This window comes from Ochotona curzoniae, unplaced genomic scaffold (genome assembly GCF_017591425.1).
Source record: "Ochotona curzoniae isolate NIBS_2020 unplaced genomic scaffold, NIBS_Ocur_1.0 contig_908, whole genome shotgun sequence".
Classification (NCBI taxonomy): Eukaryota; Metazoa; Chordata; class Mammalia; order Lagomorpha; family Ochotonidae; genus Ochotona; species Ochotona curzoniae.
This window is the reverse complement of record NW_024466607.1, coordinates 13,769,916-13,839,778: the sequence shown is the minus strand read 5'-3', so window position 1 is coordinate 13,839,778 and position 69,863 is coordinate 13,769,916. Positions and strand designations below refer to the sequence as shown.

General features: G+C 49.2%; 3 protein-coding genes and 1 long non-coding RNA gene across 7 annotated transcripts; 1 reads left to right on the top strand and 3 right to left on the bottom strand.

Moving 5' to 3' along the window:
* Window positions 1–4,507: 4,507 nt before the first annotated feature.
* Window positions 4,508–6,702, bottom strand: CCRL2 (C-C motif chemokine receptor like 2). 3 transcript variants are annotated; one of them, XM_040994354.1, is made up of 3 exons: window positions 6,268–6,702; window positions 5,396–5,596; window positions 4,508–4,759 (listed from the first exon to the last, which is right to left on the bottom strand). In XM_040994354.1, the coding sequence occupies exons 2-3, from the start codon at window positions 5,582–5,584 to the stop codon at window positions 4,544–4,546; spliced, it is 405 nt and encodes a 134-aa protein (XP_040850288.1). In that variant the 5' UTR covers window positions 5,585–5,596; window positions 6,268–6,702; the 3' UTR covers window positions 4,508–4,543. The 3 variants fall into 3 exon arrangements, with proteins under 3 accessions (XP_040850288.1, XP_040850287.1, XP_040850286.1); XM_040994353.1 differs by having other exon boundaries at window positions 4,508–5,596; window positions 6,268–6,384; window positions 6,457–6,683; XM_040994352.1 differs by having other exon boundaries at window positions 4,508–5,597; window positions 6,268–6,685.
* Window positions 6,703–18,807: 12,105 nt separating this feature from the next.
* Window positions 18,808–23,046, bottom strand: LOC121165650 (C-C chemokine receptor type 5-like). Of its 2 annotated transcripts, none has more exons than XM_040994351.1 (2): window positions 22,982–23,046; window positions 18,808–21,618 (listed from the first exon to the last, which is right to left on the bottom strand). In XM_040994351.1, exon 2 carries the CDS (start codon window positions 21,605–21,607, stop codon window positions 20,549–20,551), a length of 1,059 nt encoding a protein of 352 aa, XP_040850285.1. In that variant the 5' UTR covers window positions 21,608–21,618; window positions 22,982–23,046; the 3' UTR covers window positions 18,808–20,548. The 2 variants fall into 2 exon arrangements, with proteins under 2 accessions (XP_040850285.1, XP_040850284.1); XM_040994350.1 differs by lacking the exon at window positions 22,982–23,046 and adding an exon at window positions 21,928–22,294.
* An 8,237-nt stretch (window positions 23,047–31,283) lies between these two features.
* On the top strand, window positions 31,284–40,581 carry LOC121165651. Its single transcript, XR_005885308.1, has 4 exons — window positions 31,284–31,354; window positions 36,293–36,295; window positions 39,104–39,118; window positions 40,571–40,581. It is a non-coding gene; the product is annotated as an uncharacterized LOC121165651 (long non-coding RNA).
* CCR2 (C-C motif chemokine receptor 2) lies at window positions 31,884–36,181 on the bottom strand. The gene is made up of 2 exons (XM_040994349.1): window positions 35,995–36,181; window positions 31,884–33,318 (listed from the first exon to the last, which is right to left on the bottom strand). Exon 2 carries the CDS (start codon window positions 33,245–33,247, stop codon window positions 32,192–32,194), a length of 1,056 nt encoding a protein of 351 aa, XP_040850283.1. The 5' UTR covers window positions 33,248–33,318; window positions 35,995–36,181; the 3' UTR covers window positions 31,884–32,191.
* Window positions 40,582–69,863: the final 29,282 nt, after the last annotated feature.

The following is a 69,863-nucleotide window of genomic DNA, read 5'->3' as shown; positions in this document are numbered from 1 at the left end:
AGCTGCTGTTGCTGGACCCTCGAGTGACAGACGAGGGAGTGCTTGCTTTCTGAAGCTGCTACCTCATGCTGATTCTTCTAGGTTTTTTTTTTTTTTAGTTTAGTTTATTTATTTTAAAGTCAGAGTGACAGAGAGAGAGGGAGAGACAGATAGATCCTCCATCTGCTGGTTTACTTCCCAAATTCCCACAACAGTCAGGCCAAAACCAGGAGCTAGGAATTCCATCCGGGTTCCCCCCCTCCATGGCAGGGGCCCAAGTACTTGGGCCATCGTCTGCTGTGTCCCAGGCACGTGAGCAGGAAGCTGGATCGTTGCAGAGGTGGGACTCAATCCCAGGCACCCCATATGAATGCAGAGTGGCGGAACCTCTGTGCCACAGTGCCTGCCCCGAATTCTCTGAAGTTGAACAGTAATGTTGAGAAATGAGGAAAACGTTCTTCTGGTGTAAAAACGTTGTCGTCACTTCCTCTGTGCTGTCATAATCAAAAGAACAGCCCTTCACAGGAGATGTTCCTGTTACCCGTGGCCTTCCAACCCAGGCAGGTACTGGCAACACCACCTGTGGCAGCCACCTTTGGCAAGGGGCTAGGGCCATGGCACCCCTGTGTTGGCTGCAGGCCACCTCTTGGTGGCCTTCTCACTCATCCGCTTTCCCAATTCCTCCAGTTCTTTCAGAGAGAAATTGGACTTAGACTGTGTCCTTGAGTCAATCTGAGATGAGGGTGGGAAACATACGGAGTCTGGGTGTGAACTGTGTCAGATGAAATTGGGACCAACCTGGTGACATGGAGTGTTTGCTTTGCAGAGGATGTGTGTGTGTGTGTGTGTGTGTGTATGGGAGCAGTGGGGGGGAGGGGAGAGGGAGTGTGTTTGGCCCTGGGTGGCTGACCCTGCGTGAGTAGGCTGTGCACACACCCAGGAAGTGTGCAATGGGGGCTCTGCAGACACAGAGGCTAGACAGGTTGTGGGCAGCAGATGCTGTGAGTGAGGCTGGCCACAACTCCAATGTAGCACGCCTGCTGAACTGATCATGAGCTCAGGCACCATCTCGATGGAGGGAGTGAGGGGCATAGTGTGCAACCACCTGCAAGGCATTGCTCAGCTCGGGAGGGGAGGCACAGTCCATGTTGGGTCCCATAGGAAGATAGCCATGGCAGGCCCTTGGGGCAATGTTGTCTGCTTGGACTGAGGCCTGCAGCACTTGCAGAAAGCAAGGGACTTAAAGGTCACAAGTGTGGATCCATGGTTTTCTCCTGGTGGGTGTGCCTGAGTGGTCCAGTCCTGAATGGGAGTACAGAGAGCAGTAATCCTGGGGCTGCCAGTCCTCAGGGCTTTGGTCTGCTGTGAGCCGTTGTGGAGTGTAGGCTGCATGCAGTAGTGCCAGGTCAGGGGAAGGCAGGACAGCATTAGCCAGCAGAGGAGAAAAGCGCCTGAGTTTGAGAGCTGAGTGACTGAGGCCTTAATACACAGGCCTGGGCATGCGGAGTTTTCAGGTTGGGAGTCTTAAGATGAGGCTCACGGTGAGCAGTCCTGCTAGTGGGGTTTGGCAGGGGATTCTATGGGGCAACAGGGCATGGTGCAGGACAAAGAAAGGGAAAAGGAGAGACTGCCATGGGAGAGAGTTGCTTAGAAGCCAAGTTTGGAGTGCCAAGGAGGACAGCCTGGGATTCAGACTTTGAATCTCACCATAACAGGGTCAAAGTGAAGCTCTGCCTTCCTAACTCTGAAGGGACGGCCCAAGGAGCAGCTAGGATGCCTCAGTGTTGCATTTTATCCTAATAAAGGAAGAGACAAGGCATGGGGCTTTGCCCACCACCCTTAATGGCCTGCTCAGAGGACTTGTGGGTCATTTATCTCTGCCCTGGCTCAGACTGGCCAAAAGAATTTTTTTTTTTTACTTTTAAAGCGTGAGTCAAATATCTTGGGATTATGGATGGCTACCAGATTTAGCACAAAGGAAAATAGAGGATATGCCGCATTAAGTCTGAATTTCACATACATAGCAAAAACCAAACAGCACAAAAACTGTGACTTCTGGGATGTGTCTATACCAAAGTTTGTTGCTTGACTGAAGTTCAAGTGTAACAAGCATCCTGTCTTGCTTAGCTTGACTTCAAAGTATTGCTTTTTGATTTGCTGAATCCATGTGTTTCCCATTTTAAATTTGCTGTCTGTGTCTGCAACTACCCAGCACTGAGAGGAAGGTGGGGGGTGGTTCTTGTGATTGCAGTGTTGGTTCCAGGGCCCTGGAATGTAGTTTGGAGCCATGATGGTCACTCACTGTCACCTGAGGGTCTCCTTTGCCATTGCAACAGATTTTTAAAATTATTTTGTCTAAAACATCCATACGGTCTTAAGGAAGGCATTGGCAATCTCATCAACAAAAAGCAAATGTCTGCCTACTGCTTTTTAGTTAAAACCTTTTAAAATCTGCAGATACAGACAGAACAAAGGTAGAGATAGGGTTAGGGATAAAGATAAATAGATTGGTAGATATAGACAGACATAGGGCTCCTATCTGCTGGCTCACTCCTGGGATACTCACAACAACCAGTGCTGGGCTGAAGCTGGGAGCTGGCAGCTTGAACCAAGGTCTCCCATTGGGGTGGCAAGAATCCAAGTACTTGTACCATCCCTGCTACCTCCCACGGTCAGCAAGTGGAAGTGAAGAATGAATCCAGGGACGGAGCTCGGTACTCCAGTGTGGCATGTGGATGTCCTAACCTCTGGGCCAACACCTGCTCTCTATCTGCAGGAAAACATGAAGGATGCCTTTGGTTGACCGGAGCCTTGGACTTTCAGTGGGTTAGATGTGCCCATGTGTCTGTTTGGCTTCATCCATTTTAGCCAGGAAGACAGGTGTCTCTTGTTAAGGCAGACACAGGGCACCAGATAGGGGGCAGGGCGGGAGGGGGCTCTGGGGTACAGCAGGACAGGTACCTACTCAGGTCAAGCCAGCTTTGAACTCCAATACAGGATCAGTGTCTCGGCCTCTGGGCTAAAGATCTGCCCGAGTGACCTGAGTAGGTATTCAGCAAGCGTTAGTGTGGAGCCCCCTGTCCTAATCAGTGCAAGGAAGGTGCGGGGCCCTCAGGGGGAGACAGGCAGCCCAAGTGCAGGGCTGCAAGGCTAACAGCCGTGGCAATGGCTGGGGGTGGCTTTGAGGCTCTAGGACCAAGGAAGGAGGCTGCTGAGAGATTATTGAAAGTTGGAGTAAACACTGGGGGCAGGAGGTCAGTCTGAGGCACTGTGTTTTGTGCCACCCTTAATCCTGGGGGGGATGTGGCCCTGTGGGAGAAGCTGGCCTCACAGAGGTGCAAGCCCACACTCCACGGTTAGGCAGGACATGGGGCCTTGTGTGGTCATGGGCTGGCAACGCTACAGGTAAGCATCACAGCTAAAGATAAAACTCGGGCAGATCTTTAGCCCAGAGGAGGAGACACTGATGAAGACACCCACATCCTGTATTGGAGTTCAAAGCTGGCTTGAGCCCCAGCTCCTGCCCCCAGTTCTGCTAATGGAAACTGAGAGGCAGCAGTGAAGGTTCCTGCCCCCCATGTGGGGGACCTGGGTGGAGCTCCTGGCTTCCGTCCAGCCCTGGGCATTTTAGACATTTGAGGAATGAGTCATTCATGAGAGTTCTGTCTGCTTTTCAAATAAACGTTATTATTTTTTCTAAAAAAGAATAATACAGTACTTTGAAAAAAAACTTGTGGTCATTTGGAAGGTAAATCAGTGAATGGGAGCTCTGTTTCACAAATCAAATGAAAAAAATTAAAAAGAAAACAGTGTGCCTGAAAAAGTACTTCTGTAGAAATGCATTGCCTCTAATTTGGAATGTGGTTTAACTGTTTTTTTTTTTTTTAAGCACCATATTTATAGTTTTTGCAAGTTTGGTGTGCTGGACTATATAGCAAAAGTTCTAGACAAACAATAGCTGTGTTTGTGTCTCAGTACTGCTGCTTTTTTCTGTTTAAAAAATATCTACTTATTTATTTGGAAGGAAGAGGGAAGAAAGGAGAGAAAGAATCTTCCATTTAGGGTTCATTCCCTAAATGCTCACAGCAGCTAGATCTGGGCCAAGGCTATTGCTGTCCTGTGTGGGTAGCAGGGGCCCACAGTTCATGGACTGTCACCTGCTGCTTTCCCAGATGCACTAACCAGGAACTGGATCAGAGGCAGAGCAGCAGGGATTCGCATCAGTGTTCCGGTATGGAACACTGGCATTGCACATGGTGGCTTAACGTGCAGTGCTACTGTGCCAGCCTCAGCCCTGGGTTTTCTACTTGTGTGACCCACAGGCACATTTCTGTGTCTGCTTCTTAGAGAAATGGGACTAACGTCTCCCCCACTATGGGTACATCAGGAGGGGCACAGTTGCTCAGGCACCAGTAAGGTATCTGAGATAAAGTCAGTGCTTGGTAACTGCGCACTCACCACCCCTCAGCTCTTTCTGAATCCTATGCCTCCCATTTGCACAAGCGTGTTGGAAACTTACACCAAGCAGGCAGAGACAAGGAGCAGTGTTTATTTGGAAACTAGCTTACAAGTAAGTGGTGAGACTCCTTAGCGGGGCCTGCCCAGCGTCCTCACCAGCTCGGCGTGGGGTGCACCAGCTTGGATGGAACAGGTGGCTGAGGTATTTCCGGATTGGCTTGTGGAGAATCACACAGAGGAGAGGAGGGACACAACCGTGGCTGGTGGCAATGACTTTGGTGATCTGAACACTTGCGTGCAGGTGGTGGCTGCTCTGGCAGTCCTGCAGTGGGAAGCATTCTTGGAACGTGGACAGGAAAAGTGCAACATGGAAGGGTGCCCACATCAGAAGAAAGGCAAGCATGATGGCCAAAACCAGCCAGCAAAGACCGTCGCCCCCAGCTCCGCTCCTCAGCGGTTTTCTTATCCGCACAGAGCAGCAAAAGACAAACACACACAGGGGAAGGAAAAACACCAGGATGTTCATCTTTAAAGTCAGAAAACGCTTCCAGAGCGTCTCCTCCACCGCCAGGAAGTGGGGCCTGCGGAAGGAGCAGCTGAGCTTCTGACCTTCCACGGGAGGTTTGTAGAAGATGGATTCCGGCAAAGTCATGGCGACCGCCAAGATCCATGCCAGCATGGTGGTTACCACGCCACGGCGCACCTTCCTGGTGGCCGAGGGCCCTCCTTGCCTCGGGGAGAGCGCCAGGGAGCAGCTGTGCACCATCAGGAGGGAACTGAAGCATGCCTCGCCGTGGATGCCCATCCAGTAGAGTCCGGTGAATGTCTGGCACCTGGTGTGGTCCTCGGACCAGGCACCCAGAGCCCAGAAGGGCAGGCTGAGCAACAAGCACACATTGGCAATTGCCAAGTTCAGGAGATACAAGTTCTCTGTGTGTTTAAGTCCTTTTTGTTTTACCAGGATCAGCACCAGCAAGATGTTGTCCAGCAGGCCCAGCGTGAACACAGTGAAGAACAGCGGCTGAAGCAGGTGGGGCGAGAGCACCTTGGCGGCGTCCATGTCGCACGGCGGGGGCTCGCTGCTCTGCAGGTCGCCATCTATGAGCACGTCGTACTCGTCTTCTGGGGCCTCCGTGGAGTTATCCATCTCTGTGCCGGCCCTGGGGAGAAACCAGAGCTGATCTTTCTGCTTACCCCAGAGGCAGCCACCAATGGGACCGGTGCCCGGGCGGCTACACCGTCTGTTACTTCATTTCAGCCCATGTTCATGTCCATCTGTCAGAAGTCTAACACTCCTCAGACACCCACCCCCGCCTGCCCCAGAGCCACTAATCTTCCAGAAAACTCCAAGAAAGCACATGGAGGATCAGTTTATTTTGGTTGAGAAAAATCTGGAAATCGATGCAGAGATTTTTGGCATAATACACATTTCCACCTCTGCCCCCCACCGGAACCTTTGGAAGCCCTCGCCTCAGCCAGCCACTTATTCGCCACCTGTGTGTCCCTTGGGTGCCAGGCACTTGGGCAGAGAGCAGGTGCAATGCTGGCTTCCTGTCAGCCCTTTCAGCAGAAACAAGCCTTGTCCACTTGACAACAGCATGGGAGAAGGCACACCACCCAACAGATACAGGCTTAAGTTCAAGTAATAAGCGCAGGTCATTCTTGCCCCACATGCTTCAAAGGTTTGGCTCACTCCCTTGCTGCAGCTTCCTGTGGCTGGCTTAGCTGTTTCCCTGTCTGAGGGTATAAACAAGCATTTACAAAAGTGAAACCACTCCAGGCTGACCCACGGGCGGGCACAGCTGGGGGAGCCCTCTGGCAACTACTTACCCCGTGACTGTGTTCCTGGAGAGCCGGGCACAGGCTCCCCACCCACTATGCAGGCAACCGTGGGAATGTCTGGGCCTCCTGGGCAGTGAAGCGCTTCCTCCTGGACTGCTCCTGACCCTGAAGGGTGAGGGAACCGCTGCTGCCTGCCGCCTGCTCCCCCACTCCCCGCCGGTGGCTCTGCCCACTCACTCAGCCGCAGACCCGGGGACGAGCGAGGTCAAGATGCTGAGAGCTCCTCAGACCTCTATCTCTGTCTGCTCTCTGGGCAGGCTCTGCAAGAAACTGGGAAGTTATTTCTCCTCCCCCTTGGCCCTGCACCCCGCCTTTGATTTCTTAGTGGCCTTCAGTCAGCTGTCCTCCTGGCTGTCGCAGATAAGGGAGCCAAGTCCCTCTGCCTCCAGTGATATAGCCGGGCAGTGACGTCCAGGTGCCGAGGCTCACTGCTGACACTGAGCCCTCTGAGTGGGCAGCAGCCGCCAGCTTTGTGTTGGCAGGGCAGGGGAATGCCCAAGGTCAGCACGAGGGCAGACCCGGGGGCTGGAGGCAGAAATCTAGTGTTTTCAGCACAAACACTACTGAGGCATCCTGTCTGCTAGGCAGCCAACGGACAGAAAAGCTCAAGCCCTCGCAGGCAGGTGGTGTTCTTGAGATAGCAAGCTCACACATCAGCTCCTTAGCGAGAGTCAGCAGCGGCCAGAGAAGGACTGAGAACAGGGTGCCAGGTGTTCGAGAATGGAAGCCGTAAGAATAATGGAGGCAGTCGTCTTGACAAAGGCCTGCGGTCAGCAAGGCCAGAGCCCCAGACAACATACCTTCCAAAGCTAAAGGGCGCATGCTCTGCTCCCTTTCTGCACGTGTGAGGCCCTCCTGGCTGGGATGGTGATGAGTCGGCAAACCTAAGTCCCTGACTTAGGTTGATAGGAAACAAGGTTTCCCAAGCAAATAAAAGCTGCTAGAACACCTCGGGAGGTTTTTTTCTCTCCTCACTCAGAGGAACTCTAAGGCTGCCTGCTCTCCAAAAAAAACTTCTTTTTCCCTCATGTACGCATCAGTCCCCCTCCAAATCCTGATTCTAAATCCAGGAGCTGTGTGTTCCAGATAAGCGGTGATGTGGGGACTCAGGACAAGATGGGGTGGGGGGAAACTGAAGCCACAAAATGACGGCCGTTGGCAAGGGGGTGGGGGAGAAGATACTGAAGAAAGCAAGCACTTTTGCAAGCAGCCAGAAGCTGGGGTGCCTGGGGGGAAGCTCAATGCTCTGAGCAAGGGACTTTGATCTAGGGAAACCCATGGTGGGCACATGATGCCACCAAGTTGGTCAGGAAAGAAAGACGAACCCAACCTGAGGCTGGTGGGGAGGGACTGCAGAAAGGAGAGTCAAGAGAAGGGAAAACAAACTGGTGGAACAAGGGGTGGGTGGAGGACAGGAGAAGGTGGAGAAGAGGAACTTGGGAAAAGGGGTTGGGTGAGCTTGACCTCAGGGGTAGACTGGCTTTACTATGGGCTTGGCATTTTTTGTTGCTGGTTAAGTCACATCCGTTTCAGGCCGAAGATGTGTTTGAAGTAGCATTCTAGGGAGAATTGTGTTGTCAAGAACGAGGCAGCTCTTAGAGCAAGCAAACGAAAAGATCCCAAATATGCCAGTGAGCTTAGCTCAGAAATCCAAGCAAACTGACACCGTGGCAAAGGGAAATGCCAGGAGGGTGCACTGGAAACCTGGGCTGTCGCTACTTCCCACAACTTCCCCACCTGGCACCCTCATGCGTGGGGCATCTGAAACCCTGCACAGCCAGGGGTCAGCAGGTCCTGCCTCCAGCTGCTGGGCCCCTTGGAGCCCTCCAGTACCTGGAGTGAGCTGGGGCTTCTGCAGTGGGCAGCCCCAGAGTAGGGTGGGGGAGCCCCATGGAAGCTCACATTGCTTGCCCAAGTGTTTCGTGGCCACACACTACTTGTGACAAAGCCATGGCATAGGGAAAGTTTCCCAAAGAACCCAGTTTGCTAATTTGGGCTCACCCTCCCTTCCTGTTGTTTGTGTAGCCTTCGCTTTCCTTCTCTTGGCCTGACTCCCAGTGTCCTGCCCACTCACACTCGGGTCATGAGATTCTTGAATGTTCCTTCTCCATGGGCAGGAAGGGGGAGGTTTAGCAGTTGGAAGCTTGGGCCTAAGAAAAGTTCTATTTTCTGCCCCAATATCTGAAACTCTGGTAGGGCCCTCCTTGCAGGTGAAACTGCCTGGCATTGGGTGGCTTCAGTGTTTGGCTCGCAAGTTTGTCCCTTGTCCCTGAGGCCATCTTGGCACCACTGTCCTTCAGCCCCAAGTTCAGTCTAAGCAACTTTCCCCTGATACCCTTACTGCTCTGTGGGAAGACTGCTCGTGTATTCACTCAAGCTAAATAAAGAGCCAGAGCCTGCCAGGCTTCAGGCCCGTGTTCTGGGTGCTGGGGATGAGAACATTAATAGACAAAGCAGGCGAAAATCTGATGTTCAAGGATTCTGTGGACTGAGACAGGCAGAAACTGTTTTTGAGAACAAAACTCTGCTAAGGTGTTGGGTGTACAAGGCAGCTGTCAGCCAAAGCCTTCAGGGACAGGTGGAGAGCTTAACGATGTAGGTAGAGAGGGGGAAAGTCAGCGGAAGCAGAGAAGGATTGAGAAAGACCCTTGTCAGGTGTTGGAGGTGGAAGCCATAAGAGTAACATGGCCTAACGAGGCACGTAGTCGGCAAGGCTAGAGCCCCGGACAGCACACGCTCCTGAGCTGGAAGGCTCCATCTAAGACGCTCCTGGCTGGGGCTATGAGGTGTTGGCTAACAAAAGCCCCACAGGTGAATGAAGTTGGTAGGAAAGAAGATTCTCCAAATAGAAGCAGCCAGAACAGGCCTTGTGTGGCTTTTCTCTAAATGGAACCCTCTGGCTTACTCCACTTTACAAAAACTATTTCCTTATGCATTGGCCCCTCTTCCAACCCTAGTTCATGCTGCGCTGGTTGTAGTCATGGACTAAAAATGAGTATAAGCTATGGGTGGTTGGGGGAGAAGAGCTGGGTGGGGGCATAGAGAACCAGAAGGACCAGGACAGGAGGGGGATGGAGGTTCCGTGTTTGAATAGGGTGTCAGCACAAGCCTTGCCGTGAAGATGGGAAAGTCATGAGGCCTGACAGTGGATGTGCATGTTCTTGAAACTGAGCACTTAGAGAGGTTGGACACAATGGGTGTGATCATATGGGCAGCACTATTTTTTAAAGATTTATTGGAAAATCACATGTACAGAGAGGAGGAGAGGCAGGAAGTCTCTCATCCATTGATTCACTCCCCAAGTGGCTGCAATGGCCAGAGCTGCACTGATCCAAAGTCAGGAGCCTGGAGCCTTTTCTGAGTCTCCCACGCAGGTACAGGGTCCCAAGTCTTTGGGCTGTCCTTGACCATTTTCTCAGGCCACAAGCAGAGAGCTGGATGGGAAGTGGAGTTGCTGGGATACCAACCAGTTCCCATATGGGATCCTGCCAAGTGTAAGGAGAGGACTTTAACTGCTGGGCTACCACGTTGTGCCTGTGGGCAGCGATTTTACAGCAGCTGCAAGGAGACTCCTTGTGCTGCACTGGATCTCACTAAGAAGCAAAGGGTGCCATGCACCTGTTCTTGGGGTGCTGATTCTAGAGCTGGACCCTGGGTGGGGAAGGGTCACTGAGAAAGGTCGGGGCTGTTTTCTCCTGGTCTCAGTATTTGATCTGATCCTGTTTTTGCTTGCTGATTCCAAGACAGATAGGCAGCCTCCCCGAGGGTGTGGCTCATCCCCTGTGGGGGTGGGCAGCTACTTGGTGAGCGTTGCTGGCATCCCAAGAATAGCTTCTTTGTTGGGGGTCTGCAGGAGACACAGCGGCAGGGGGGCGGGGAGGGTGCCCATGCACCTGCCGCTCCTGCCAGTGTCCCTTCTGGCAGTTCAACCTGTGGCCCCTCAGGACACTTGCTGACCATCGGGGTCCTAACTTACCCCCTTCTCACATGGCTGGATCTGCCTGGTGTGTGTGGGGTACCATCCTTGCTGTTCCTTCCCTGGTCAACCTTCCTGGGCACAGGAGTAGTGGCCACTCCTGTGTTTCTCTGTATCTTGAGTTCCCCTTATTCTTCCCAGCAGTGCACCCTGTTTCGTTATCTTAAAATTCTCTGAATGCTCATCCTTCAGGTTGTTGATGTGGGTTTCTGGCTCTTGTCAGGAATACAAAATCACAGAACACTTGGAAAGAGAAGAGAAGAATCTTGTTGATGTTCCCAAGTGACAGCTACCATCATTTTTAAATAGCACTGCTTGCTAGTGGAAAACACAGAAAACCTTCTAGAAAGCAATGCATGGTGATTTAAAGGACTCTGAGAACAGCTCATTCTGTTCCCAAATTTCCTCCTGAAATTTCCATTCCACTTGATGGCTTAACTTTCATAAGCCTGGGGTGCCTGGGAGGGCAGAAAAGGAAGAAAATCTTCTATATCGCAATCGTGTTGAGAATCCAATGGAGGTTTCACATGAACAGCTGTGAACTGTCCCCAAGGCAGCCAGTCTCAGGCATGTGCAGTTTTGTCTCTGATCAATTTCCTTCGGATTCTAAGTCCCTGAGGGACACACCAGCTCCCACACACTGGAACTGTGCCAGGTCCCTGGAGCAGAGGGCAGAGTCAGACCCATCCTCTGCCCTCATGGCCTTGAACATTTTGCAGGGAGGTACCTGGGTGTGCAGCTGACCAGACGGGAGTCGTGTGCTAGGAGCTCTGAGAGCAGCCAGGAAGGTTCTGGGGTGGATGTCCTCTAACGCCTGAGTGGGAGACAGCCAGGCGAGCTGGGGGTGGGCCTCTGGCTCTTCTTGCCACTCCTAAAATTTTCTTTTTTAGGCTCTTGAAGGGACCATTCCCTAGTCCCTTGGAGTTGGGGCAAAGGAAGGGAAAGTAACACAACACAAGGTGCTGACGTCTCATTATTGGGACTGATTTTTGGTGGAAGAGAATGTTAAAACCATGAGCCAGATCCTTCAAGATGAAAATCCCGAGGATTCAGAGCTCGGAGGGAGAGCTGGTGTGAGAGGCTTCTGGGGACACACCTGCAGAGGGGACAACGAGGCAGAGGCAGGAGCTGCCCATTACAAACAGGGTCACAGCCGAGGCCTCAGCCAGTCCTGGGAGAAGCCGCACAGAACAAGCAGAACCCTGGGTTGAGGGCAGGGGCCTCATCAGTGGGGGTCACTGGCCTCAGGTCAGTAAGGGGGGCAGCTGAACCTCATTGCCCTGAATGTGTGGCCACTAAAGGGGTCATTTGGGCAGGGTCTAACAGCCTGCACTACATGGGCCAGTGTTCTAGGTAGCCTGCATCACCCTGTGTGATGGGAAATGGAAATTGACATTTTCTAAGCTCCCCCTTTCGTAAACCAGGAAACCCACACTGGTCAGGAAGTCACGTGCCCACAGGGTTATGCAGGTTACTCACCCACTGTCATCAGCCAGAGGGGAAAGGCTGAAGAGGAACTAACGTGTGCCCTCCTAGCCCTGCCCCCCATACCCTCCTACCTTCTCTTTCTCCATTCTTTCTCCATCTGTCTTCCTCTGACTTTGATGGGGTAGGTGAGGGTTGGACAGTCCCTTGTTACAAATGGGTAAGAAATGCTTCTTTCATGAACAAGGGCAAAAAGTACTACTTCCAGTCAGTACCCACCTTCCTCCTTGGAGAACATTTCCTTTAATACGATCCAGGGATGAAATTTTTCCTTGGGACACAGGAGGGTTTGGTTCCTGGCACTTAACCTGAGGGGGATTGCCCTGGCATCCCTGGTTCCCACAAGGTGGGAACTGTGAAAACTTAGTCTCCCCCAGTGATGGCCTCTACTCACTTCCCAGGCCCCCAGATTCCAAGGACTTAGGTGGTACCAGTGAGCTCTGCACGGCATGCTCAGCCCCCATTTCCTTCCCATATCTTTCCTTCAGCCACATGTTCTGGAAGAGGGTGTGGACAGCTACCTGGTAAGCCAGGAACCCTTGGCCAGGCTCATTGGCTCCTCTCCCAGGGGTGTCCAGCACACAGGTACAACACAGAGAAGGGAGGGGAGAGGTCCCTCATGCTCCAAGACCAGGCAGGTGTTCCTGGGCCACTTCACCAGTCCGCCCTGTCCTGGAGCCTGGGGTGTTGTTTCTGTCCTTTTGTCTTGCTTCTTGTCTAGGCAGCACTTGTCACTGTTGTCACTTCCTCATCCCCTTCTGGTTGCTGACACCCATCCCTGATCCCCTTGTGAGAGCCTGCCTTCCTGGACACGTGTTCCTGCCACTGATGGGGTGTCTTTCATGGCCCGAGTTTCTTACAGCATTGTCTAGTGTCCATGGTCTGGCCTGTGTGGCTATCTGCTCAGTTGCTCTGCTGAGTTTAATCCCACCCCATGTGGCATCCCTCAACACTTCCATGGGGACATCCAGCAGGAATTTGGACTTGGCATCCTGTGAAAGAAGCCACGTTGCCACATCCAAAAACTGGTGCTCTCTACCTGTCCTGCCCCCTCTCTAAGCCTGGGATCCAGGACCCCGTCTGGGCTCTCCACCTCCAGAGTTCTGATCCCTCAGTGGCTCCAGTGAGGAGGGTTATGCTCTTGTACATGGTCAGAAGCCTCTACCACATCACCTCTTTCTGGTGGCTTTGCCTTCCCTTCTTAGACTTCTCACTGCCAAAGCCAATCCAAGGTCCAACATAAGGTTTGCCAAGGAGTCAGGTGGTGGCGCCTTTTTAAAAGATGTATTTATTTTTATTGCAAAGTGAGATACGCAGAGAGGAGGAGAGGCAAAGATCTTCCGTCTGATGATTCACTCCCCAAGTGGCTGCACAGGCTGGAGCTGAGCTGATCTGAACCCAGGAACTTCTTCCAGGTCTCCCAAGTGGATGCAGGGTCCCAAGGCTTTGGGCTATCCTTGACTGCTTTCCCAGGCCACAGGCAGGCAGCTGGATAGGAACTGGAGGAGCCAGGACTTGAACTAGGGATGGAGGGGTCTTTAAAACACTCATAGAACTCATGTTTTGGAAAAACTGCCTAGATCTCAAATTGAAGTGGCTGCAAAATTTAACTCCATTTTCATGCAAACTTTGAGATGCCCTGGTGGGTAATTAAGGTCTTATTTAGAATCCTCCATATATGGGCCCACACTCAATACGGCCTGTCCTTGTGCCCAACCCTCCCCCCACTTCCAACCTCACTCCTTCCATTTCTTCATTTTCTACTGGCAGGAGGCCATTTACCATCCCCTGACGTCCTCCCTTCACATATCTGTATGTTTTCTCGTACACCTGTTTGCACTGGAATTCTGTTCATACTGCTGTGTTCTCTCCATAAGAGGCCCTATCTGACCCACTAGGTGCGTCAGTGGTGAGAAACACCTGACACTGTTCTGATCTGAGGATGCTTTGCCAGCTGTGGACATGGGACACACGCCATCCCCAGTCCACTCAAGCCATTGGTGAAGCCCAAGAGTGGCACACTGGCCCGCAGTGGGATTCAACGATGATGTGAGAAGGCCATGGATGTGGAGTAATATAATAGAAATAAGTGGATAGTTTCTGTGGCCATGCAAAGAATCCAGAAGGTTCTGTGATTAGGAGTAAGCTGCAGAAAGTTGCCAGGGGTCTGCACTGACCCCACACAGCCCCAGTCAGAGCCCTCCTGCATGAGGCTGTAAAAATGACAGCACAAGGGCTGGGATGATTCACCATGGCCCTGCTGACCTTGGCCTGGGGAAACCTGTGCTGCAGGGAGTTGACCTGTGCATCTGAAGAGGCTGAACGGCAGCCTTGGCCTTCCCCTCTGTGGATGCTGGGAGCACCAGGTCCCTCCTTCCTTCATGGCAAACAAACTCTCCAGATACTTCCTACGGAGAACTGACACACCTGCTAAAGGACCACCCCCGCCCCACCCACTGCATGAGAAGGACCAACTCTGGGGTATGGGCAAGGTGATGGCTCACGGCTAAGGCTAAGGTACCGGAAAGGGATCTTTTGCATCTTGAACTTGACTAAAAGACTGCAGGGGGTGAAATGGAGCCTTGGCACCCAGAACAAAAGCAGCAGAGGTTGGTTAGGAAGTTGCTTTGTGCTGATCCAGCCATGAGACCCCATAGGGTTCTTGGTCCCTGGGCTTCAGCTGAGCGCACCCGAAGGAGCCTGTTCTAAGCCCAGCAGTAGGCCAGGGGTCCACCCAGTGCCCTGGAGCTCTGTACTGTGGCTGCTCCGGTGTGCTCCTTTGCCGTTCTTTGTATACAGGACCTTGGGAGAGCACTGGCAAGCTAGCTTCTCAGTATGTGTTTAAAGTAGGAATAAGGAATCTAACATGCAGATCTCTGTCTGTTATGCCCCCCTGGGAGGGTGGAGAGGACCCTTTTGTGACCTGTTATATGGTCAGGACACTTCTTTGAAAGGGGCAAGGATCTGTTTTGTAATGACTACAAAGGACCTTGAAGAAAGCTAATTGCCAAAGCAACAGACAAATGCCTTGTGTTGTGGGCAGGTGGTAGCCATGTGTCTCTGAAAACCTGTCTACTCCTCTGGAAGCAGTGGCCATGGGAGGAACAGCAGTGCCCCCAGGGGTGGTGGAGGGACCTTGGTGTCTGCCTCTGACAGTGGTCTTGGGACATGTGACAACATGGGGCAGGGAACACAGGTGGGATTGGCCCTGGGGAAGCAGGACCTCCTGAGGGACAAGGACCCACCAGAGTGGGCCTAGGCCTTCTCTTCATGCCCTGCCTTTGGGGCCCCCTGGCATGTTTCTCATTTCTTTGAGAATCTAACACTTTGGGGAACGCAGGGACAGACCCAAACAAGGCCCGGCACCTTGCCATGGGGGTGCACCCATCTCCCCACTATCTTGTCTATTGAACTCAGCCTTCACCTGCAGGAAGGTGGAACTGGCCAATCAACATGGTTCTGCTTTGATTACATAGCAAGAAACCATTATAGGTTTTTAAAACACGATTGTTGAATAATCATAGTTAATAGAAATCTAAGCAGAAGTGTTTTTAGAGTAAAAACAGACTGAAAAGCTATTTGAAAGGAAGAGTTAGAGAATGACAGAGCTTAGATCTGCTGGTTCACTCTCTGAATGGCTGCGCTGGTGGAGACTGGACCAGCCTGAAGCCAGGAACCAGGATCTCTATCTAGATCTCTCACATGGATGGCAGGAGCCTGAGCACTTGGGCCATTTCCCATTGGGTGCATTAGCAGGGAGCTGGATCCGAAATAGAGCAGCTGAGATTTACACCCATGGAATGTTGGCACCATGGGGGGCAGCTTATCCCTCTGCACCACAGTGCAGACCCCCCTGGATTTTCATCTTGATTATACTTTGTTCAAAAGTAAGTATTTTCAAGAAGGTGTTGTCTTGATTCAAAACTAAAAATGAATCAAGGATTATGATCTTTCCAAGAAAGAGGCCTGGTATGTGTGTGTGTGTGTACATGTGCCTAAACATATGCCAGGCCCCATAAGAGGTTCTTTGTTGCTTGCTGGCATAAACGGGCCTGGACTCCCAGTGTCAGAGATGACGCCTCACCAGGGGCGAGGTTACGAAGATGGGTGGGAGGTCTCTGTCATCAACATAAACAGAATCTGTCCTGATTTGCAACTTGGCTCACCAAGATTTTTTTTTAGCACTAGAGGTCTGCTCCCTCTTAAGGGCACCAGGCACCTTCTTTTTTCTGTGCATTTTTCTGTGCCACCTTAGTTGCAGGGTAGGGTGTAGTCTTGTTCAGACAACAGCCTTCACCCTCAATCTGACGAGCTCTAGTCAGGGGTTCCCCAACCCGGCTAAGCTTGGAATTCCCTGGTGAGCTTCCACAAGGCAGAACTCCGGGCTGCCCTGCAGACTGCTCCCATCAGGAATGCTTGGGCTGGACTTGACGCTGCTGCTTAAACTCCAGAGTACAGCCGAGCCATGAAGCCAGGGTTGTAGCAGGAGCCACTTGAAGTCCATGGCGAGGCCCCATGCTCCATTTGGGTGCTGATGGTAGGGAAGCCGGAACTGCTCCCACCTTCCCTAGACTCCAGAGCTTGTGGCTGGCTGGCTGCTGGACTGTGCCCAGCTGGGGAAAATCCACAGCTTGGGCCCTTCCTGGAGCTCCTCCCTTAGCATCTCTGGGGAGACTGTCCCTCACCAGGAGAGTGAGGGACCTTGGCTCCCGTTATCGATCTTGAGGTTCCAGAAGGAAGTGTGATCCTAATAGTGACAGTAAGGAGGAACGGAGTACAAACATCGGAGGTCAGTGCCTCTCCAATCATCCTTGGTTGTCTCAAACTTCTTGGCTGTCCAGGATTGTAGCAAGAAACCTGCAATGGGGCTTATGGGATGCTTTGGGGACTGTGACAGTGCATGGACACAGGGCATTTGCTGGGCTATTGGGAGAGTTGTGAGGCCAGTGCACACAGACCTTGGCATGGCAGCTGGAACCTTCAATTCTCTGAAGGCCTCTACCTGGCTCCTCAGACCAGCCTACTTTTGCATTTTGGGAAGAGCATGTCTGAGGCCTGTGGTTGGCACCTGGAAGGTGGAGCTGGCAAAGATAGACAGAAGGCCACTGAGTGTGTGGGGCTGTGGTCAGTGCTGGTCAGCTACCACCCTTGTTGGTTGGTGAGTGGCCACAGGAGGGCAGTAGAGCCCAAGGTTCTTTGGCCAAACCTTTGACAACCACAAGGTACATCTAAGTTAAAAATGACTTGGGCCCCTTTGCAGTCTGCATAAAGACATTGGTTACCACCTTAATAAAGTCATCTGCAAAACAGGACCATCTCAGTGACACAAAACTTAAGGTCACACTGGATAGATACCAAGGTGGAATCAATCATGAGTAAGGCTTAACAAAAATGCTTACAGAGACAGTGAGGGGGGAATGCTCGTCTTACATAAAATGTGTAAGGAATGTAATGTGATAAACTTGTGCTTTGGAAAAATACAGGCATTTTCAGGTGAATTTCATCTTCACAGCAGTGGAGCTGGGACTGGCCTTGTGGCATAGTGGGTGCGGTTGCTAGCTGCAATGCCAGTACTTCATATGGGTGCTGCTTTGAATCCTGGCTGCTCCATTTCTGATCCAGCTCCCTGCAATAGCCTGGAAAAACAGCAGAAGATGGCCTAAGGATTTGTGCCCCTACAGCCACATGGGGAAGCTCCTGGCTGCAGTGTGGCACAGCCCTGGTCACTGGGGACTGTTTGGACAGTGACCAGTGGATGAAAGATCCATCTTACTCTCTGAGATAAACCTTAAAGCAAAACAATGGGGCTGTGAAAACTGTTTTTGCCTCATCCCTTGGTCCTTAGTCTCTTCCCCTGCATGATACTGGAATTGGAATCTTGAGGGACAGTCAGAGGAGAGAGGGAGGGACGGGCAGCAGCAGAGGCTGGGACTGGGTTCTGGAAAGACTGCTGACACCCCAGAGAGCTTTCTTCCATGTTCGCTTTGTGTTCAAGTAGGAGGCTGAGAGAGGGGGTGTGCCTGACATAGGGCAGCCAAACAGCCACCTGTTGGTCTCCCTGGCCCTGTCCCTTTTCTCCAACCCCAGTCCGTCTCGCCCTACCTGGTTCATCCCATCTTCTTGGCTGAGAGCCGGAAGGCCATTCTTTAAGTGGCAACAAGCTGTCTCACTGGGGCTAGCTGCAGCTGCCCAGTCCTCTGCTCACCTCGGGCATTCCTGAGTAGGGCCACGGCTGCCTGTGACAGCTGGGGGCAGGTGTTGTGGCATTGCAACTTGCCTCCTGCAATACTGACAATGTTATGCGAGTGCCCGTTTGAGTCTTGGCTGCTCCACTTCAATGCAGCCCCCAGCTAGCGTGTCTAGTGATGGAAAATGCCCCTGTGGCTCATGTGGGAGGATCAGATGGAACTCCAGGCTTTGGGTTGAGCCTGACACAGCCCTGGCTGTGTGGCCATCTTGGGAGGGGAACCAGAGGATGAAAGATCTCTTTCCCTGTCTATTCCCCTCTGTGTAATTGGCTTTCAAATGAAATACATAAAACTTAGAAAAGATCTCAGGCGGGTTCTGGGAACAATGGTTCCTTCTCAGGATACACAAGAGATGCAAGCACTGTGTGTTGGGTTAAGGTTAGGAGGGATTCGACAAGAAAGAAGAACAACTAGATAGCAGCTAGCCTTGCCTCACACACCACGTGTCAATCACTTTGGGCTGCTGGTAAGCCACTGCGGCCCTGACGTGGCAGGCAGGCCTTTGTCAAATGCAAACTTGGGCAACTGATTTGACAGCACCCAGCGGTTTCTCAAAAGCAAGTCAGTTCTGGGCTTTGAGCACAATGCAGTTTGAAATGGACAAGCTCTCTGTATGTGTTATTCAGAAACATTCTCTTAGAAGCTAGCATGTTTACCCCACCACGGCAATGTGTTCCAGCAGAAGGGTCGACCTTGGAAATGCTCCAAAGGGCATTCCGTTCTGTTTCTTTAGCAAAGCAGCTCCTTATAAAATGCTATGTGATACCTTTATGTGCTGTTGTCTAAATCTACACTTAACTGAAAGAATGAGTAGGCTTGAACGCTTTAGAAGGCAATTTATTAGCTGAGTATTTTCTTCCCAGCAACTTGTGACTTTCTACACCATAGGAGAACACACATACACACACACACACACACACGGCTGAACATTTTTGAACTTGACCCATGGGGCTGGATCACTTCCATCCATTGCTTCCTGTTGACAGCCACAGGGTACATGATTCAGAGTCAGATCTTGAGAAAAATTAGTAGTACCTCTTACAATTCTGACACCTTAAGCCCCCGAGAGATTCTCACTTCTTTGGTGCTTCCTCACCTGCCACTCCCAAATTCAAAACAAGTTCAGGTGTGCACAAAATGAGGTAAGAAGCAACTGGGGGAAGGGGAGGGAAAACCAAACTCAAGACCCAAATCCTAACAGCAGTAAGAAAATGAAAGCATGCTAGCACTTCTCTGAAATGAACAGATCCCTTAGTGTTGGGGGTTTGTAGGACAAAGCCTCTGAAAGATTCCTGGAGTCCCACCCTCCCCCCCACCAGCCTCAGCTGGTGAATTGCTGTTTCTGAATGAATATGCTACTTCTCCCCCTTGACTATCGGTGGTTCAACCCAGAAAATGACACCTTTAAGCATTGTGACCCTAGGGAAGGCCCAATTTTAGTCATTCTGGCTTCCCGTCTTTGGGGCCCCTCTGTTCAAAACTTTACCAGAATTCTGGATTTTACTTACCCACATAGCTCATCTTCCCCTGCCCCTCACCCCATTTTGACTGGCATCTGGGATCTGCAGCTGTTCTAAGCCGGAGCTCCGTGCTCATACATCTAGTGTTTGCAAACCTCCTGGAGAGACCTGTTCATTCCGCTAGGCTGGCAAGGACTGCTGGGAAGGCCAGAGCCTTCGGAGAGGTGGCCAGTGCTCAAGCTCAGAGAACTAGCCACCTCGGCCAACACCAGCCCCTGCTCTTCATTTTGGATTTGATCTCTTCTCCAAGGCCAGCTTCAAGGGGCTTTTGAAGTTAAGGGTTCATTCTGACTTTTAATCTCCCTTTCTGTCAAACCCACCCCACATCCTGCCAACTCTGGAGCACTCTGGAGCCCACCTCCTTGCTGTGGCCAGGGTACTTGTCTTAGAGAAAGGCTGTCTTCTCTTTGGCCCGATTCTTGCCCTCATAGTTCACCTTTTGGGGTGACTTTTCAGCTGTGTGGTGTAGGCTTTCTGCAACACTATCTGCTGTGCCCGTCATGATCATGAGGCTGGCAGATCCCCGAGGCAGCCACGGGGTCTGCCCACCAGTGAGCTTTGCCCATGCAGTGCCTACAGCCTCTTCTCCTCCAGCATCTGGGACACTGAAAGCTGTGGAACCTGCTGACCTTGCCTGGGAAGGGAAAAACACCTTCTTCACTAACCCCTGTCATGCCTTTTCTCCCCACCCCTGTGCTGTCTTGCACAGCCAAGATGCTGTACAATGTTATTTCTGGATTCATTTTCTTGGCTGCTCAGATCGCCAAGCTCAGGACCCAGCAGCTCTTGGAGGTATATTTTGTAATAAACTTGGCAGGGAAGAGCTGGTCCATGACTTGTGTGTGGAGTGGTGGGCAGTTCATCAATATACATTGCTTTCGCTTTTGAGAATGGATGGGCATAAAAGACCTAGCATAATTCAAACAGATGTCGGGTAGATGGATACCACTTGGGCTCCTCCATGACAGTAATTTCCTTTCTAAATGAACTGCTCTCCAGCCCAGAATGTGTCTTGGGTGGCACGTGTAACCCAGTCCTGCTCACAGGCCAGTGGAGGGGTCCTGCTCCCCAGTGGATCGGGTGTAAGCTGAGTTGGCTCGTTCAGGAGTCTCACACTGGAAGAACAGGCAGTGTTTGCAGAAGCGTTTGCCGATGTGTTTCTGGAAAAACAGCGAGAGGTACCTGCGGAACTTCTCCCCAACGAAGGCATAGATCACTGGGTTGATGCAGCAGTGTGTCATGGCCAGTGTCTCTGTCACCTGCATGGCTTGGTCCAGTTGGTTGCTGCTCTCACAGTTGTTTAGACCGAAGGCCTCCTGGAAGTTGTTCAGGAGGAGGACGATGTTATAGGGAGTCCAGAAGAGGAAATAGACAATCATGATGGCAAAGATGAGCCGCACAGCCCGGTGCCGCCTCTTCTCATTGCGACAGCGAAGCAGGGTCCTCAGGATCCCCGAGTAGCAGATGACCATGACAAGCAGGGGCAGGATCAGGCCTAGGATGGTCATCTGCAATGTATGGAAGTTCTTCCAGAAATGATACTGACTGGGTGGAAAGTGAGAGCTGCATGTATACCGCATACCTTCTTTTTGAGATCTGGTGAAGATAGTGGTTGGAAGAGATGCTAGGATTGCCACCACCCAGGTGACCCCGCTGGTCACCACCCCAAAGATGACTGTCCTGGCTTTTAAAGCAAACACAGCGTGCACGATGGCCAGGTACCTGTCGATGGTCAGGAGGATGATAAAGAAAATGCCGGAGAAGAAGCCGATGAGATAGACGCTGGTCGTAAGCTGGCATATCGTGTTTCCAAAGTCCCACTGGGCTGAGGCGTAGTGAGCCCACAGAGGGAGCGTCAACAGGAACATCAGGTCGGACACGGCCAGGTTGAGCAGGTAGATGTCAGTCATGCTCTTGAGCTTCTTGCAGCTGACCAGGGTGAGGATGACCAGCAGGTTTCCCACAAAGCCAAAGATGAACACCAGCGAGTAGAGTGGGGGAAGGAGCTGGGCTGCCACCTGCTTCACGTTGGTCTTCTGGCAGGGCTCTGACATCCCGTAATCGATGTCATAGAAGGAGGTGGGCGTTAGGTAATCCATCAGGCTCCAAACTAAGCAGAAAGAGAGAACTCCTTAAAGTCCTGTATGGTGGCCCACCACTTAAACATGGATAAATCTTACATGAACAGATTTCTGTACTTAATTGGATTCCCTTTTGGGGCTCGACAATGGTGCCATGTTTTGAAGGGAAAGTTTCCTGCTAACTTTGCCTGCCTCCCACCCAGACTATGTTTAAATGAATTTCAGCCCATGTGCCCCCCACAAAATTCTCATTTCGCATAGCACAGTGAGGCCACTATGGCAGCATCTGGCAGCCTTCCAATTGGAGTCTCCGCTGCAGCTCCCTAGAGTTTACTCACATAGAAGAGGCATGAAGAGTGGAATGGGAATCAGCTAGAGGTCCCATGGGCACATACTGCATGCCCATCAATATGACCCTCCTGTTCACACAGGCCATTTCACAATTTCTCCAAGCACTGAGACGAGTGACTTGCTCAGACTATGGACACAGGCAGCTTTCATCCACTCTGTTGCTCTGTGCCTCGCTTTTTGGCAGGAGAACTAAAGGGGAGGATGGACCATGCATCTGCTGCTTTTGCGAGATCAACCAGAAGCCAGTCCATTTTAAGTCCCTGCTCTCCTTGGCTATGAACTTGGTCTCGTAGCCCCTGAGGAGTCCTGATCAAGAGCTCCCTTACAAACACAAGAAATAACCAAGTCAAGAACAAACAACCCCCCCGAAAAAACCTCCCTCCCACCCAGGTAAATATCACCCCTCCTGGCAGGTGAGCCTTTCCAATGGGCCCAGTCTACTGAAGTCCCACGCTATAGGTGAATGTTTTCTCTAATCCTGGTGATCTCAAACTCCTGAACTTCCAAGGACAGCTTTGAGTCAGCTGGAAGAAGTTCCCAGAGAAATCTCACCTTTACATTTTCTGAGCCAGATTAAATAGACATGCCCTAGGCTGCGGATTCAAATACATGTTAGAGGGAAATTACTTCTAAATACTAATCTTGTATGGAATTAGACATTTGGGCTCCCCTCCTTTTTTTCTGGAGGAAACAAAAAGAGAACCAGATGTCAAGCTCATGTTCAGAGGTATTGCTTTTAGTTCTCCTTAGCTGGGGAAAAGTCTCCTAAAGTTTTACCCAAGACTCCTCCTCTCTTTCCAGAGCTTTCTTGGGTGAGATGAGGAAGGCTGGCTTTAAGAGTCAGGTCTTTGATTCATTGTCTTGTTCTGTATCTTTGATGTTAACACAGTCAGAAAGTCAGTCTACCTTCTGGTCCTTTCCTTATCTTGATTATATTTTAAGATAATTCTCTAAACACCTGCTCTGGGTTTCCTGTAGAAGTTTTTGCTCATCACACAAGCTGAGCGGACTGGTAGTCCGGATGAGAAAGGAGTAACTTACCCCAGAGTGTGTTCTTGTAGGGGGAACAGATGCCTCGGTGCCTCTGGCCAGCTGAGCTGTGCAAATCAAACATATAGACAGCAGAAAAGTAGGAAATGCTTTAAAATAGGGGGTGGAGCTTAAAGAGTAAGTGCATTGCTGGGGGTGGGGTGGAGTGGGGAGAACAGGCTAGAGTTCTTCTTTTTCAAAGTTGAACTTAAATGGGCCAGGGAAGAGATCCCGGGTTCTTGAGTTTGTTGGTGGGGTACTCTCCTGATCTCAGTTTTGTCCTCTGCTGACCCATCTATGTAGAGTGTGTTGGAAAACAGAATGAAGGGGAGAGTACACTCGGGAGAACACAGCTCCATAGAAACTGCTGTTCGAGAGAGAGCAGTGGTTTGTGTAAGAGCACAGGGCTCATCCATGCAGGGTGAGAACTTGGATTCTCTTCATGGTGGCCCTTTGATAAAGCCAGCTCCAAGAAACCCCACATTGAAATGACATCCTGTGGCTAACACGAACCCCACGCTCCCTTTATCCATGCTGGTCCTTTCCTCTGCGCCCATGCATCTCGCTTGCTCGCTCGCTCACACATGCTTACATGATTTTTCTCTGCAGGTTCAAAAACTGGTTGTCTAAAGGGTTTTGTCCTAAAGGTTCACCTATGAGATAAGTACATTTTGCATCTTTCTCTAGATATGGTATCTGGGATAGAGGAGAACATGAGCAATTTTAAAAAGCTTTATTTATTTATGTTGGAAAGGCAGATTTACAGAGAAAAGGAGACAGAGATCTGCTCTTTCACTCCCCAGATGACTGCAACAGCCAGAGCTGAGCTGAGCTGAGCTGAGCTGGAGCCAGGAGCCTCTTCCGGGTTTCCCACACTGGTGCAGGGAGTCCCAAGGCTTTGGATCATCCTCTGTAAACTTTCCCAGACCACAAGTAGGGAGCTGGATGGGAAGTGGAACAGCCGGGACACAAACTGGTGCCTGTATGGGAGGCACTTGGAGGTGGGGGATTAGCCAGTTGAGCCATCATGCTGGTCCCATCGTAATCACTTCTGTTCTGGAAACTTTGTGTCCCTCCACATCAGCTAGCTTTCAGGGCAGGCTCCTTGCCCCAAGCACATGGAGATCCCAGAGTAATGGCAGAGTGTGTAAGGAGTCCAGGAGTCTAGGACAAGCTCACGTGCAGTCATAGCAAGCTCTCTCGGCTGTTGGTGACTCTAAAACCTCAATTATTAACAGCTGAGAATGTAACCACTGCTGGACCACAAGTCTCTCTGGACTTCTGTTGCCTTGGCTACAGAGTAAGCAGCGTTAGTCCGTGAGCTACGAGCAGATGAAAGAGACCCCAGACAACACAGGGGTAGGTCCCCAAGCCTGTGGAGGCAGCTCAACAGAGACTCTGCTGTCAGACGGCCAAGCCGGAAGTGAGTCTCTGCCCTCGGTTTGCTCATCTGTATATTGGGCTTAATAACAATAGGCACTTCAGGGATCCATTGGGAGGGTTCTATGTAACGTGCACCAACATGAATACAAACTATATATGTGAGAAGCTCATGGTTGCTCACCTTCTTTGAAAGCTTGTTTACCCAAGGGTTCTTAGCTAGAGCCGGTTGTCCCCTGCAAAGCTGAAACCGAAAGGTACAGCCGATGGCGTGTGCTGGGAGAACAGAAAGACACAGCTATTTGAACAATCTGGAGTAACCCAGACAGCCCAGCAGCAGTCAGCCATCACCTGGGGGTGGGGGTGCCTGTTACAACACAGCTGGATAATGGCAAGTGAATGGCCAAAGGCTGTTCAAGGTCCCCCCACCGGATGCAGCTCACATGCAGGAACTGGAGTCATGCAGCTGGGGTAAAACCCCAGCTTCATTTGCTAACTCTAATCACTTCGTGGAATCTCTCTGAGCTTTAGTTTCCTTAGCCACAGTTTATTTTTCTTTTAAAGCCCCAATCCTAAACTGATTCTACAGCTCTGTGCTCAAAATGGACTGAAACTTGCCCAGTAAGCATAGAGTTTCAGATTCCTGCTCTTGATGGGCCATTTAAGTGGAAAAACACATCCTATGGAAAGAGCTCCCCAAGTGGGTAATAGATACAAAATTCTGTGGAAAACAAGTCCCCTAAATGCTGTGCTCCTTGTTGCTGGACAGCCTTTGGCCACGTGTGACACCTTGCAGGCAGTTGGACGCACGTTATTTATGCTTGGGAAGGCTGGTTCTCCCCCACGGTGGGCTTTGCTATGGTCAGTGTAGCTAAGGACATGCACGTACTTGCCTCCAGAGGGCGATGTGGAGTGGTAGCGACTGAGCGGCTAGCTGACTCTGCGGGTGCTATGACCAGACTTCCTCTCTGAGTTTCCACTTCCTCATCTGTCCAGTGGTGCTGGGCTAGGCCTGGCAGCAGCTCTCACCCCGAGTGTCCCATGGCTCCGTGGCCAAGTGTGATTGGATGGGTTGGGATGAGGCTTAGCAGGGAGTGTTATCTTGAGAATTTCTGGTCTAGGCCATCCCTTGGGAAGATGGATGTATTTCAAGGATGCAGAAGTGGGGATGTGTGGGAAAATCTTCAGCATCTAATGAAGGACCTTCATTCTAGCTACAACAACCGCTAGTAGCTGTGCCTTAACATCTTGGGCTCTGCTTTTCTTTGTACTTAATCCTTCCCAGTTTGTTTTCAAAACACCTACTTGGGCCAGGCTGAAGCCAGGAGCTGCTTCTTGGTCCTCCCAATCTGAGTGCAGGGATCCGAGCACCTGGATCATCCTCTTCTGCTTTTCCAAGCGTGTTAGCAGGAAGCTGGATGGGAAGTGGAGTAGCTGGGACTCGAACTGGCCTCTGTGAATGTGTCAACTGATGTCTTAACTGTTAAAGTGCCTGCCCCTTGCACATTTTGACTGTTCCCACACAAATGCCATGCTGTATTCTGCTGAATATGACAGTGTGGGTGTTTTCCCACACTGCTAAAAAATAGTCATGAACGCCGTTCTTTCCCTGACATTTTGTTGAGGCAAAACTTAGGTGCAGCCAAGTGCACCGATCCCAGTTGTACAATGTGATGAGCTTAATAACGCACACAGCCATGTTAGCACCACCTAGATCAAGGTGACACCTGGAGGTGCCCTTTATCCCACCCTGGGTAAGGGTCATTACAACTTTAGCTGGATCCAATGACTATCTTTCACTTTCTGATAAGTAGAGTCAGCTGCTGCCCTCCTTCCTGGCTGGCCTCTTGCAGCTGTATACCACTTAGTGTGTACCTCAGCTATTGGACAGCTGGGCTCTCGCCACCCCTCACTACATCAGTGGTGCTGTACTGATGTCCATGTCGGTACTCTGATGCCCCTAGCCAGCAGGGGGCTGCCCGTGTGTCCCCAGGGCCACCTGCATCAGCACATCCAGAGAGTTCTCTGTGGTCCCTGTGGAAGCAGGAAGAATCCCCCCCTCCCATGTCACACCGTGTCACCTGTGTGCCTCCACAGGAGTGTGTGCTATCCTGACTCCCAGCTCCCTGGTGGGGAGAGCCCCTCCCCTTTTGCCTCAGACACCTGTTGTGGCAGATGGGCTTGGGAGGTCATCCTGCTGCTCTCCATTCCTTCCTTGCTTCCAGTCCATGCAGCACATCTCCCCTAAGCCCTGTGCAAATCCTCAGCGAAGGGACCCCTGCAGGCTGTCCCTCAGGCCACTGAAGCCTTTCCCTCAGCCGCAATATCTGCTCTATATATTTGGGATCAGCGCCCAGCAGAGGGAACAAAAGCCTTAAGGTACACAATATACTCACTGTACTCTCAAGTGGGGTCTGACCTTCCTCAGCTCTACAATCAACTGTGTGTAGGCCAGGATGTTATGTAGGACTGTCCCAGTAGCCCCCAGAACTGGCAACTGTTGCCTAAGGTGGAGGACAAGGTGGGTGACAATACCTCATGCTTAGCCTGATGGAAGACCATCAACAGCTCTGCAGTGCTTATGGCAAAGTGACAGAACCAGCATGTGGCTCCAGCTGTTTTCCCTGTACCCCAGTGTGTTGGGGCAGGAGAGGATCTTGGAAGGGTATGGGGTTGATGGTGGCAGAGTGGGGTTTATGTCATTACAGTCAAGGGGACGGGCCGTGAGTAGTAAGGGCTTGCAAAAGGGGAGGTGGGTACTCTGATGGTGATGGCGGGGGAGGCCCTGACAGGTAGCTAGTGAACAGGGAGGAGGGGCAGAAGAGGGTGACAGGTGCAGAATGACCCTGAATAGCAAGGATGTTTTCCAGAATGCTGGTGTTCTGGGGCCACATGGCTAACCCAGGAGGAGATTAGGCTAAAAGTTTACTGTCTGTTGGATCCCACTATCTGATGGAGGGGACCCCAGTGCTTGGGTAACAGTGAGCTGGGAGAAGTCGCTCAGAGATGTTGCATGTCCAAGGGTGTGGTGGTGGGGACCCTTCCCATCTCCATGCCCTCTGTAGGAGACCAACATGCACCTGCCGTGCCAGGCTGCATGGGCCAACAGGGAGAGCCTGTGACTGGGACTGGTTAGATGGAGACATACCTGTCCTCCTTCCTCTCTACTCACTGTTGGCACCAGCCCAATAGAGGGGAAGCACAGGAGCTTCTCCCCAAGGTGGCCCACTAGTGCCAAGGCTGTAGGTGTGGCCAGAGCAGGCATGGAAGATGCGCCATTTCCCTCCTCTGCAGAATCCTCCAGAATCCAGGCAATGCTAAGGTCCTGATGGCACAGTGGCTGGAGGGGAGATAAATACTTCCATATTGTGGGCTGATTGCTTTAGGACATTTATGGGAAGGGGGTCAGTGGCATTCAGTGTCCTGCCTTGCCCTGCCCTACCCTGTCCTTTGCTTGCCAGGTTGCTGAGCTGGCGGAACGTCTAAGTGACTTTTCCCCATACGACTCCTGGTGGCTTGGCTTTTCAGGCTAGGCCACCATGGCTATAGATCACACGTTCCAGATTCTCTGTTAACACATGCACACATTTTCCTAAAGTTACAGATGACACCCTGTAGCCATGTCTGAAGAAATCTCTGCCCTCTATGCCCACGCCTTCCCACACTTGGCCCAGGCTCCTGCTTTGGGTCCCAGCGCCATACCTTGGAAGGCCAGCTCAACAGATTCAGGGCCTCTCCTTGGTATGTTTTGCTGGGTGGCCCTGGGTGGCTTTTCCTACTGCTGCATTTCTCTCTAGCCTATTTCAGGATGTCAGGGAAGTTAAACCAATGGTGAGCAAAAGCAAAAGAGGAAGGCTAGGGTCTTGATGCTTTACCCTCTGGGCCTCACTGATCAGGGTCATGGCTTGGAGTAGGCTGTTTACAGCCCTCTGCTCTACTACAAAAGCCTCCAGATGCCATGCGCTGGAATGCCTGCCTCCCATCTCGTCCCCTCTGTTGGCTTGACCAGCAGCTCTCCTGCATGTTTTGCATATATGAGGAGCCAAGTCTGGACAGACAGGACTAGTAACTTTAATTAGAGAGATGCTATCAGCTGGTTCAAATTCCCCAATTACCTGTAGTTGAACTAGACTGAAGCTGTAAATAGGGAGCACTTGGTCAGGATCTCCCATGTGAGTGGCAGAACCCCAACCACAAATCCTGGTGGCTGCATCTGAGGGTGTGCATTTACAGGAACTGGGAGTGTAGCCAGGACTTGAACTCAGATACTCCTATGGACCATGCGGGTGTCCCAAGGGGTGAGTTCATAGCTAGGCCAAGCAACAATGGAACCAGTGGAAACTTTCAAATGTTTTCTTTTTCAGTTGGCAACGTTTGAATAGTAGTTTTGGTAGCTCTGTTCCATGACAAGGGACCATAACTGGATTATCACGTTGTTCCTGTCACTCTAGCATCGTCTCAGATGACTTGTACCTCTGGGCCCAGCACAGTGCACTATGACTGTGCCCACACCATCCTCCATGCTCCTGCCTCCAGTGGGCTCTGGGTTCTAAGACTTGCAGGGCAGGGTCTTGCCAAGGGTGTCTTCTCCCCATTGGAGCCTGGCATAGGGATACTCGGCAGGTTGAGTTCCACGATGGAGAACAGATAGATACTTCCCCAAATGTTATGGAGTCACTAACACCATGTGGTTGATCACCATTTTGTGTCTAAACTCACTGGATACCCTGTGCTCAGCTGTGGCCCTGGCTTTGTTCTTTTAGCACATGAGCCAAAGACAGTGAACCACCTAGGGGACCTCCGTATGGCTGGAAAGAATGGCTTGGCTCAGCCACGAGTCGGGCTCTGTATGCACAGAGAAGCCCCCTGTCCTTCAGACTCACAGCCCAGTTGCCCTGTTGGTTGGGACTTGGGGCTAGGGGAGGGCTGGAGGTTTGTGGAACATCTTGTAGCCGTGAGGACAGATGTGTATGTAATTGCACAGGAGAAGGAGGTCACAAAGTTATCAACCAGACACAAGACAGATTTTTTTTAAAACAATAAGTTGAGTATGGATTTACTCCAAATCATAGTTTGTTAAATCAGTATTTACATTGTCATCAGTATAATACAAACGTTGGAGAATGAGACTACTGCCTACCCTGCCCTGCTTTCTGGAAACTTCTGCAGCCAGATGGCAAGAAAGTAGAACTGTGAGAACTTAAGAGCAAAGAAGCTGCTTTTTTTAAAAAAAGGATTTGTTTTTATTGAAAAATCAGATATACAGAGAGAAGGAGAGGCAGAGAGGAAGATCTTTCATCCACTGAGTCACTCCCCAAGTGTCCGCAATGGTTGGAGCTGCACCAATTGAAAGCTAGGAGTCTGGAGTCTCTTCAGGTCTGCAATGTGGGTACAGGATCCCATGGCTTTGGGCCATCCTCTACTGCTTTCCCAGACCAAACAGGGAGCTGGATGGGAAGTGGGGCTGCTGGCACTTGAACCAGTGTCCATACAGGATGCAGGCATATGCAAGGCGAGGACTTTAGTCACTAGGCTGCCACGCTGGGCCTGCTACTGCTTTCTTAACTGAAGGTCTCCAAACTTCCCAGGCCTTTGAAGTAAGCAATTCAGTACTGATCTGATGAGCAAGCCCCTGCTGGCCAAGCGGGGACACTGTGCTTGACCAAGGACACTCTGCGCAACCCTGAGGTGCTAAGGCATGGCAAGATCTTGGCTCTGTAACAGCAGGAGAGCAGAGTTTTCAGCAGCCAGGCAGGATGAGGAGACAGCGACGAGGACAGCTGTGGAGCTGAGGGTCTGTGATCCAAGGGTCTGTGACACTGTTCCTAGAGTCTGAGTCACTACAGGCTAAGCCCACAGCTCCCCGGTTCTTGGCTGCTCAACAGCTATAAGGGCACTTCAAAAGGTCTGTGGATAAAAGGGGATTAAATGATAGACTTGTTTCGGTGCAAAAATTTTTAGAATCCAGGCATGATTTTTTCACAACGCATAAAGATGCTTCGAGATGCAATCACTTTGAAAATTACCCTTTAAAAATTGTGTATCATGGTTTTATGTGAAAGGCAGCATGACAGATTTTCCATACCTTGGTTTATTCCTCAAATGATTACAATAGCTGGGACTGGGCCAGGTTGAAGCCAGGAGCCTGGATATGTCTGGGTTTCCCATGTGGGTGGCAGGGACCCAAGTATTGAGCCATCGCTGGTCGCCTCCCAAGATCTGTGTTAGCAAGAGGCAGAGCTGGGACTTGAACCCAGGCATCCTGATAGGGAGACGGGTGTCCAAGGGGGATGTTAGCCCCAGCTCCACACAACTGTTGAAACTTTGTTTTCTATAAACCTTTTGAAGGACTCCTGTATTTGTGATGATTCATCAGTCTACTAAACGTATAGTTCCAAAACTTTTAAGAAAAAAAGCTGTATGTCACACAGTATTTTTAAAAGTGACATGATAGTAACCCATTAAAACAATTCTTTACCATACTTGCAAGTTGCAGTTTCTAGCTTTATTATTATTATTATTATTTTGAGGGTGTCTGATTTGTGAGCTTTCACCCAATCATGCAGTGCTGGGAAGTATGTTCTTGGAAACTTCTTTTTTTTTTCCCCCCTATCCATCTAGTCTTTCTCATCTAGCCCTGCTCTGCACTGTTACTCAGATCCCAAGATTCACAGGCTGGGGTATGGTTCTAAAGCAAATGACTGTCTCCTTCCTCTCCAGGGTCTTCCTCTGCCATGAAGAGATGTCCCGAAACCCCCACTGGTTTTCCTCTTAATTCACAATTTCTATCATATTCTTCCCCAGATCTATTCTCACGCACCTCTACAAACTGCTGGTGAGTCAGGATGATCCTGCAGCCAAGAGTTAGGTGACACAGGCTGTAGGAGGGTGGAGAGGTGAGGAACAGCTATGCAGAAGCAGCTGGGTTCCCAGAAGGAGTCTTTGTAAGGTTCCTGTGTATCCATCCCAGGCTTGCTCCTCTCTGTGGATTCTGGAAACATCCTTGTTCTGACCCCTTCTCACCTGATAGAAAAACCCATCATTCTCTACCCCTCGCTCAGCCTTCCCCTCCCCCAGGGGAGACCACGTATGGGCTTTTAGTTCATCTTCTGGCTTCAAAACGTTCTATGTTTCTATATAGGAGAATCCAACCTGCTGAAGAAGTGTGTGGACAATGGATACTAGGTTTCACAGATCTCAAGTACTGGTGCACAGTTGCCATGGATACAGTGTCACAGAGAAACAATATCATGCAGTTATACAGAAGACAATCACTGGATCCAATCTAGGCTTCCCAAGGTTATTATGGTCCCCCAACTCTCCATGGCCTAGAGAAGCTTTCAGAGATACGAGTGGGAGACAGGGCTTATGGCCAGCACCACTTCCTGGCTGGACATCTCAACCTCTAGGCTCACCCTTTTCTCCATCTGGTTTCAGCCACACTCTTGTCATCCTTTCAGTGCTTAGCCCTGACTCCATGCCCCCTCATTCCCTATCACTCTGTACTTTGCCTGATTCCCCTCCTCACCTCCAGGTGGGGCCTTGGCTAGAAAAGGTTAGAAATATCAGAGATTGAGCAAAGAAATGGCGACGACTGAGAAAGGGACGTTCAGACAAGATGAGCAGGTGTTTTCTGGGACCGAGATAGGCTTGCTGGAGGGTCGGTGTCTCTGCCCACAGTTGTCCTGGTTTGTTCCCCAAGCACACAGTGACACGAGTGGAGTGACACAAGTCTGACTTGGTGCACACAGCCCTGAGGACCCTGAACCTCTGGTCCCCTATGGGTCTCTGTTCTTCAAAAAGTCCTTGAAGCTTTTAAAAAGAGCCAGCGGCCACTGCTCCTCAGAGGCCAGCCGAGACTTCTTGCTCTCCAGTGGAGGGGGTGTATGCAGAGCTCACTCGATCCGCTGCCTCCCGATAGAAGACTGGACACTGTTTGCAGAGGCGTTTGGCTATGTGCTTTCGGAAAAACGTCGAGAGGTACCTGCGGAACTTCTCCCCAACGAAGGCATAGATCACTGGGTTGATGCAGCAGTGCGTCATGCCCAGTGTCTCTGTCACCTGCATGGCTTGGTCCAGTTGGTTGCTGCTGTCACAGTTGTTCAGACCGAAGGCCTCCTGGAAGTTGTTCAGGAGGAGGACAATGTTATAGGGAGTCCAGAAGAGGAAATAGACAATCATGATGGCAAAGATGAGCCGCACAGCCCGGTGCCGCCTCTTCTCATTGCGACAGCGAAGCAGGGTCCTCAGGATCCCCGAGTAGCAGATGACCATGACAAGCAGGGGCAGGATCAGGCTCAAGACAGTCCTCATGATTGTGTGGAAGTTCTTCCATCTGAAGGGAACATTGGAACTGCAGGTATAATGAGACTTTTCCTCTTGGAATTTGGTAAACAGGATTCCGGGGACAGAGGCCAGCAGAGCCACCACCCAGGTGACCCCACTGGTCACCACCCCAAAGATGACTGTCCTGGCTTTTAAAGCAAACACAGCGTGCACGATGGCCAGGTACCTGTCGATGGTCAGGAGGATGATAAAGAAGATGCCACTAAAATAGCCCAGGTGGTACAGCCCTATAGATAACCTGCACAGGGCCTCTCCAAAAACCCACCTGTGGGCAGCATAGTGAGCCCACAGAGGGAGCGTCAACAGGAACATCAGGTCGGACACGGCCAGGTTGAGCAGGTAGATGTCAGTCATGCTCTTGAGCTTCTTGCAGCTGACCAGGATGAGGATGACCAGCAGGTTGCCCACTAAGCCCAGGATGAACACCAGTGAGTAGAGCGGGGGCAGGATCAGGCCTCCAAACATTTTCACATCAAACTTGTGACAAGGCAGGTTGTATTCATAGTCGTACGTGGTGGTGGCTTCCTCAGCGCTGCTAAGGATTCTATCCATCAGTAGGGAGTGTGCTGTAGACAGCGTGGTTGTGGATGAACCAGAGAAAAGGGTCTGGGCCCACCAGTCTCCTGTTTTGGAAACAGAAAAAGACGTGATGACCAGATGGTACACACACCACCCTCCCTGACCTTGCTCTCAGTGACCTCCCAGTCCCTGGTCTCTCCATCACAGTCCCTCGCTTGAAAACATGTGTGCCGGTTCATGACTCCTCTCTTATTCCTGGTAGCAGTCACCTGCCATCTACACAGCAGCCACTTCCCCTAGGAAGGCTCTTCCGGACCAAAGAGACAGAAGCACATTTGCCTCTCCTGCTCTGCAGCCTTGTCTCCTTGGGACTGATCCTTAGCATCACGAATGAAAGATGCCAAGAACCAAATAGAAGCCAGGAAGAGTCCTGATGCTGTGCTTGAACGGCTCAGCTTCTGACTTACTGCTATTGGAGAAAAACCAAACTCCTGTTTTAAGACCATGGTGACCTAGATTTCTGTTCCTTGCAGCCCAAAGTATTCCATTAACCATCTCTACATTCTGCCTCTCTTATCTTTTCGAAGTGTCTCCTTGCCAGGGTTGCACTTATAGTCCTCTGTTCAAATGGCTTAGCTTTCTCCCAGTTCCATCTGCATGGAGCCCATATTTCATGCTTCTGCTAACTACTTATGTTTAATATTCTTCCTGGCTTCTAGGTGGTAGCTTCCGCTGACTGTTTCAGGAAGGTGGCTTTGTTGGCAGTTCTGCTCATTGCCCACCCCGTGAGTCTCCAGGCTCCACACTGGCTTTTTGCTTCTCTTCTCTTTTTTGCTTGTTAAAGCTTGTTCCAAAGTTCTTCCTGAGTGGTGGTATCCAACCTGCACTTTCTAACTCCCTTCTATGCTAATTGACCAAAGCTCTGGTCAATTTTACTCCTCAATCTCAGAGTGAAGCTCTCCCTTGCCTCCTAAATACCTCCCTGTGAGTTTACAAGAAGTTAGTGGAAAATATGTACTGTCAAAGTGTGGATTTCAAAATATTCTGCACAAATTATCTGTTAAAAAAATAACTTTCACTTGAGGAGGGGTTGTGAATGAGAAGGGAGAAAGATTTATTGGTTTACTCTACAAATCACCGTGAAAGTTGGGACTGGGCTTGGTGAAAGCCAGCAGCCAGGAACTCATTTCAACTTTCTCAAGGGTGGCAGCAGCCTAGCTACCTGAGTTATCACTGCTACTTTCTGGGGTCTGCATCAGCAGGAAGTTGGAATTGGAAGTTGAAGCCTGGTCTTGAACTGAGATACCCTGATATGGAACATGAGCATCTGACTTGCAGGTTATCTTCCAAGCTAAATACCCATCCCTAACTTATCTTTAAATTCCCTTCCCCCCCGATGAACTCTTTGAAGTAATTTTATATGTGGTGGGACCTCAATGGCTATGCTCAGTCTGTCCACCTTGCCTTTTCTAAACTTGTTTTTCAGCCTGATTTTTGCTTCTTGGAGCGAGCTCAAATTTGGTACTTTAGCTTGCTGTCCCCCAAACTCTCTGTTTTTTTCACACTTCGTGGTTTTGTAGATGCTCATCTCCACCTGATGCAGCCAATGAAGTCCTGCTCGTCCCTTGCCACCTCCTGTTCAAATTTTCTCCGTGTCTGTGAAGTCCAATCTGCATCCCCTACCATGTCAGTGTTACCCAAGAACACTTCCAAGAACTCTGGGTGCTTTCTACACAGGCACTTGTGCAACCCTCAAGGTCAAAGAATGATTACCATCTCTTACTAGACAAAGGAGTCACCAACAAATGCTTACAGGATGGGTGTGCAAAACTCTAAATAACAACTCATCTTGACCTCATGTGGCCTGGATTCTCAGTAAAAAACACTTTTGGTAGCGATTGAGTTTGCTTTCATCCATCTACCCTTCATCTTTCTGTTTGTTCAGTGATGGAAATTTTCCGCAGACCTTGCGCTCACATCACTGAGTCAGATTCTTGAAACCTACAGGAGCTAAGTAAGCCCTCTGATCAGGGTTGGAAAAAAAAAGAACCTGCGTCATCTGAGAACTACAACTGTGAGCATCAACTGTGTGCTCTCACGGCTCCAGGCGCCACATTAAACCCTGTGTACACATTCAACACATGAATGAACTTCATTCCTACAACTAGCTAGCAGCTAACTCCCTCCTGCAGTGGCTCACCAACACAGCAGTCGAGATGCACTGGCCTGGCTTCAGGTCAGGTATGAGGACACATCATGCAACACTGATAGAAAACTACTTCTCAGAAGCTGAAGCCCTATTCATGTCTCTGGGAAGGGACTGCTGAGTTGAGGCAAGAGGCCACTTTGCGTCAGGGTCTGACCTGTCCCAACTGTAGTCTAGAGGGGCCAAAACCTCCAGAGAAAGGCTCAGCCTGTTTATAGTCCCCCTTAGATGCTCATGGGGCAGAGTGAGCCAGCCCTTGTGTGCCTGGGGAAGACAGTAGAGCAAGGGTGCTGTCCTCCCTTTCTCATCTGTCCACCCATCTCCTCCCACCTGACCTGAGGGGAGGGGTCTCTGCCCCATCCTGCACTTCCTCACTCTCAGCAGGGTCTCTCACACCTCCTGCTGTACATGGCATCCTTCACTGCCCCCTCCTCATCTTGATCATTCTGCACAAGTGCACAGCCTTAGCTGTCCCTCAGCATGTGCCCAGACCCTGCCTTTGCAGCTTGAGGAGTTGACCTAAGCCCACGAACCACCAAGTCACACAAAAAAGCAACCACAACTCGCCACTCACCAGTGGATGGCTGCTCCCCGGAGACACGGGTGTGTCAGGCTTCTCAGCCACGGCACCAGGCAGATCTGGAGGTAGAAACTTGGTGTGCAGAAGTAGGAAATAAAGTTTCCTGCAGAACGAGAAGGCGGAGATACAAGGGCCAGCAATGGTAAAGATTTGAAACACACACACACATACACACACACACCCCAGGAAGATTTAGTTCTTCTTTTCCAGCCAGGAACGTTGCACCCGGGTTGAGGTCTCCCCAAGTAGGATTTATTTTGAAATCTCTTATGTAACCTTGACTGTGAGACAGGCAGTCTATATATCTGCCCTCAATGTCAAACAACTCTGGGTTTTTTGTATCTTGTGGGTCTCTCTATCCATGCCCTGCCCTCCTGCTAGAGATCATTTGCATGATATGAACCTAGCAGAGCTTTTCAGAGATAATGAGGTGGTGATGCTAAGAGGAGCTCCATTGGAGTGTCACTAAGACTGTGTGCCCTGTTTGCACTGGTACTGTAGACCTGGGATCCAGGTAGACCTTCTATTGAGAAAATATCTTTTAGTAGAAAGAAACAATCAGATGGTCTCTTGTGTCGAGGATATCTTCTAGAAGGAGGGATCCTGGTTACCGTAAGCCTCACTTAATGGAAAAAGTTTGTTTCCAGAAGCTGCAGGTTTTGCATTATAAAGTATCATGCCTGGAACACCCATTTTATGGTTCTGCACAGATTGAGATCAACTGAGTGGATCCTTGAAAACTTCTGGAAGTCAGCACACCTTAGAGTTAGGATCTCAGGCTGTGGCCTTGACAAGTTTGTAAGCTTCCATTTCTCTGACCATAAAATATAATTAGATCTCTGTGGTCTGTGAGGTTTAAATGAATGTAGCAACTGTAGAAGCCTGTTATGCTGAAGAAGATAGAGAGGGACTCTATTAATCAAACTTGTTAAGGAACTTGTGGCCTTTCCACAGTGCTGGTCCTAGACTCAATGTCCCTTTCCATTGTCTTGGTCACCTCCCTTGTTGGAGATGCTGTATACACTGGAATTCAAAGCCACGCCTTTGAGAACTACTGATTCCCTAGGTATCTCATACATATAGGAAACATAAGTATTAATAAATGTGTTTATTAGTAAACTTCTTGGTTTTTTTCCCCCTCTTGTTAACCTGTTACTTAAACAAATACAAAAACTCCTAAGGGCTGAAGGAAAATTTTTATTCTGTGTAAGTTGAATGTTCACTCAGACAATACTGAGAGTTTGAGGTTGAAGAGTGGAGCTACCACTAGAAGTCTGGCAACGCAGGAGGACAGCAGAACAGGATGCACCCTGCCCTCCTGCTCCCACACTCTGATTTGCTGCCAAAGCCAGCTTCCTGTGGCTGAACCTCCTGGGAGAGGGAGCAGTGGGGAGTCTGAGTTGAAGGAGCTGGGAGACGATGGCTTCCCAAGAGAATCTATGGAGTATGGACAATCACAAAACCTCCATCTTCTCTCTCCATTTGCTTCTCATCTGGTCCATGTGGATAGTTAGGAAGTTGGGAGCTTTCAATAGTACATCTTCAAATCAATTCCTTATGCTCATGGAGAGAACTGGGAAGGGGGATTCTTACACAAATCTGAGAACTCTATCAATCTGCTGAAACTAGGTTCATGATGGGGCAATTCTTAGCCTGGAAGGTGAGTACCTCCAGAGTCTGTCCAATAGATTTAAGGAAAAGCTCGCAGCCTACCACCTAGCTCTGGTGTGCCTGCTGACCATGCAGGAGCATGCAAGAGGCCGAGTGGTGATCACCTCAAAGGGGACTTGGGGTGGGAATGAGGCAAAGCTGAATTCTCCTGTGAACTAATGAAATAGAAGCAACTTGTCTTCCCTGAAAACCAATAGAGCCAGACCGACCCTGGCTAGGAGACATTTCCGATGCTTATTTTCTTCCAGAAGGGTCTGCAGGTGAGTTAGGGGCTTGGACCGCTGATGCTGAAAGTGAACTTTGTTCTCTGCCATAGCATTGATGGTAAGACTCCCTCAAAGGAAAATACAGAGGAAAGAATAGCTAGAGAGCATGACTGCTGGAGCAAGAGAACAGGAACGGCCAGTAGGGATGGCGGTGACATCCCTGTGACTTTCCTATTCCTCAGCAATGGTTGTGTTCAGTTGGCACCTTTTAGATCCCAGAGAACTTCTTGCCTCTTGTCAACCTACTGGTTCATGGTTTATTGTGGTTTCTATGGTTTGCATGCTTCCTGTGACCTACTAAAATAGATTCTTGAGTTCTAGGATTTTATATCTTTGCTTCTGGTGCAGCGTGGTCAGGACTGATAGAAGACCTCCAGAAAAGGCAGTGATGTTACCTCCCTGTTTTGGTCGTGTCCTCAAGGTGAACACCCCCTCCCCAGGTGAGTCCTACCTCTCCTCTCCCCTGTGACAGTCACATAACAGCGGAGTCACACCAGAAAGGCCAGCAGCTCAGAACTGTTCTTAGAAAGGAAGTGTCAAGTAGCAGTGCTCAAACATGAATTCTCCCCCAAGTCATCTTTGAAGTTCACCACAAAAACCAGATGAACCAAGAACAGACAAGGCCATAGGACTGAACATGGTAATGAGAGGGGCACCAAGAAGAGACCTTTACATTTATTTGATAGGTTGAGTTGGATAGAGAAGGAGACAGAAAGATCTTCCATCCATAGGTTCATTCCCCAGATGGCTGCAACAGCCTGAGCTGGGATGGTACAAAGCCAGCAGCCAGGAGCTCCTTCCAGGTCTCCCACATGAGTTCAGGGAGTCCAAGGCCTTGGGCCATCTTCCACTGCTTTCTCAGGCCATTAGCAGGGAGCTGGATGGCAAATGGGGCAGCTGGGATGAGAACCTGTGCCTATAGGGGTTGCCCAAACAGCAGGTAGAGGATTAGCCTGTTATGCTATTGCACTGGCCTTTGATCAGAGTCTAAAAAATTAGAGCATATAAGGAACAGATCTGAGGTTCTGTACTTGCAGGCCAAATTATTTCTTTGAGGGGTGGGGTGGAAAGAGGGAAATGATGAAGTCAGATCCGTAATCCATTTATTTGCTATTAAGTTCCTGCAAGTGATTGGAGGAGGCATTTGAATCTTGTAGGGGAAGTAGTCCTGTTTTTCCTTAGTCCATATGTTTTTAAACGACTCCTGACCAGGTTTAGATCTCAACAGAGACATCTTGGAGGTAGGCTGTTGTGGGGCTGTGGTTGGGAGAGGCCAGGAGAGAGCGCTTCAGAGAAGGCCCCAGGGCATGGTAAGCTCAGTTTAGCGCTGGTTCTGAGGCCTGCCATCTGGGATTTGCCCTCACCACCAGCATCTCCCCTACCCCAAAGCTTAGTGAGAGTTGGCACTAACGGGTTGAGGTTCTTGCATATATCTCTGAATTCTGAGGTGTCCCAGGAAGGGGCACAATGCTACAGTCAGCACCAGGAAACCCAGACTGTACTCTCGGGAGGTACAGGTGGCATAACAGGAAACACACAAGACTAGCGGTGGTGGAGATCCTGCTGTGTGTGCAGAGCTGGCCTCATCCTGGGTGGGTGGCAAGTGACAGACATAGAGAGACAAGACCTGGCCAAGCATGGCTGGTGGGGGACACGCTCAACTGATAACATTGGCTTTGCAGGAACCATATTAAACCCTTCTGGTAGGGAAAGGTCAAGTGTGGGGAGGGCAGCTCATGTGCAATGAAACACAGGCATAGATACTAGTGTCTAAAAAACAATTTGTGGGGCTTGGCGTGATAGCGTAGTGGTTAAAGTCCTTGCCTTGAACGTGCTGGGATCCCATATAGGCACTGATTCTAATCCCAGCAGCCCCGCTTCCCATCCAGCTCCCTGCTTGTCGCCTGGAAAGGCAGTCGAGGATGGCCCAATGATTTGGGACCCTGCACCTGTGTGGGACACCTGGAGGAAGTTCCTGGCTTCTGGCTTCGGATTGGCACAGCACCAGCCATTGCGGTCACTTGGGGAGTGAACCATCGGACGGAAGATCTTCTTCTCTGTCTCTCTTCCTCTCTGTACATCCACATTTCGGGGAGAAAAAAAAGCAATTTGTGCTGAAACAAAAGTGAATACTTTCAAAGATGGCGATGGCTATACCTTTGCTACAGTAAGAAAAAAGGGAGAACATTGCAAATTACTAAAATGGGAGGAAAGTGAGGACATTATTACCAAGTGTACAGAAATAAAGGTTATAAGGGAGTACTGTGAACAGTTAGAAAGTCAGAGAACTAGGTAATCTAGGTGGAATAAGCAAATTCTTGGAAACACGTGAGTTTCTGCAAACTGGCTCAAGAAAAATATCTGAAAATAGTCGTAAGAATAAAAGATTGACTTAGCCATCAAAAATCCCCTTGTCCTTGATATGTAGCAACAAGGCAGGGAGATAAAGGTTCTATGAGAGGGAGTTTTTGCCAGCCCCACATTGTAACTTCATCCGTTTACCTGTCAGTGCAATATTCGTGACTTCTCATGTTCACACCTGTGTCCCATGTGGGACCAGGAAGGAAGAAGACTCCAATGGGGAGGCACCATGAAAATTCCAGAAAGTCTCATGTATGCTAAACTCCATCCAGACCCCGTCCTCCTAGAAGAGGTTCATCCCATGGGAAGGCTCCTCTTGACCCTGCTTTGGGATCCTTCTTCAGCTTTCCCACCCCACCCCTTCCTAGGCAGCTCTGGTTGGCATCACTCTTGGTTGGCATCTCTCCTTGTGGATGCCCACATTCATGTAATTCGAGTCCTGCCCTGTTTGTGTCCTGTATCACACCTTTTTTTTTTGAATGCTTATCTCTGGGGTGGGGCAAGAATCCGGAGTAGAGATGAAGATATACAGGTGGATAACAGCTTCACTGGTGAGTTCTTCAAACATTGACAGAAAAACAGCAAGACTTGATGATGATAAGTTTCTTCCAAAGCAGGAGAAGAGGTGATAATGTCCTCACTCATTCTGTGAAGACACAGCATTGGTGTAGCAAAGCTAGACACCACACACACAAATCCCCAGAGACCAATATCGCTCACGAACCCAGAGGCAAAAACTCTCAAATACTAGCAAACAATCTAGCAGCATAGCAAAAGGAGTGCAGACCACAATCAAGTGGGATTTATCCTAAGAATGCCAATATGGTCCAACATAAAAAAAAATCAATGCAATATATTACATTCATAAACTGAAGTCTTAAAAAACAATCCCATTTTTTTTTCTGGGTCATTATAATTGACTCAGAAAAAGCATTTTGACAAGTACAACACTCAAAAAGTAGAAATAGAAAGTTCTTTAGCATGAGAAAGAATTTCCTTAATCTGAGAAAAAATCTGAGACAGCGTCGTGACACAGCAGGTAATGCTGTTTGTGATGCCAGCATCCTGTATGGGATCCAGTTTGTGTCCTGGCTGCTCCACTTTTGATCCAGTACCCTGCTAATTGCTTGGGGAAAGCAGCGGGTCCCAAGATGTGACCCGCACAGGAGACCCAGAAGTTCCTGGTTCCAAGTTTGTTTGGCCTTGCACTGGCTGTGACAGCCATCAGGGGAGTGAGCGAATGAATGAAAGATCTCTTTCTGTGTAACTCCTTCAAATAAATAAATCTTTCAAAAATGAAAACAAAGCAAATCTCTCAATCCTACAGCTAATACTCTGTTCTGAAAGGCTGAGCAATTTCTTTGTGACATCAGGCACAAGATGGGGATGCCCATTTTCACCACTCCTATTCAGAATCACGCTGGAAGCGATAGCCAGAAATTAGGCCATGAAAGGAAATAAAAGGAATGCAAATGAGAATGGTGGAAGTAAAACTGTGTTCACAAATGACATAGCTGGCTGTACAGAAAATTCCAAATCATACACAAAAAAACTACAAGGTTTACCAAACAAAGCCAGCAAAACTGCAGTACGTAGGCTCAAATAAAACCAATCATCAGACTTTCTTTAAAAATTTTATTTTCATTGGAAAGGCAGATTTACAGAGTGAGGGAGAGAAAGCTCCCTTCATCTGCTGGTTCACTCCCTAAATGGTTGCAATGGCTGGAGCTGAGCCAATTGAAACCAGGAGCCAGGAGCCTCCTCTGGATCTCCATGCAGATGCAGGATCCCAAGGCCTTGGGCTGTCCTCCACTGCTTTCCCAGGCCACAAACAGGGAGCTGGATGGGAAGTAGAGCAGTGGGGACACAAACTGGTGCCCATATGGGTGTCTGCACTGGGAGGGTGGAGCGTTAACATCAAGTAAGTTTCTGAGTACTAGCAATGGGCAGTCCAACAGGGATCAGCAAAAAAAAAAAAAAAAAATCCCATCCATAATAACACTAAAAATAACAAAATATTTCAGGATATGTGTCAATAAACAAGTGAAAGACTTGTATTCATCCACTACCGAACAAGGCTGAAAGAATCAAAGAAAATTAAAGTGAAAAAATAGCTCATATTCATGAATTGAAGGCTTGAAAATGGAGAAAAGCCAATCCTCAGATTCGTATGAAATTATGCTTAGAAAAGCATCTTCCCAGGAAAAGGACAATGATGGCGGATCCACGCTTTCTGAATTCAAAACCTAATGTGAATGTGTAATAAAGCAATGTGGTGTTAGCACAATGGAATAGAATTTGAGTCCAGAAATAAATTCAAACATCTGGTAAACTGATTTCCAGTGAGGGTGCAGGGGCTCCTCAAGGCAGGAGGGAGAAGCTCTCGGTGAATAGTGCCCGTGTTACCGATTGTCCAATTGCGGAAGGGTGAAGCTGGGCCACTGCCTCACATTGCCTATGAAAAAGAACTCAAGGGCCCGGTGCAATAGTGTAGAAGTGGTTAAAGTCCTCGCTTTGAACCTGCTGGGATCCCATATGGGCACTGGTTCTAATCCCACGACCCTGCTTCCCATCCAGCTCCCTGCTTGTGGCCTGGGAAAGCAGTGGAGGACAGCCCAAGGCCTTGGGACCCTGCATCCGTGTGGGAGACCCAGAAGAAGCTCCTGGTTCCTGGCTTTGGATTGGCTCAGCTCCAGCCGTTGTGGTCACTTGGGGAGTGAATCATCGGGTGGAAGAACTTCCTCTCTGTCTCTTCTTCTCTCCGTATATCTGCCTTTGCAATAAAAATAAATAAATCTTAAAAAAAAAAACCTCCCAGCAGGGGTAAATTCAATCTTGGATTTTTGCTATGAATACTTAAGATACCAAATGCATGAACAATAAAATAAAAAATTGACAAAATGCACTTTATCTGAAAATAAAACCTTCTGAGCATCAAAGGACTATCAAAAAAGTGAAAAATAGAACCAAAAGAGTGAGCAATATTTGCAAGTTGTGTATCTGATCAGAGCCTAGTAGTCAGAATATATTTAAAGATACCCATCTCAACAGATAAGTCAGCGAAATTGAGCAAAACACTCAAGACATTTTATCACAGATCTGCAAATGGCCAAAGAATACACAAAAAGGCACTCTACTGCTAGCCAATGCAAATCAAAACCACACTCCGATACCACTCTATCACCCTCAAGGGCGGCTGTACTTATAAAGTGGGAAATAGCAAGTGCTGGCAACAGCCCTGAGCAGAAGTCAAAACTTTCACATTATTGACGGGGAAGTAAAATGGTGTCAATATTTGGAAAAACAGTTCGACAACTCTAGAGAAAAAAGCTTTGCATAGAATTATATGCAATTATCTGCAACTCTAGTCCTAGAAAAGTATTCTAACTGATTGAAATCAGGGAAGGGACACTTGCTCATGAATCTTCATAGCCACACTCTCTGCCAGCCAGAAAATGGAGGCAACCAAACACTGATCTGCAGTGGGAGTGGATGAACTCACAATCTCTTTGTGGGATCACTCGCAAAATAGAAAGAAGCACTGGGCTCATGTAGACAGGTTTTGAAAACATGACACCAAGTGCAAGAAGATCCCAGACTACACAGCTCACATGCCACACTGTTACCAAAATATCCAGAATAGGTTAATCCGTTGAGACAGATAGCAGGTTGGTGATGGAGAAAAGAGAATGGGCAATAGCTGATTAATGGGTTCACTGCTTTGGCAGGAAGTTAGCGGGTCACTTAGAGTAGAAACAAACAGGACCAGAGGCCAAATGCATGCAGTCGTCATTGCTGGTTGAGAGCCCGAAGCATTTTGGGAACTTTGTTAATGAAATACTGAGGTGCCTATAACGTGAGTGTGCGTGGGCCTTGAAGCAGATGACAACATGGCAAACTGGAGACATTTGAATACAAGGCACATCTGGTGATGGTCACACGGGCAGGGGCGTGCTATGGCAAGCTCAGAGGGGCCTCTCGATGGGGTTTAGGAGACATAAGGATGTTTGGGATGAGCCTTGCAGGATTCAGGCTAGAGAGATGTACGAGGAAAGGGCAGTCCAAGCAGAGCAGGATGGAACCCCAAGGAGAAAGAGTGCCTGCGTGGAGGAGGGTGTGGTGAAGGCATGCGTTGACTATCAAGCCAGGAGGTCGACTCACAGATCTGAATTGCTCAGTGCAAGAGTCTTAGGTGGGGGAGGACTAGATTTTTAACCTCAAAATTGCTTTCAAGAATCGATTCTTTGGGGGCCAGTATTTGGCCAGTGGTTAAGACATCCACATGCTTTATCCAGGTGTCCGGGTTTCAGCCCTGGCTCGCTCTGCTCCCAGCTTCCCCTTCCTGATAATGCAGAGCCCAGCAGCAGGCAGCAGGTGATGCTCCAAGGACTTGGTCCCCGCCACCTGCATTTAATGTTTCAGTTCCTGTCTTTAACCTGTCCCGGCCCTAGCTGCTGTGGGCACTGGACACTGACCCAGAAGATGGGAGTGTGCTCGCTCTGTCTCTCCAAACAATGAAGACACTGAACTCGTGCTTTGGTAAAGCAAAGGTGATAGACGTGAGCAGTATAGAAATCAACTGGAGGGATGATTTAGGGGCCATGGTCAGAGCTACTTGGCTTAAAGTAACAAAGAGGGCAGCAGAAGTAAGGCTGGACAGAGATGAGCCATTCAGAATGGACAAGTGGTGTGTGTGTGTGTGTGTGTGTGTGGCTGATTAGCAGTGCTGGGCAGATGTTAGACTCAGATTTGTGGTTGTTTGCTTGGTTAGTTTTGTCTAAAGGCTTATTCTACTTGAAAGTCAGAATTAGGGAGAGACAGATCTACTACCTATTCATTCTCCAATAGCTGCAACAGCTGAGCTGGTCCAAAGCCAGGGATTTCTTCCAGGACTCCCGTGTGCATTCAGGCGCCCAAAGTCTTGGGCTATCCTCTGCTTCTCTCCAAAGCTTATGGACATGGAACAGCCAGTATTAGAATCAGTACCCATAGGGGATGCCAGTACCACAGGTGGAGGATCAGTTAGCAACACAACCGCATCAGCCTCAGAACTGTGGCTCGGAATCCTTTGTGACATCAACCTGATCAGTGCTCTGACCAGGGTGTCTAAGGGCCTCATTGCTTCAAGGCTGATTCAAACAGGCTGGCCACAGCAGCATCTAGGACTCAACGGTGGAATCAGAAATGCTTGGAGGGAGAGGTGAACATTTGGACAGTGGTCAGGACACTGGGCTGGGATGCCTGCATCCCACATCCTGGTGCCTGAGTGAGTCCTGGCTCTTCTCCGGATTCCAGTTTCCTGCTGTTGTGCACCCTGGGAGGCAGCAGGTGAGGACTCCAGTCCTGTTACCTTTCACTCACGTGGGGAGTCCCAGATGGAGTCCGCGGCTCCTGGGTCTGCCTGTGCCAGTTCAGCCATCTGGGTGACATTGAAGAGTGAAATAGGCAAGGGAAGAAGATTCCTCTGTCTGTCCATCTCTGCCAGTCTCTTAAATTGACAGAACAAAACACAATGTGGCTTGCTTCCCCTCAAACATTTCTTAACTTTTTCCAGATGTTTCTGGTACATACTGAAGTTTGAAAACTACCAGTCTAGAAAAGGCTCTCCTGTAGCAGAAAGGGAACCTGATGTACCACCTAGAGTGTGGGGTGTGGCGACTTGGAGCTCCCCTGAAGTGATCTGGACCCTCATTGGACTCCACCTTTGTGCCCATAACATAGTCAGGTAAGTGGAGGCCTGATTTCTATCTTCACAGAGCTTTAGAAAGTATCCTCCCCTGCAATCAACAAAAGCACCAGCAGCCTGAAAGCCCTCTATGAAACATGTGACGGATTATTTGTGCTATCAAAGGGATGTCATTCCTTGGCCCCAAGGCTTTAGAATCTTGTAGGTCAGAATTCTCCAGTGGATTTGCTCAGGTAGTGGTGCTGGGGCGGGGCTAAGAATGCATACTTCCCTAAGCTCACAGGCTAGGAGGCTGCCACAAGCCATAGTCCATCTTCGCAGTACCTTGCAGAGAGGGGCTAATTCCAGGGCTTCTGGCCTGAGTGGTCCTCTCTGGGGTGGGAGGTGTGGAGGTGTGGGCATTTCCCATGCTCTTGCAGTCCCAACTTACCCGCCCCCCTTTGCCAAGAAATTGTCCCTAACTCCCAGTGCAGGTGGCTTGAATTCTCAGTGCTGTTTGTCATTCTCTGCTTTTCACCATTTTTGATGGAGCAGCTGGGGAATGGGGGGGGGGGTGGGCAGTGGGCAGTGAGTGACTTTTCTTTGTAAGATTATTCAATTTCCATTCCTCTTTTTCAATTTGTCACTATAATTTTACCTTCCTCTTTTAGTTTCTTACTCCCGAGCCCTGCCTTCTCTGAAATGTTTCAGTTCCCCATCCCGTATTTTTAGACCAGCTTTCTATCTTTCAACAGACATGGGACGGGACTTCGGGCAGTGTGGCCTCTGGGCCAGGTCAGGAAGGGAGAGCTGTTCTGGGCAGAGACATGGGATGAGGCTCTGAATTCCTTCATCCCACCATGACTTCCGGTTTCAGGTGCTGGTGTTGAGGTTCCTTCCAGGTCTGTGCCCTCTTGGGAAGCATTCACCTACGTAAAGGCAATGCCAGTTCATTCAGTAACGTTAAAGATTTTTTTTTTAACCTCTCAGTACTTGGCTGTATTTTTCAATGTTTCTTTTGCCGTTTTTAAACATCTGTGAAGAAACAACCAGAGTACAACGCTGCACACTCACTGGGCTCTTCATGCCAGCTGTTCCTCACTCCATCTGCTTCTCTTCTCAGCTCTCGGTATTGAGGTCAGATGAGTGAAGTGGTCTCTTCTTGAATACATTTGCTCCGCTCTTTAACGTCAAGATTATAGGTAAGAATCTCTAGCGCCATTTGGTCTTTAATTTGGGTGCCAGAAGACCAGAAACACAAAGAAACCATTTTGCCTGTACGCTCAGATACATTTTTATAAAATGTGTTTTTAAAGGGAAGCCTTTCAGATCATGAGAGACTAGAGGCTTCTTTGATCAAGAAGACAGCAAGGCTGCCGACCCCCTACTGCTGTTCAACTCAGCGCTGAAGTCCCAAGCAGAGCTACCGGGAAAGAAGCCGTAAAAGACCTTGAAATTGGAAGGGCAGAAGAAAGAATATACCTGTTGGCAGATGGCGTGATCTTTTTCATAAAGTCTAAAGAGCTCACGAATATGTTATGACTCACAAATTAATCTGACCAAGGCAAAACTATCACAAGAAATGGAGTTGTACATTAAGAACAATTACAAAAGGAAATCTAAAAAAAAAAAATGTCTGTATAATTGTACTAAGAAGAAAATAGGCAGGCATAACCTAAGTGAGGAGGTCATAGAGCTACAGGTTGAACCATAAAAGTTGCAGAAAGAAATTAAAGAGGGCACAAGTATGTGAATGGATCTGGTGTTTAGTATTGTTAAGGTGTCAGTTCTACCCAAAACAATCTACATAGCTATTGTAATCCACTTCAAAATATCAATGATAACTTTCAGAAATTAAAAAAAAAAATCCAAAAAATGATTTAGAATCTCAAAGGACCTCAAATACTCAATGGTCTTAGAGTTCATGTAACTCTTGATTTTAAAACTTAACTATATAAAACTGCAATAACCAAAAATGACATAAAGGAATATATAGACTAACAGTAAAACAGGAAACCCAGAAGTGATTTTTTGATAAGGGTGCGAACACTATTTCATAGGGAAGGGACAATCTTTTCAACAAATGGTATTGAAAGCTGGATAAACTCATACTCACACACACATACCACACACAAATGGAACTGGAGTCTTACCCCACCCCACAGATAAAAATTAACTCAAAAATGGTCAAAGAGGGCCCGGTGCCGTGGCCTAGTGGCTAAAGTCCTCGCCTTGAACGCACTGGGATCCCATATGGGCACCGGTTCTAATGCTGGCAGCTCCACTTCCCATCCAGCTCCCTGCTTTAGGCCTGGGAAAGCAGTCAAGGACGGCCCAAAGCCTTGGGACTCTGCACCCATGTGGGAGACCTGGAGGATCTGGCTCCTGGCTCCAGATCGTCGCAGCACCGGCCATTGTGGTCCCTTGGGGAGTGAATCATCGGATGGAAGCTCTTTCTCTCTGTCTCTCCTCCTCTCTGTATATCTGCCTTTCCAATGAAAAATAAATAAATCTTAAATAAAATGGTCAAAGAATTGAAAACAAATCACTATGAAGATGTTACAGGAAAGTGTAGAGGGATGTTTCATGATACTGGATTTCACAATAATTTCTGGGATATGACACCAAAAGCCACAAGAAAACTTAGATAAACGAGATTTTACACAAATTAACTGTTTTGGGGGGCTGGCATTGTGGTTTGATTGATAAATGCCTGCTGGTGACACTGGCATCCTATATGGGTGCTGGTTTGAGTCCCAGCTGCTTGACTATTAATCCACTTCTCTGCTAACACAGCTTGGAAAGCAGTGGAAGATGTCCCGAGCCCTTGGGCCCTCTGCCATCCACATGGGAGGGCTGGAAGAAGCTCCTGGCCTCTGGTTTTGATTTGGTCTGGGACTGAATCAAATCAGAGGATGGAGGATCTCTCTCTCTCTCTTCCTTTTCAAAATTCTTTTTTTAGTTGAATAAAATAAATCTTAAATTTTTTGCACCAAATGACACTATCAACGGAATATAAAGGCAACCCATGGAATGAAATAAAATATTTGGGAATCATGTGGCAAAATATTAATATCTAAAAGACATAAAAAGCGCAATTCAGGAAGTACAATAATAAAGACAAAGCTTGCTCAGAAAGAGCATAAAACTCAAATAGGCATTTCTCCCAAGGGGAAAAGAATCAGCAAGCACAAGAAAAGATGCTGACCATCGCTAACCCTTAGGGAATGCAGATCAAAATCACAGTGTCCTGTCACGTATTTGAGGATGACTGTTTCTTAAAAAAGCAAAGCATCAGCACAGATGTGGAGAAGCTGGAGTACAAAAGGCTGCACCTGCTATGGAGAACAGTGGTTCCTCCTAGAATTACCAGATGATGATGCTGACAGCAGTACTGAAACAGGTGTTTGTACACTCCATGTGGCCTTCCTCAGAATAGCTACAAAGTGGAAGCAACATTACTGTCACAACTGTCCACTGTTGAGTAAATAGAAAAACATGCAAATGGTATATGTAAATGGTACCCAACTTTGAATGACTCAACTTAGAAAATTTTTTTTGACTTCATGATAGTGTGAAAGCAATACACATCCAGTATTTCAAATTTTTATAAATTTGACCTTTTTCTGGTGATGTGAATGTACAGTATGACCCTCTGGTGATGCTGGCTTCCAGTGATTCCCAGCCAACTCTGTCATCAAAGGGAAATAACCAGTTCTCCAAGTGGCCTTCTTGCATCTGATTGCCTGCCTCCATCCCAAACCTCATCTACACATCGGAAATTGTCACAAAGCTGCCAGCCTACTCTTGGGAGTGGAGATCAGACCTGTATGTGCATTCTGCTGGTTGAAATATGCCCTGCTGCCCCATGTACCACTTCATACAACAAAGAATTCCCTAGTGTGGCACAGCAGACCTTTGGGGATTTGGGCTTCTGCTGTGTCCCTGCCTGCCTCTATCGCACTCCTTGGCCACTCACTCCTGAAGGGCCCTGCAGCTTCCTGCCATCAAGCCTTTGTAGATGTCCTAGGTCCCTCCTGAATCCTCTTCCCGCAGCATTCTAGGGGTCCTGTCCTCTCCAGGCAGCCTGCTGCATGCCCCATCTGGACCAGTATCACCCATATTGATAGCAAAATGTTCCACGCGCCATGGCCATGGCCGTTGCTCTTTGCATTGTGTGCAAGGAGTGTCCAGAGGGCATGAACTAAAACTTTGTTCTTGATCATGGATGGCCTAGTCAATTTAGGGGCACAATGAGCAATTGTCTTTGAGGATCAGCCAGCTGATATGGGAAAGCTTCTGGGAGATGAAGCCAAAAAATAAAGAAGATTGGCAGCACGGGAGGGTTTGGTACAGAGGACTGAAAGTGAGGATGTGTTTTTAGGAGTTTAGTCCAGTGGCAAAGCACAGCAGGGGTGGGGGGTGAGAGACTGCGGGTAGAGGTGGGGAGCGGGGAGAGTGTGCAATGTTAGTTCACCTTGGTGGTTTTGATGCTTCCTGTGGTGTCTGGTATGGAACAGATGCAGGAAGAGAGCAGAAAGCCCAGCCCTGGGTTTAATTTCAGATGTGGATGGATCACACAGTTCTACAGGCAGTTCAAGTGGTTTCCAGTCTCTCTAGTTGAGCATTTAGACTTTAAAAAAAATCTTTAAAGCTTTATTTTATCTGAAGCAGGGGAGCGAAGTGCAGGGAACAGAGGGTGACAGAATAATGATAGGTAGGTTGGTATATAAAAGATCTCCATATGCTTGTTGACTCCATAAGTGCTTGCAACAGCTGGGCATGGGCCAGGCTAAAGCCAGCATCCAAAACCTCAACCCATTTGGGTGATGGGACTCAATTACTTGAGCCCTTACTTGCTGTCTCCAGGGTGTACATTAGCAGGCAGGTGGAATGGAGAACAAGTAAGGACTCGAACTCAGGCCCTCCAATAAGGAATGCAGACATCCCAAGCAGTGTCTTCACTCATGTGCCTGATTAACTTATTAAGTGTCCAACGTCGCTCACTACACTCTCTGTTTCTGATAGGAACGCTCGCTTGCTCATTTGTTCTCAAGAGCAAACAGTGGTTATAGCTGAGCTCAGCAGATTCCAGCCCCACTTCCTCTGTCTGAATCAACTGTGGTAGAGGAAGAATCATGTCGTTTCCTGGACAAGCAGAAGTTGGCTGGCTGAGGCCAGTGCATGCCCATCTTCAGTGTGCCTAGGAATCCCATGGGCGCTGTGCAAGAAAAGTCCATTCTGCTTCAGTAGCTCTTCGGAGGAGCCAAAGGTGAAATTTTGTTTTTAAAAGCAAGCTCTTGGTTGATGCTGGAAATGCTGGGCTGGAAAACCCTGCCAGGTTTTTGCAGAACCTTCTAGATGTTTCTAGAGAATGGAAGGGTCTTAGGTGGCCTGGAGGTTAAGTTTTCTGCAGCTTGCTCAGTCTTGTTGGCCCCGTTATGCTGGACCTAGTATCATTTTCCATGGTGATGGTATGGCATGCAAAACATCGACTTGCCCTTTGCCAATGCGTTGCTTCTTCAGTTTAGTTGAGTGTCCTAGTTCCCATGTGGACAAAAACACAAAAGCTAAGCTCTGTCCTATTTCCAAAAGCTGAGCTTCCAGATGATTCTGATACACATCCATGTTTGAGAGCCATAGAATGACGCATAACTGGGTTATCCAGAGATAAGGACATGAGGTCTAGGTTGCTGAAACATAGCGGAGCAACTCAACCACTGCTGGTCAGAAGTAGGCAGACTTACTTTTGTGTATTCATCAGCTGATCAACAGACATTGAGTCCCCGCTGTGTTCGGAGTAGATCTGAATACAGAAGGCACGGATGTATAGAGCTAGATTAGGCAGGGTTTCTTCTGGCCAGGATTTCCCAGGTGGGGAGACAGATGCAGTCTGGGTGATGTGACTCAGTAGCTGGAGCTCACACTCGTGAAGAAAAAAGACGTGTGTGTTTGTGAAATTCACTGCTAGGTAAATGGAGAAAAGGAAATGGGAGCAGGTGAACGAGTCCTTGAAGTCCCGGATGATCACTCAGAGAAAGTGGGGGCTTTTCTGACTAGGTCTCTGCATCACCACAGAAGTAGGATGGGTTTTCGTCCCACACATCTGGTACTTGCAAACCTTTTGAAGTGCTATCTCAGTTATGTTCTATCCACAATCATCATCTGCAGGGGACCAGAGGAGCAAAGATTTTGATGCCTAATCTTAAGAGACACATCTTCTTTTGATCTTCCATGGCCTGCACACAGCATCGGTGTTGGCCCCAGGCACTGTAGCTCCTCTGCCATAATCCTTGAAACAGGTGGGCCCTAAATTTTCACTTTCATAGAGGTGACATACCAGAAAAGGGAGGGATGCCCCTGCCCTTTACATTACATTACAGGCCTGCGACTTGCTTCAAGCTGAAAATGAGTCACCTCTTCTGACTTTGCTTTCCTGGTAAGGCCCAGAAACACATAGTCCAAATCAAATTCACGAGGAAAGCTTTGCAGGTGGAACTCTGACATTCTCCACTGGAACTGCTCTCACGATGAACCTGGAAATCAAGTCATCCACCCGACTCAGGGTGCACTTCAGCCTTCTTCTTGCCTTTGTTTTGCCAAGCATAATTAAAAGAGGAAGTGAGCATCTCCATCTTTGGCAGTGAGGAACCGGAGTACTTTGCACATTGAACTAAGCATTGCCACCAATGCACATTAGTCAGTCTACATATATATATATATATATATATATATATTTAAAATCACAGTGTTTTAAAATACCAAGGATACTGCTTCACACATTTTTAAATTGTATAAATTTTATTTTTGATAATCTTTACATATTTGTTCAGGGTGTGAAAGGGTCAGGTAGAGGAAAGTGGGTGAGACATTGTTTTCATTCTCTTTTTTTCCTTCCTGTATCTGAAGGGAGTGGCTTAGCTAAGGGGAGAAGCCACACCCAGCCTCCCAACCATCCCAGGGTCCCCGATGTGGGGCATGCTCCAAGGGTCCTGGCTGAAGTGCTTTTGATAGTTTCAACAGTCCTGTATTGCTGCAGATCATGCCACTCCGGTCACAATGAAATCTCCCCAGAATCCACTGATTGACATGGAGTCTCTATTTGCCCAGCTATTCACTGCCAACGCTTGGCTGGGGTTGTTGAGCAATTTGTTCTGTCCTCTGTCCTCTGTCATGGTGCCATCTGTCCTCTGCAGACTCCAGTGTACTGCCATATTCTCCATGTACACCTGGATATGCTGTCCACTGCTCCATCTAAGCCACTGAAGAGGCCCAGTTCTGACATATGCACTCCATGGTCAGACCATAGAATATGAAATTCTCTCCATGGTTGGAATTCTGAGTCCAGCAATTCAGCTGGCAGGATCCTCAAAGAGTCTTTGTCTGAGGTGTTCCCAGACCAGAATCTTGTGTGTATTTGCAAGTAGAGGGCCCGGTGCAGTCCATTGCCCCAATCAGCTGGTGGTTGCAGTTGCTGGGTCGGTTCTGTTTCCAGCCCTGTCTTCACTGGAACCAATGGGTGTTGCAGTCCAGCCTGATTCTGCCCAGCACACACTCAGCTCTCACATACACCAGTGAAAGCTGCAGCCTAGTCGGAGCGACCCACAATCACCCCCACCAGGCCCGCCCCCTGCCCTGGTTCTCCTGCTTGTCAGTATGTGCAGCAAACTAGTCCAGTCTGTCTAACATCCCATTCAGCTTTCATACATGTCAATGGGCATGGAAGCCTAGTTCAACCCAATCCAACCCACTACCCAGCCCAAACACATGCCATGGATGCCACTCTCTGTCTAGCCATGCCTGTCCCTGTCCTTGCTCTCATGCTCATTAGTTGGAGTGGCCCAAGAGAGAGGTGCCCATTGTTTCCCAAATGGAACTATACTATTGTAGCAACAAGGGGAAAATCTGTTGGGGGTTGGAAGTTTGGTGAGGGAATCACAAATAAAATAAAAAATTAAATTTAAAAAGTGCTTCATTTTAGTATTAAAAAATAAATTGAAAAAAATCAATTTATGATTAAAATTTTTGGGTACATTCCAGGTCAAGATTTTCACCAAAGGACAGGTGTGGTAGCCTGGGGCCTTGTAGGGATCCCATATGGGCACTGGTTTGGATTCTGGCTGCTCCACTTGCCATCTAGCTCTCTGCTTGCAGCCGGGGAAAGCAGTGGAGGATGGTCCAAAGCTCTGGGACCCTGTTACCCATGTGGGAGACCTGGAAGAAGCTCCCGGTTTCTAATTGGCTTAGCTCTGGCTGTTGTGGCTATTTGGGAAGGGAAGTGAGCTAGCAGATGGAGGATTTTTCTGTCTGTCCTTTCTGTAAATCTGACTTTCCAATGATAATAAATCTTTAAAAAACTTTCACCAACAAAAGTTATGAATTCTTAATGGTCACACTCAAGCAGAAATTTTTGACACATGAGTAGGTGATAAAAATCAAAACATCCTGTTTATAATGACTCAAAATTATGCAACAGCTGTAACGATTTTGAAAGATCCAATCTCTTTCATATACATAGGTAATGTTGATATGTTCTGTGATGGAAAAATACAAATGAGACTTCATAAGTATCAAATGCTTTTTATGGAGAGTTTTCAAAAGGCTGAAGCTCTACTGTACAAATCCTGCAGAAAGGGGTCTGCTAAGCTCACAGAACCTCATAGAGGCAGTGCTGTGGTGTAACCGATTAGGTCACCACTTGTGACACCAGCGTCTCTGAGTGCCAGTTCAAGTCCTGGATGCTTGATTTCGCACAGAATGGGAGATGACCCGAGTCCATGGACACTTGTTCATGTAGGAGACCCAGGTAGAGTTACAGACTCCTGACATTGACCTGGCTCATTCTCGGTTGTTGCAGCCATTTGGGGGAGTGAACCAGCACGTGGAAGATCTTTCATTTTTGTCACTTTGTCAACTATATCTTTTAAAAACTGCTTATTATGAAAATCATGGATTTCAAAATACTTCTGTATCCAAACAATTTTTATATTTTTAGTTTTGTTTTTTTCTACAGGTTTTCCTGTGAAATCTCTTCATGTTCTTACAAGTCAGTCCTACAGTGGTTTGGATGCCACTAATGAGTCACCTCAGCCACAGGTGAATGGAAGTGACCAAAATGTACAAAACAGAGATCCTGTTGCCTGAGAACCCCAACTCAGCTTTCCCAACACTCCCCACCTCCCGGGTTTTGCCAGAAGGGTTGGCTGTGCTCTGCGTTCCTGGACCCCTAGAACCAGAGACATCTTCTCTTGCAACCCCAAGGCCCCTTGTTCTAGATGGACAGCTAGGAACTCGGGCAGCTGACTGGGGCAGTGGTGGTCCACTATGAGATGCTCTGGGCTAGCACGTTGGTGTGTTGTGGCTGGGGTGGATTGAGCTCAGGTGCACCATCCCTGGGAAGCCTGCAGGGGAACCCTACTTCTATTAGTCTGCTGATTATTGTGATGGCCGATTAGTCAGTACCCAGTTATCCTGAGGGAAGAAGAAATTGCCATGTCACAGCCACATCCCTGGCCCATGCCTCGCTTACCAGCCCAGAAGCCCTGAGCCAGAGGCTAGGTAGGGGACATTGGCAAAGACTGACCGTGTACAGATTCAGAATAAAACTATTTGCAAATATTTAGGAAGATAGGCTATCACACAGACCACACTGACCACAATTTAAGAACTATCTTCCTGCAGATCATTTTAAAAAAGAAAAAAACAAAAGAACATGGTTTTAGAAACTACAAGATACATTTCTAAATGGCCTATGAGATCAAAGTGAAAGCAGGAGGAAAATAATAAAACACGAAAAACAGAATGAAAACGAAAGCCTGCCCCCATCATCCACAGGCCACAATTTTGATAGCGAACAGATTTCAACAATGGAAACTTACTTTCAGAACTGATTCTGGGGCAGAATCTGATCTGAGGTCACTTGGAATCTTAATGGTCTCATCTCTAGCAAGAACAATGAGAAAAGATGAAGTATCAGCAAAAGCAGGCTGAATTTACCCAGGCAGGATGTCCGCAGAGTTCACGCAGCACATTTGAAAAATTTGGACTGAGTAAATAAAATTGGATGTATTTATTTATATTTAATCGGCAGCAAGGAAGCCAGCAGCTTCCTTGGGTACAGGGCCCATGTTCTTGGAGCATCTTCTACTTCCCAGTTGCATTAGCAGGGAGCTGCATCAGGTCCCCGTCCTGATTCAACACTTCCAATTTCTGGTTTGTATCTAACCTAGGGAGATTCAGCACACGTGCCCAAAGAAACAGCATGGAGCCCGAGGGGCCGGAGCTGAGGGATTGAAGAGGAGCATGGTGGGAACCAAGGCAGTCAGGCCCTGGGGAGGACCCTGCCCTTTCCTTGGAATGAGCTGGGGAGATGTTAGAGGACTCTAGGTCGTGCAGGCACCGTTGTCGGTGTAGAACTTTCTGGTTGCTGCGCAGAATGCATCCTGTTCATAAGGTGAGGGCAGAAGTGGGCACATGAGTAATGCTAAAGGTTCCACTCAGCATGGTGGCTTGGGCAGGGAGAGGAGCAGTGGTGGTGGGGAGAAGCGGACTGCTGATACGGAGTGTGCTCTCACAAGCTGCTGTGAAAAGAACCAGAGGGCCCCTGCCTGTTCTCTGGCTTCTTGACTCAGTGTTGAGTGTGTGGGGGTCAGTGTAGGGGCGCTTCCATGCAGGCTGAGGCTGTCGCATTGCATTCTGCGGTATGAGTCCCTGGCTCTTGACTCAGCTGAAATGAGTGGAATAAATCTCTTTAAAAAAACAACAATTTTAAAATGTGTTTTCATTTGAGAGGCATGCAGAGATCTCCATATGTGCTGGTTTGCTTCTCGGATGCCTGCAACAGCTGGGGCTGGGCCAGGCCAAACCAGGAGCCTGGCATTCTGTCTGGGCCTCCCATATGATTGGCAGGACCTTAAGTGGCTGAACTATCTTCTGCTCCATGCAGCATGCACATCAGCAGGAAGCTGAAATGAAACCAGAGCTGGATTCAAATCCAGGCTCTCTGACAGGAGGTTGGGTGGGTTTGGGTGGGGAGAGCCCCGATCCCGGGAGATGCCTCACCTTCTGCACCATGCTCTCACCTCAAACCTCCTAATTACCCAGCATTGGGTATGTTGTTATAGTGACAGAAAACAAACTGATACACAGTCAGATTATGGCTATCGTGGCAGACCACAAGTCTGATGTTAAGCGTATACTGACATGGCCACACTGTCACTCACCCTACCAGTTGGAAGGGTGGTTTCACAAATTCTAATAGTGAGCAAGGCTTGTGCTCTGGTGTGTACGTGCTGCAAACCAACTTCTTCTTTTTCTTTTCTTCCCTTCCTCATTGGAAGCAAGGAGACCACTCCTATTTCTGTTAAAATTTCCTTTTTCTTTTTAAGTATTTTTATTTGTCTTTTTAGAAAGATTTATTTATTTTTATTACAAAGGCAGATATACAGAGAGGAGGAGAGACAGAGAGGAAGATCTTCCATCCAATGATTCATTCCCCAAGTGAGCGCAACGGCTGGCGCTGCGCCAATCTGAAGCCGGGAACCAGGAACCTCTTCCGGTCTCCCAAGCGGGGGCAGGGTCCCAAGGCTTTGGACCATCCTCAACTGCTTTCCCAGGCCACAAGCAGGGAGCTAGATGGGAAGTGGAGCTGCCGGGATTAGAACCGGCGCCCATATGGGATCCCAGCACATTCAAGGCGAGGACTTTAGCCGCTAGGCCACGACGTCGGGCCCAAGAATTTTTATTTGAAAGGTAGAGTTACAAAGAAAAAGAGAGGCAGACACCACTCACTGACTCACTCCCCCAGATAGTTGCAAAGGCCAGAGTGGGGCCAATCCAAAGCCAGGAGCCTCTTGCAAAGACTCTTATGTAGGTGCAGGGAGTCTAAGGCCCTGGGCCGTCCTCTACTGCTTTCCCAGGCCATAAGCAGGTTGTCAAATGGGAAGGGGAGAAAATGGGACACAAACTGGTGCCTATAAGGGATGCCAGCACCACAGGTGGAGGTTTAGCCTACTATACCACGGCTCTGGCCCTGAATTTTGACTACTTGCTTTCTGCAAGTAAAAGGGTATGTCCATGATGAGTTGTACACAGCATGGAGACACCTGGATGGACTAGGAGAGCAAGTTGCACAACAGATCACCAAGATCTCTAAGGAGCTAGAGAAAAATTACTTCAGAAACAAGCATGACACTCAAGGAAGTCGTTGTAAGGGGGTGTTGATGACTTTGGGCCCTGAAGCAAAGTCAGACTGTTCTGTGGTTGGTGCCTTTGCAGGTGAAGACCTGTCTCCTTATGGGTGTTATGAGGGGTGAGTCTTCCTGCCTCTGCCTAGACACCAGGGGATTATTTTATTTGAACAGAACCCAAGTCATTGTTTGAGGTGCACAGTCAACTTGTACGTGTGTAACTCCAGCGAGCCAGCAGCGGGGTTTGCTCAGCTGGACGCCAGGGCTATTGCTGACCCATGGGTTCTGAGCCAGGCTTGATGAGCAGAGCACTTGGGTGGGCTTTAGTTGGCCTGACCCCACGGCAGGAGTGGCATGCTTGTTGAGACCACAGCCCACACAGTTGTCCTGACCCACCCCTCCAAACCCTTGGCTCTGGTTTGGTTCCTCTTTCTTATGTCTGTTGAACTTTTGCTTCTGTCTTTGGATGATCTCTCTACACCCCTGACTAGCTTTCCTGATCCACCCCCAGCTTGGGCAGGATTTGTCACTTTGATCATGAAAGTTCACGATCAACTGTCAAGAGTTGTTTTTTTTTTTTTTGCAGTTGTCCAAAGTTCAGAGTCATGACTCTGAACTTTAGGCAAAGTTTAAGCTGTCTCCCCTCACCCCCCTCCCACCTCTTTGCAGACTTCCCAGCTCTATTTCAGTGTGAGACTTCTGGAGCTTTCTTCAACTGTGGCTTCCCCAACATTTCCTTCCTTTTCTGTGATGGCCTGGAGCCTTGTAATTTTGAGGTGTCAGTGGGTTCAGCTCTACCTTGGTCTGTGGTGCGTAGACAATCTCTGATGACCACACCGGGGGGATCTGAGGCTTGACCACATGTGTTGGGATTGAGCCTGTGGCTTGGGATCCCACAACCTGACCCTATAGATGCTGTCCTGTCCATTGTGACTCAATGCCACTAGCTCTAAGGGGTTCCAGATCTTTCTTGCAGCGCTCCTAGGACTGCATTTTAATCTGCTTTCTCGGTCATTTTTCTCTTTGATCTAGAAGACTGCCATTAAAAAAAGAAGTTACAGTAGCCTGAAGTTGGGAGGCCTTCAGTCTTGGCACTGCCAAGGAATGGCACAATGGTTATGGTTTGTTACCCAGCAGGGCTTAAGTTCCTCTAACAGCTGGCAGCTCTAACAGCCAGTATGGCCTCATGTTGTTACTTCCTGTACTCACTGTGCCTTCCAGAAAAGAAGCCCCCCACCCGGGACATCGTCCCTGCCCGGGTCTCTCTGACCTGTTGCATTCTGTCCCTAGAGAAGTTGCAGCCAAAGATCATCAGGGTCAGGGCAAGGCGGGCTTCTCTAAGCAGACTAGCCTTCTGAGCTGTCCCTGCATCCTCTCTGGCAGTAACTCTTGACTGTTTTAAGATGTGTTGTTATTGAAGCTGTGCTGCCAGGAGTTATCAAGAGGTTGGCCGTGCAGGGCTGGTTTATTTATTTATTATTCAGACAAATTTAACAACCGGGAGTTTGAGTGCCAGTATGTCATGCTGCCCAAGGGCATAGCCAAGCTGGTCCCCAAAACTCATCTGATGGGTGCAGCAGTCAGGATGGGCCCACTACATGATTCACGGGCCACAGCCCCACATCTTGCTGTTCTGGAGGCTGCTGCTGAAGAAACCAGACAAAGGAAGCTAAGCCACTTGTCAGCCCTGCACTGTACTCAACTACCCTTACTTCCTAACACCTCTGTGATACCATTACATGGCCTCCCTGCTCCCCCCTTGGGTATTTAAAGGATGTTCAATACACTGTTGCAATGTGGTACTCACTGCTTGGCTTTGCCTCAGTAACCAGGGGAGTGTTCTATGGGCCATGGCCGTAGTCGCCTGTGATCCTGCAAGCCGCCGTGTGTCCTGTGGCCCACAGAATATGCTGGGCAGATGGAGCGAGCCTCTGGGAGGAAAACCCAGGGTGTCATCGGGACCCTGTGACCTTACTGCTTTGGGTTTTGTTTTTGTTGTTTTGTTTTTCTGCTAAGTGCTGTACATATGGGAACTTGTGATTATTTTTTTTTTTTAAAGTTGTGCTATATTGGAAACTTTTCCATTTGAAAAGGAAGCTTCTTCTGAGTCTCCCACCTGGGTGCAGGGTCCCAAGGACTTTGAATCATCCTTTGCTGCTTTCCCAGTCCATAGCAGGGAGCTGAATCAAAAGTGGAGCAGCCAGGACATGAACTGGCACCATATGGGATGGCAGCGCTTGTTAGGATTTAGCCATTGAGTAGCTCTTGATTTTGTCCTTGATAAAAACTAGACCGCCAATGCCACCCTGGGAGTTCCTGGTGTACTGGTGTAGCCCAGCACGGCTGCCAACAGACTCTGCTGCTCTGGGCCATTGGGGATGTGGCGGGGAGGGCTCATGCTTTGAGAATCCCAGGCTCTGTGGGCCTCTGCTCTAAGCTAGCAACTCCTAGGTTCTCTGTTCTCAACTTGACCTCTTTCCCAAGCACCTGGCATGAGGAATGTATGGGATTGTGTAGAATCAACCCTGGCTTCCACACACTTGATTTGCAGAAGGGTACTTAGGCTCAGCCCATACGTTGCCCAGGCCAGGGGTTGGCACCCGATTCTTTCCAAAGAGCTGCTCCCAGGCTGCCTGGAGTAGGAATTAAGCTCTTTTTTTCCTCTGTGACAAGAAACTCATCTTGAGGAAGTAGAGAACAGGAAGTGCTCCTCTGTAGCCATGGAGAGAAGAGGAGAAGGGTGGGAGGAGACTAAGTATTCTTGAAAACAAATCTCTGTTGGCTGAGGTCCATGCTTTTCAAGTTTTCTCGTGCCTCAGTTTCCCCTGGAGGGCTGGTTAGAATGTATTGCTGTGTGCCACTCTCAGAATTTGAAGCAACGGCTCTAGTGCAAGGCCCAAGAATTTACATTCCTACTAGCTTCTCACTGGTATGTTACCACTGCTCAGGAACCTTCACTTTGGAAACCACTGGCTGGCTTCCGAAGCAACCTCCTCTGCATTGCTCAGGATTTCAGGCAAGCCTTGCACCCTTCCAAGTATCTATGCTGTGGCTTACAGAGTCAACGCTTCAGTTCTTTGTGGAGGGGGAAGCCAGAGCTAGGAGAGGAGCAAGCAACTTGGTCCGTGTCCCCCTGCCAGTCAGGGCTATGAAGCTTGGAAGCTCACGTTGTTCACACAAGTTTAATTTCACTTCTCCTTTCAGCTGCCTGGATCTGTTGCTGTCCCCTAGCCATGGCTCACTCCCCAGGCCTTCCCACTTCTGCCCATGCATGTCCTGCCCTGAGTGCTCCTTCGCCTGGTGACTCTTCAGAGTCCACACAAAACATTCCTTGCCCGTGGAGTGCCACCAGCTCTGCTAAAGTCCTTCTCGTTTAGGCAGCCACTGCACTGTGGTCTCTTAGCCACATGCCCCCAGCACTGTAGCCCAAGCTATGAGTCTTTTGAGGCTGGGAACTGACACTCATAATGGATCCATCCACCTCTCCATAACCAGCACCCAGCACGGGTGCCACCAACACACAACACCAACCCAGCCCTTGGCAGATGACTCTAAAATTGCTATACAGAAAGGAGGGGGTTGGGCACTGAAGGGCAGACTCTGCAGAGTGTTGGCAAGGGGAACAGGAGAGAATGCCCTAGGGCTGGGAGGGAGGAGCTGGGCTGCCCTGCAGAATCCTGCAGTCTCAATGGCTCCGAGGGAGGCTGTGTGCTGGGGTGGTTCAGCCACAACCTGAAAGGGACATGACTTTGGGAAACTTGACTTCTTCTAGCTGATGTAATTGTCCAAAAAGGTGACAGCTGGAGTGCCAGCAGTACTGCTAGAACTGGGCAGGGATGGAACTTTTTGGTTCCCCAGGGTAACTGTGTCACACAGCTACCAATACACCCCTTTAAATGACTGACCCCAATCCCGTAGTCCTGGTCTCCTGCTACCAGTTTCCTGCCCCTTGCATGCAGCCCAGCTTTGGGGTACCCTTTCTGGTGGGAGCAGGCCATGCTAGCTGACCACTCACATTCCATGTCTCTTCTTGCCTCATCCAACATGATCAGTTTCAATCTTCCTGGTAGCTAGAGGAGGCCATGGTGCGAGACCCCTAGCAGAAGTTGGCTGTGGCTTCCTGGGACATTGTCCTTTCCTACTCTGGTTGAAGCAGTCCAGCCCCCACTGGGGCGCACATGGCCATCACAGCACTGACAGCTCTGGTCTGGAACGGCACAGAGCCAGATGCAGCAGCTGGGGTGTTGTGGGATTGTAGAGCCATGCCCAGCCTGGTTTCTGCAGCTGGGGCCCTGTCGCTCATAGGTGTTGTGTGTGTTTAGGGAAGATGTCAGCTGGAACACACTAGAATGATCCATCCATCCATATTACCCGTGTTGTTCTGGCCAGGGCTAGTGCTAGCCCCTTGGTGCCTTGTTCTGGTGTGCCCACAAATACCCAGGTCACCCTGTGAGCCAGGTAATGCGTCTTGGACTAGGGGAGCTGATGAAGTGTTGGCAAAGCAGGGAAAATCTGTCTAAAATGTGGGTATGGAAGAGGCCAGGAGCAACGATTTGGCTCTGAGCTTCCCAGCAGCCTATGTCAAGGGGGAAACCTCCATTTTCTCTGTAGGTAAGGTCAAGGTGCCCTGGACCCTTCACCCTCTCGCACCCACCCCTAGGGGCACATGGCTATCCTCAGCGTTGGATTTAAGGAGAGCAGCATCCTCCGAGGGCTGCCTTGAGAAGGAGTTAGGAAAGATGACATCTGTCCTGTGCAAGTGTTAGACACAAGATGTTCTGAATGAAACTATGGTGAAACCAGTTTGGAAAGCACCCATCTCTGAGACTCCTCCCTGGAGAGTCCCACACCAGTCTGCAAGGCTGGGCTAGTGCTTCCAGCCAACACGTCAACAGCCAGAGTTGCCATCGCTGGGATGATACAGGCTGCTGATTCTCCCTTGTCTGTCCCAGGGCTGGGGCTGCTTCTTACAGCAGCTGGGAGCCTCTGGGCCCTGGAACAAATATAGAATTGCACTTCAAAGGCAATTTTGAAAGAAAATGCTCCTTTATGTAGGTCAGGAGGAACCTTTTGTGTTTTGTTCCAGGGAGGTTTTCCACAGCAACACCACCTCCAGGCAGTCCTCCCACCCCCTTGGCCCTTCTTGCCCTTATCCACATTTCTCAGGCTTCTTCTGGGGATTTTCACAATGCATACAGCTACTGATTCAGTGGGTCTGCGGTGAGGCCTTTCTGATAAGCTCCCAGGTGATGTGGAGGCTACCAGTCTACAGATCTCGCTTTGAGTAAGGAGGCCCCACATCAAACTGGGCGGCACTGTCGTTTCACACTCTCATGGCCGGAGGTGGGGAGAGACCAAGCGTCCCTGTGCACCCCACAGTGCTTCACGCCAGACTGGAGTCGTAGACACTGTTCCTAAATGCTTGCTGGGTGCTCTCAGCCACCTCACAAGGCACCCTAAGCTTTCAGAGTCTGGGCATTCACAGTTGGGATTATCAACTATTCCAGGGCCTGACATTCCTTGGCTTTGGGATCCATTTAGGCTGCCTCAGCTTCCATTCCTGGGTGAAAATGCCCCATATCCCGAGCCCTCCCTCACTTTCCCTTGGATTCAGCAAAACTAACAACCCGTAAGCATGAGTTTCCAGGGAATTTCCCAGGCACAGGGGGTGCAGGGTTTGCATAGCCTGGGTGTGACTTGTCCCTGCCCTTCACTCCCACCCCCACCGACACCTAAGCCCCCTCTCTTCCGGGCCGAGTGGGAGTTGCTGCATCAGTTGTACTGTAAGACCACCCACTGCCCCTGCCTCATCAACCCCCCTGGGGCATAGATGCCTACACTGTGGATGTGCCCACGCCCACACCTGGCAGGCCCCTCTTGGCACATCGCTTCTATGCTGCTGTACTCCAGGAGGCACACCTGACCTCTGGACCTCTGGAGTGTTGAGTTGCAGGGCACGAGGCGGTATTCAGGTTAACCACATGTGGGTCACAGACAATGGAAGGAAATGGGCCCAGGGCTGTGAGGGGAGAGGGCTGGATAGCAGAACACATCTCTGGAGGAGAAGCTGCCTTGTGGAGGGTCCTGGGTAGGCCCAAGGGGGTGTCCTGTTCTCTGAACAGCTCAACCTGGTGGCTGAGGTCTGGTGGTGAGAGCCCAGACACCCACTCGGGTCTGTACCCCCAATCCAGCTGTCTGTGCAGGAGGAGCCTGGCAGAGTGTGGAGTGAACAAGGCTGAGGGCATCCAGGGTGAGGGGCGGGGACCCCCCTCTGCAGTAGGTGGGGTGGGTTTCTGGGCTCCAAGTGGCTCAGCCAGAATTCATGGCATAGTACCCCAATCCCTACCCCTACACAGTGCCAGCGGCCCAAGAGAGGGAAGTACCACCAGAATGTCTCCTTCCTCCAAAAGGCAGGCAGGCAGTGGGGCATGGGGCCAGAGCCAGTCATTAATTCTGGGTGGTGCTGGGGTTGGAAGGAAGTACGTGTGCTTTCCCCCACCCGCGACGATGCTCTAAGGTGTGCTGAGGGCGGAGATGTGGTTGGATCGCTGATCTAGCAAAATTTGCTCCAAGCTGAGGGGAAACCTCACTGTGGTCTGAGAGCTGGTTCCTTATGTCAGCAAGGTGTGACTTTCTGTGGGCTTTTTTACCTGCAAATTCGTAAGAATTCTGCATCCTGGGGATATAAATACTTTCTTTGTCATCTTCGTAGCAAGTTACTTTTTTTTCCCCTCTCCAACCGATATTTTCTGTGTTGCCCCTGCGTTTTGGTTTGGTTTGTTCTACACACACACACACACACACGCACACACACACACACACACACAAGTTGAAGGGCTTATGTCATCAAAGACACTTGTGTTTCTTGCACAGCGTCCCCAGTGTTAACTTTTATTGCCACTAAACCAAAAACCAGATGCAAGAAGTCACTCAAGGAGGCCTTTATATCAGTGGGGGAGGCAGCATGGTACAGGAAGAAAGCAGGAAGATAGAAGAGCAGAGAAGAGAGGATGAGAATAAAGGGAAGAAGTGCCCTTACAGCCTCAAGGTGGGTGTAGGGGGTGCCAGGTCAGGGATTGGCAGGTGCAGCTATAGGTGGATACAAGCCTCAGGGGATTGGTGGAGCACTGGGTTTGAACCCTCAGGTCACTAACCTTACTTAGGCTAGTGGGCCTCAAGGGGCTGAGACCTAGGAGATTTACGCTAGTGCTGGGTAAGCCAGCATTTAAGGCATTCAAGGGGGCTGTGAGTCCAGGGTGGCGGGGTCAGTCTCAGGGTGCTGTTTGGGTCACTCCTTACACCTAGCTCAGCTCTTGCTGATGTAAGGAAAAGCTGCTGATTCTTGTGTGTTCCAGAAGGTTGATTATTATTTTCCTTAGACACTTGAAAACAAGTGTTTGGGTAATATCCATGCCTTAAACATAGTATGTTCTCATTCTGAGATGTTACTGCATTTCATTAAACAACATAATGTCATGTTTTTTTTTAAGATTTATTTTTATCAGAAAGGTGGATTTACAGAAAGAAAGACATTCCATCTGCTGATTTACTCCCCCATTTACTTGAAAGGTAGAGAAAGAGAGAAGAGAGAAACTCCTTAAAGGCCTACAACAGTCTGGGCTGGGTCTCGGTTAACAAACAGCACAGGCAGGGTTAGGACGGTTTGTCGAATGGAAGGAGGGGAAGACACACTGGGCTGAAGGTGAGGCAGGAAGTTAGGAATAAAGGCACTGGGAGGTTCCTCGTGGTCTCTAACTTCACCCTCTTTCAGGCCAGCCTAGCACCCCCACACCCCCAGCTGCGCCTGAGCCGCCTCCACTAGGAAGAAGATGCCATAAAGGACACATGTGGGCTGAGCTACATGTGGAGACACCATAAAACATTCCATAGACATAACACCTGCTCAACCCTGCCCAAAATCTGCATATTCCATTAGGGTCCCCCTTTCCAATAAAGGGGACCTGTGAACTGGGGCACGTGTGGTTTTCCTCTTGGCATGTGTATCTATTATCTTTAAATAAATGCTACTCCCATTCTTGCTCTTCAACTGTCTCACCAAACTCTTCTCTCTCATGGAGGTTAAGAACTTGGGACAAATGCAGCTGGGGCCATCCTTCCCCACCACAGCTGGGCCTCCGGGGACGGACAGGAACCCAGGCCAGGCAGCTCCTGGAGCCCTGGTCTAGGACACGGGCAAGAGCACAATGAGATTTGCTGGTTTCTGTTGCATCTTTCCCCAGAAGCTCTGGCTGTAACTGGGCTGAGGCTCCTCTGGGCCACCCAAGTTCAGAAGACCTGGGAAGAGCCCAGCGATGACCGTGGGACAAATCAGGAACCAGGCAAGCTCCCCAGACTGGGTCTAGAGTAGTTAGCATCAGGTAAGTTCAAGCTCTTAGCATTTAAGGTTTATAAATCAGGCACCAAGACACCCTTGATCTCAGGTTGTGGTTCACAACCTGCCTGACTTCTCTGCTTCCAGATTCTGCCTCTGCTGAGTGTCCCTCCTGACCGCGCACCCAGAGATGTGGCTTCCTGTCTTGGAGGTCCAGTTTAGCCCCTCCCTCCTCTTCCGGGAAGACTTCCTTGAACATGTACTCTGGGCGTTTTTTCTTTTTCCTTTCATGAACCATTTCCTTCCTATGCTGTATGTCGTCTCTTTGTGTCCCAGCAGAAAGCAGCTGACAACACTCTATGGGGCAATTTGAGAGGAATCAATGAAGGGGCAGCACTCACCAGGGTGATGGCAGGGTGAAGGAGGGTACAGTCCTGTGGGGGTCAAGGTCAGGATGTAGTCCCAGGCTCAGGCTGTCGGGGCTCCAGAAACAGCACCCTGACCGTACCAGGTAGGACGAGGACCATGTGTGCCCGCCCATGTTCTCCAGGCCTGGGCAGAGAGTAGAGATTACAGGATATGGGTCAGGCGACCCCGGGGAGCTATGGGGGAATCTGTGGGTTTAGTCTCCTGTCCTGGGCAAGTGTGGTGGTGGTGCACAGACCCTTTCAGCACAGGCTTCCTTCGCAGACCCCCAGTCTGAGTCCATGCTGAGTCCATGTCCAAGTGCTAGTACCCTGCTGCCCACATGGGAGACCCTGCTGGAGTGCCTGGCTCCTGGCTTCAGCCTTGTCAAACCCTTGCTGTTCCAACCATTCGGGAAGCGAACCCGCAGATATAAGATCTCTCTGTCCCCACCCCCTGTCTCTGCCTTTCAAAGAAATAATTTTGTAAAGGTCCCTTATATGTATGAGCAAGCCAATCCCTTGTGCCCTCAAGTAGCAATAGCCTGAAACAGGGTGTGCCCCAGAGGGGCAGGTCCCATTGTCTTGCTTTCTCATTGTCCTTTATTTCACACTTGTTTCCAACGTGCCTACAGCGCTGGGTGTGGCCCTGTGGAACCAAGTCTGAAGCATGGTTTAACGGAGGGGTAGCAGAATTTGCCAGCTTGAGCTGTAAATTGCGTCATCAAAGCCTCACAGCTTTATTGTCCAGCGCCCCCTAGCGTCCAAAACGCCCCATGCAGCTGTAACGGCGGGTTGGTATTGGCAAGGAAGTGAAGGACTTGGGACCAGAAAGACTCTTGTCTCAACTGGAAACTTTGACTTTACTGTATCGAATTGAACCTAGATTTTAGAAGAAGGCTTTTATTCTGATGGGTAAATTGAGGAGTGGCCAGTGAACTTGCTCATTCAGGAAAAGTCAAGGAAGAAGGATTTTAAAGACATTCATTATTGGGGATTTCCAAATTCAACTCCACAGCCACTCTTCTCCTTACCTATTTTTTAGCTGCGTGTATCATTAATATCATTATTTTGCCTTTTAAATGACGCATTTGCTATATCGTGGAAAATTAAAATGAAAAGGTTTATTCATTTGTTTACATGACATTGACAGCAAAACCATGAGAGAGAATTCCAGTTTGCTGGTTCTCTCCCCAAATGCTTGCAATAGGTAGGACTGGACTGGGACAAAGCTGGGAGCCAGGAACACCAGCGGGTCTCTTCCACGGATGGCAGGGATGCAGCTACCCTGGACATCATCAGCTACCTCCCTATGCACATTAGCAGGAAGTTGGATAGGAAGCAGCATAACCAGGACTCAAACCAGACGCTCTGATGTGGGTGACCCAAGTGCCAGCTTAATCTATTTCATCACCATGCCAGCCTTAACACAACTTTGTTTTCCTTCTACTGTTTCTCCACCAGGAGCTGTATTGTTGACACTTATTCAAGTCCTTCGAGCCTGGAAATGCATGGATTTGGAAATGGAACAGCTGTGTCTCCAGCTGGCCCTCTGATACAAGATGCTGCACCACAATGCCAGCCCTATCATGGCCTTTTGTGCTGCTGTCTGCTTCCAACCCACGGACCCTCCTGCCTGGAAACCACTCTCACTTCTACCCTCTGCTTACTGGAAAAGATGTTTCCAAATCAGTTTAAATAGGGAGGAAATGTTTGGCCCTTTCAGTCTCAACCAGACATGCTCAATTTGTTTTCAAGACATGTGTCTGCATCTTGTTGCCCAAGAGTCTTTCTCCAGAGCCAGGCAGGCATGTCTGTATGAACCCAGGTGAGCTGAAGTGCTGTGGAATTTTCCCAAGGAGCAGCTCTCAGCCATGGCTGACTAGAGTGGAGAATCCATGCCCCCGCTCCCGTATCCCTTGAATGGTATCATTGAGAAAGAAGTATGTGTTATAGTAGCTTTCTCTCCACTCACATCTCCCCTGAACCAGTGAAGGTGGCTTGATAATGTACTCTGCGTTAGCATCTTCCACTTCCTATTTTACTTTCTCATGTCACTGTTAGTTTTTCCTGAACTTCCTGAGTAAACGTTCGGTTCTCAAACTTTTGCTTAAAGTCTGTGTTTGAGGGAACCATAAGATGTTACCAGCTCTTCCACGACTCTACTGCAATTTTTAAAAAGGATTTATTTTTATTGTACAGGCATATCAGATTTAGAGAGAGAAGCAGAGACAGAAAAGGATCTTCCATCCACTGGCTCACTCTCCAAGTGGCCGCAAAGGCTGGAGCTGAGCCAATCCAAAGCCAGGAACCTCCTCTGAGTCTCCTATGTGGGTACAGGGTCCCAAGGCTTTGGGCTGTCTTTGACTGCTCTCCTAGGCCACAAGCAAGGAGCTGGATGGGAAGTAGAGTAGCTGGGACATGGACTGGTGCCCATGTGGAATCCCAGCATTTGCAAGGGGAGGATTTAAGCACCGTGAGCCATTCCATTGGGCAGCAGGGCCTGCGGGCAACAGTTGTCTTTTTTATGGACATTTGAATGAGGAGGCTCTTGTCTGCTGTGCAGCGTATGAGTTTTCTAGAAAGAGGCCTCTATTTCTGCATGAATTTCACCACTGTTTTCCCAAATCTTTCTGCAGGAAGCAGCGTCATTGGGTAGCAGAGCAGAAAAAAAAAAAAGGCACATTTGAAAGGAGCCAGTGCAGGCCACGTGTGGCTGTTATTAAAATCTAAGGTAATTAGATCAAAATGAAATTTGAAAATCGAGGTCCTGAATTACACAAGCCATATTCCAATTGTTTAGTAGCTGCGTGTGGGTCATGGTGACAATGGATGTTAGATACAGAACATTTCTGCCATTGCAAATTGCTCTATGGTCACACAGAGCAAGCAGAATTCCTTTTGTGGTTGGGTATTCACAGTTGCATGTAAATCTCAAAGCTTCTAAATGTGTTCGTGAATAAGGGGGAATCTGAA

Bases quoted from the DNA above. Each gene is read 5' to 3' on its own strand.
- CCRL2 (XM_040994352.1), bottom strand. From the start codon at position 5,584: ATGGATAACTCCACGGAGGCCCCAGAAGACGAGTACGACGTGCTCATA.
- CCR2 (XM_040994349.1), bottom strand. From the start codon at position 33,247: ATGGATAGAATCCTTAGCAGCGCTGAGGAAGCCACCACCACGTACGAC.